This window comes from Panthera pardus, unplaced genomic scaffold (genome assembly GCF_024362965.1).
Source record: "Panthera pardus isolate Hobbes unplaced genomic scaffold, ASM2436296v1 HiC_scaffold_7, whole genome shotgun sequence".
NCBI classification, from domain to species: Eukaryota; Metazoa; Chordata; class Mammalia; order Carnivora; family Felidae; genus Panthera; species Panthera pardus.
In genome coordinates, this window is record NW_026527002.1 from 74360262 (window position 1) to 74431565 (window position 71304).

At 50.2% G+C, this 71304-nt stretch overlaps 3 long non-coding RNA genes and 1 other non-coding gene across 4 annotated transcripts; 2 read left to right on the forward strand and 2 right to left on the reverse strand.

Moving 5' to 3' along the window:
- Positions 1–8806: 8806 nt before the first annotated feature.
- LOC128775325 (uncharacterized) lies at positions 8807–16939 on the forward strand. The gene is made up of 3 exons (XR_008419983.1): positions 8807–9340; positions 15703–15823; positions 16583–16939. It is a non-coding gene; the product is annotated as an uncharacterized LOC128775325 (long non-coding RNA).
- Positions 15545–15631, reverse strand: LOC128775369 (small nucleolar RNA SNORD35). Its single transcript, XR_008420099.1, has one exon. It is a non-coding gene; the product is annotated as a small nucleolar RNA SNORD35 (small nucleolar RNA).
- A 14177-nt stretch (positions 16940–31116) lies between the features above and the next one.
- On the forward strand, positions 31117–33066 carry LOC109273093 (uncharacterized). Its single transcript, XR_002082750.2, has 2 exons — positions 31117–31679; positions 32226–33066. It is a non-coding gene; the product is annotated as an uncharacterized LOC109273093 (long non-coding RNA).
- Positions 33067–51426: 18360 nt separating this feature from the next.
- LOC109273091 (uncharacterized) lies at positions 51427–55613 on the reverse strand. Its single transcript, XR_002082748.2, has 2 exons — positions 53825–55613; positions 51427–52998 (listed from the first exon to the last, which is right to left on the reverse strand). It is a non-coding gene; the product is annotated as an uncharacterized LOC109273091 (long non-coding RNA).
- Between the last annotated feature and the right edge of the window lie 15691 nt (positions 55614–71304).

Below are 71304 nucleotides of genomic sequence, written 5' to 3' on the forward strand. Positions count from 1 at the left end.
CGGATTTGAAATGCTCTTTGCTGTTGTGTGGATAGAAGCCCGGAGGACAAAACTGCCAGGTGCCAGCTTTGGGATCCCAGCGACCTGAAGGGTGGGGCGGGCCTTCACATCGCCTGGAGGGGGCATTCGAGGGGCACCCGCAAGGGGGCGCTCCTTGGAGGAAGTGTCTTCTAAGGGGGAGAAAATCAGTGAGCTGAAGGGAGAAAGAGACGCTGTCGTGTCTAAGGCCGAAGGGAAAAGAATTTGCAAGACGAGCAGAGGCAAGGAAAACACAGCATCTGCAAAGGACAGAAAGAAATCTGTGGGTGGAGCGTGCGTGTGTGTGTGTGTGCGTGTGTGTGTGTGTGTCAGGGTGGGTGGTCACTGGAGAAGCAGGGCCAGTCAGTGGGAGAGGCAGTTTCGAAACAGAACTAACTTGACTGTTTACCGACTGAGAGCTGACAGCCTAAATTCACTGTTTCCTGTGGATTTTCTTCTCATGCGCATGACACGCTTATCTAGAAGCCAGTTGCCCTTTATTTAAATTCACTCTCTAAAGGTTATTGGCTATTTGGCTTTTGGAAAGTCCCTTAGTCATCTTAAACTCCTAGTTTCTTATTTCAGAATTGGATTTGATGATTTCCAAAATGGCTTTGGACTCTAATCTTCCATGTAGGACAGAGGCCGAGAGCTCTGGTTTCTGTCTTACTGAGAACACACGGGGGGACTGATGTTTCCAGCAATACTTGGGATCTCGTGCACTGTTGACCAAAGCAGGGCCAGGGAATAAGTCAGTCTAGTCCAAACTGACATGCTTCACATGGCTGGGTCTCTGACACTGGATGTGCCGCGGTGCCTCATCTGTCTTGGCAAGAGCACGGGGGTGCAACTGCCAGTCTCGCGGTTACAGAGAGGACTCCTTCACTCCACGGGGTCATTTAACAGGGTCCTGGGGGCCCGGCTGCCGGTCCGATTTCCACCCAGGACTGGGGTTTCGGAACGGACGGCAGAAAGCACAGAAGAGTGAGTCACCGTCTCTACCGTGGGGGCAAATGGGTGACTCCCCAATCACTGGAAGGAGGGAACAGGACCAGGAGGAGGGAACCTTCTCGGCAGGAGGTCGAGTGAGCCTCTCTGGTCACTGGCTCCTCCTCCTCCCTTCTGGGAGAGTGCTCGGATTTTCCTGGAAACCTCCCCTTTCCCTCTCTGGCTCTGAAGGCTTATGCCACACGTTAGCCCCAGTGCCGAGCCAGTCACCCCGGTCAGGAGGGACTGGTTTGAAGATGGCCAAAGGCATTTCCTGGAACTGGAGGAAGAAAGTGTCTCTTTTCTCTGCTGGGATTGCTCAGGGGTGGGTGCTGGAGAAGAAGCGGTCAGAGAGGAAAGACCAGCCAAGAAGGGAGAGAAATTGAGTCCCGAGGACTCCTTCGAGACCCTGGATCCTGCCATCCCCGAATCTTGTACGCCCAGTAGGTCCTGATTCCCTTCCTGAATGGAGACATTTTAAGGGGGCAAAGGGAGGGTCTGTCCCTTGCAACAGAAAGGACTCTGACTAATTCAAGGGGGCACCAGATCACCCAAGCGATTGGAGTAAGGATAATTAAGATCACATTGGTAATACCTCTTCTCTGAACACCCGATGGCACCTCACAAATATTGGCTGTTTCTCTCCTACCAATTTACAAGAGAGATGTAATTATCACCATTGCATGGTAATTATCACCATTTGCATTCTGCAAATACTGCATTTCGAGGGTCTTGGCCAAGGTCAAATTGCTTGTACGTATTAGAGCGGGGATTCAAACCCACTTCTGCTCACACCACATTCTGTGGGCTTGTTACTCTACCTCATGGTCTCTCCTGCAGGGAGAGTCTGAATTAACATGGGGGAAAGAGACCGAGAACGCGAATCACTGCCAAGATTCTCCCTCAAAGACACAAACATCTAGCAAAGGGAACATCGTTACAGGAAAGAACAAGGTCAAGAGGCAAGGATAAGAACACCCGTGCTACCTGCAATCAGCACTCTCCTAAATAGCAGGAAAGAAAGCTAGCTAACGTTTACATTGCACTTGACATGTTGTTAGGTCTACTGCATGTTTCGGTGCATGGGATAGAAACAAAGTGGAAATCGTGTGTTCCGAGAGCACAGAGTGCGTGCGTCGCAAGGATAGAGGCTCACAGAGCCTGGCGTCCCAGTATTTAGCTGAATTTCAGAGAAGCTTTGGAAGTGGGTCTGAAGAGGAACTCAGGCCTCTAGCTCTCCTTTTTACTTCTCTCTGCTTGTCCATTTTAACGTCCTCTCCCTCTGGAGGCAAGTTTCCCCTAATCTGCCATCGGTGGGGCGGGTCCCGGGCTGTCCCGGGACTTGCTGGCTGGCATCTTTCACAGAGCCTGACTTTCTGTCTCTGCTTCCACTTACTGCCACCTGCAGATTTATGGGAAGAGAGTAACCGAATGGCTTGGTGGTGAAAAGCTGTCCCCACTGGCACACTCAATCCCGGATCTCCACTGGAGGGAACTAGAAAGCAAACAAGTTAGGAGCCCCTCTGGGAGGGCTCCGTGATGTACTGCCCAGATGTCCCCCATCAGCCCCCTCCTGACATCGTCCCACGGGCAGCCATGCCACCTTTATGGGGAAGGGGTCCCTTTCCCAGCTGGGAGGTCTCTGGATGTTCCTCTCCGCTCCTCGTGGGCTGCTGAGGCCTCTTTTGGCTTGAATCAGGGCTGAACTTCTTCCTCTCCCCCATCATACGTCCTTTGCTTCTATTCTGCAAACAGATCACTCCTGCACTCAGATTTCCGTCTGCATCTGCTTCCCGGAGAACCCAGCTCCTGAGAGTTGGTTCTAGGAATTGCCTGAGAAAGAAGCTACTGAGATAAGATCCTGGAACTGGAAACATCGCTGCCTGTCTGGGGCTAAAGTCCCCATCCCTGGGGGGCTGGTGGGGCCAGAGGCCCCCAGTGCTGGGCAACAGAACATTTGTTAATCTTTCACTGCTGGTGAGCTGGGACAGCCAGCAGTGGGAGGGGACACATGAGCCCGTGTGACGTGTGAGACGTTTTACAAATATGGGGCAGAGAGTAAATATCAGGACAGTGGAATGGAGTGGTCTTGCTTAGCGCAATTGATACTCCGGGAGATGGAAATAAAACCTGAGAGTGATTAATTGGCAAGTGATAGCTGAATGTGCAAGCCAGGGACCTCCTGCTTAACATGCAAAGAGACTCTCAAGTCCTACAACGAGAAGGCAGGGAAAGCTGAGGCCTTAATTATCAGAACACTCAAGCTCCAAAGAAAGCAAACTCCTCACGTGGGCAGGTTTGCTACGCCAAGGTCTCTGGGCCCTGGCCGGGAAACATTTGGGTTGATACGTCCCCAAACCTGGACTCTCCAGATTCCTCTGAAGCTCCGGGCCCCTCATCCTCGATTAAGGCGCTAACATTTCCCCTCTGCTTGAAGAGGATGTGGAGGCCTTGACCCTGCAAGGAAACATCAGCTGCCCCCAGGATTTGCGTCCAGTGCTCCCCATCTCTTAGCTACTGCAGGGTCACCCGCAGCCTTTGCTGGAACTTCAGAGTAATACAAATTCTCCCTTTGCCAAATCTATTCCAAAAGAATCATTCTTATTCTTCTTCTCCTCCTTCTCCTCCTTCTCCTCCTTCTCCTCCTTCTCCTCCTTCTCCTCCTTCTTCTTCTTCTTCTTCTTCTTCTTCTTCTTCTTCTTCTTCTTTTCTTCTTCTTCTTTCTTCTTCTTCTTCTTCTTCTTCTTCTTCTTTTGCATCCTGTTGTGTTTTCCTGGTTAACGCATAATTTTAGAAGTGATTTGTTGGCAACGTGTCTAGGTTTGCAGGCAGAGAAAAAAAAACGAGCTGATAGCTAGGAACTGTAACATGTAGTCGGAAACCTTTAGACGCTGTGTATAAAAGGGAGAACCAAGTGTCCGTGAGTCATCCATTCGCTCTTTGATTTATTCATTTCACAAACTTTTATTAAGCCTTTATAGCATGCCAGGCCCTAGGCTAGGTTATGAGGGATACAGCGAGGAACAAAGCTTAGATTCTGATTCTGAAATTTATGGTTGAGCAGAACAGATGACATGAAAACCATTTAGTCCAATAAATCATTTACAGGCAGATAAAGAATAGTTAAAGCTTCCATTTACAACCTAGGAGAATAACTGGGCACCATTTTCTGAAGACACAGGCCCGCAGGGCTGCTGTGCACCCCCCCCACCTCCCCCCCCCCCCCCCGCCAGGGTCAGAAAAATTCTGGCATTATCTGAACTGGAATTGGCCATAAAACTGGTAACCCTTTCTTTCCCCGGTACGACTGATCCTGGTGTGAGTCCACATATGGTGAGTAGTACTATGTCTCATTTCAACAATGATTGCCAATGGCTTTGGTGCCCATAACAGGCACAGGTGGCTTTCTGGGGCCAAGCAGGTTATGTTGGCAAACTTTCCTCTTTAATTTCTTTAAAATTAAAAAAAATTAAATGTTTTATTCATTTTTGAGACAGAGAGAGCATGAGCAGGGGAAGGGCAGAGAGAGAGAGAGAGAGGAGACACAGAATCCGAAGCAGGCTCCAGGCTCCGAGCTGTCAGCACAGAGCCCGACGCGGGGCTCGAACTCACGGACCGCGAGATCATGACCTGAGCCGGAGTCGGAACGCTCGACCGACTGAGCCACCCAGGCGCCCCTCCTCTTTTACTTCTTTGTTTGGTGATGCTTTCCCTTGTCAAGTGGATGAGACACAGGACCCCTCCACCAAAAACTGTGGAGAGGACTATTGTGTTGGATGCGAGTAAAACATGAAGAGGTGACGCATGAAGAAGGGATCCCCTTTTCTTTTTCTCTGTTTTCCAGCATGGGTTTCCACAGCCCCCGGCACTCTAGAGCTGCCTTCCTTCGCAGTGGGGGCGTGTTTAGCAGAAGTCCGTGGGGGGGAAGGGCAAACCCAGGAGGCTTCCAGCTCACATGGTGGAAGAGAGAGGGGTTACAGATAGAGAAGGAGGGTGGGGAGGGAGACAGTTCATAATCAAACAGCAAATGAGGACTGTTGTTTTCCACTAAAAATAGAAAGAGTATGCAATTAAATGGCTTTCGGTGGGAGAACAGATTAATGTGCAAAGGAAACTGACGATCGGGTTTGTTATCAAAAGCTGTGATAGTAGGAAAGGGGGGGGAATGTGGGGAGTCAGAATCCAAGCTTCCCTCCCTGCTCTGTTGTACAACCTCGCCCAGGGCTTGGCACAGAGTAGGAGCTTAGGACATGTTCCTAAGTAAATTAATTAATGGCTGACGGGCCGCATACCTAGCTCATTGCCTCATACACCGCGTTCCAGCTGTTTCCAACTACATGTTAAACTCTTGTAATATTCTTCCAGCCACTGACATTTATCACCTTGGTTTTCCCTCCCTGCAAATTTAGATACTTTGCCAACAGACTGATTAGAAAAATATGTATTAAATAGGCAAACAAACATAGCAGGGTGCAAAAGGAGGCACAATTGTTTTAAAGGTAGACGTATCTGGGTCTCAAAATCGGTGGCAATGCCGAGGCTATGGAAATGATTTGATCTTCCAACCCTATGCCCTACTTCATGACATTGACGTTGGGACTAATTTACATTATGTATATGTACATTTTCACCTCATTCCAGAGAACTAGAGCGGTGTGAGGGGAGGGCTGAGTTTTAAGTGAGTATGGACACATAAAATCGTGTGTTTCCAATGTTGGCCATAGACAAGGACTGCCCTTGCCCACAAAAGTCTATCAAAATTCTAGGAAAACAGAAGGCTGCCCCCGTCAGACCGCATGTTGCTGGAAGGTAGAAGCTAGGTTTTCTTTTTTCTCTTTGTACTCCTAGTACCTAGCAGGTAAGAGATTCTCAATAAAAATTTGTTTTTTAACTCGCCGATTAAACGTGGCTCAGTTTCCGCATTTGTAAATTGGGCTAGATGTTCCTGAGCTCGCGAGTCTCGTGAGGATAAGAGTAACACGGGGCAGGTGTCACATAGGGCTTCTGGCACAAGGGAGGGTCCCCACATATTACAGCCACGTTTTATGGGCTGAACTAGGCCCACCCATGCCCCAAATTCATACGTTTGAAGCCCCTAGCCTGCACTACCTTAGTATGGGGCTGTATTTGGGAAGAGTCTTTAAAGAGATATAGTGAGGTAAGATAAGGTCTTCGGGATGGGCCCTAATCGAATATGACTGGTGTCCGTATAAAAAGAGGAAGTCGGGACATACAGCCACTAGACAGTGTGCGTGTGGAAAAACACGGAGAAATGGCCATCCACGAGTCAAGGAGAGTGGCCTCAGAAAAAACCAACATTGCCGGCATGCTGTTCCTGGACTTCCAGCCCCCAGAGCTGGTGAACGAGGAATCTCCATTAGTTAAGCCACCCAATCTGTGGGGGTTTTTGACAATTTTGTTTACATTTATTTATTTTTGGGAGACAGAGAGAGACAGGGGGGGAGGGGCAGAGAGAGAACGAGAATGAGACACAGAATCCAAAGTAGGTTCCAGGCTCTGAGCCGTCAGCACAGAGCCCGATGCCGGGCTCGAACTCACGAACCGTGAGATCATGACCTGAGCCGAAGTGGGATATGCAACCGACTGAGCCACCCAGGGGCCCCTGTGGTATTTTGTTAACGCAGGGCCTGGGATTACTATGGTTATGGTCATACGCGTGGGAAGAGCCTACTCCAGCTCCATAAAAGCAGGCTTATGTTTCTTAATATTAAAATTTTTTTATGTTTGTTTATTTTTGAGAGACACAGACAGAGTGTGAGCAGGGGGAGGGGCCGAGAGAGAGAGAGAGAGAGAGAGAGAGAGAGAGAGGGAGACACAGGATCCGAAGCAGGTTCCAGACTCTGAGCTGTCAGCACAGAGCCTGACGCGGGGGGCTCGAACTCACGAACTCCAGGATCATGACCTGAGCCGAAGTCGGTACGCTTTAACTGACTGAGCCACGCAGATGTCCGATATGCCTCTCAACACTGATGTATGTCAGGTTTTTAATGATCTTTTCTGTACATGACTTTTTCCTGGTGTAAATGCCGATTCAGAGTGGGATTAAGATGTCATCACAAGCAATCCGGATCCTAGCGCATAAACACACACATGCTGAGTCTGCTCTCCCCTACCCTGAAACCCCCCCCCCCCCCCCCCCCCCCCCCCCACCGCCAGATGGGCTGAGTCCTACTTCCTGCAGCCAAGACCCGCTGGGTGAGTCCCCACCCTCTGGCTCTGAGGGTGTTAGGACGCAGCCACGGCAAAGCAAGAGGACAGGACAGGGACTGAGGGCACGTGCCTCACTTGAAAAGTAAAAAGCCACCTGTCAACTAGGTGAGAGGAAACGTGTAGATTCAGAGACTGAGTCAGCTCAGAGAACACTACATCCCCAGACTCTTCAATTTGCAGAGCGCTTTGAGAATGTTTGAAACTCACTTTCCTTAGTGTCTATGGCCCCCCCAGATCCTTGCTTCGGGAATCTGGGGAGGGCTGTAGCCCCTTTGCTCCGGGGAAGGCCCTGCACACACACACCAGGAATCACCCTCGACCTCGAGGATTGCTGCATCCCCTGAAGTTCAGCGGGTCACCGGCTGCTGCAGGGCCCCGGATGGGAGCACCTCCCAAACATACACAGTGTGTGTGTGTGTGTGTGTGTGTGTGTGTGTGTGTTAGGAGCTGGGGCCACTTGGGGTGGGTGGAGACGTGTTGCTATGTCACGGGCTGAAGTGACCGGTGTCAGATACTACAAGTTAGCTGGGACAGCAGGGAATGTGCCTGGTGGTTCTTTCTATCCCAGGGATGGGCCAGAGCAGCCCGTTTGCTCCTCCTTCCCGAGCCCTTGGCACATCTCCTCTGAAAACAATAGGGATTTTCGGTTGCTCAGGTTGTAGGACTTTGGGACCCTCCCCACTACAGAGCTGAATTTCTTTTGAATTTCTTTTGTGTTTCACCTACCGGAGTTGAGGAGCTCGATAGCCTCCTTCTCATCCCAGACTGGAGGACAGACCGCTTTCTGCCCTATCCCTCGCCGAAGGGTCTGGGGGTTGAGATGATAAGAAGTCGAAGATAAGATGCCAAAACCCTCAGGTCCCAGGGGCAGCCTTGTGGGAATATTAGTGGCGTCCAGCTCTGACTCAGCTGGAGCTCCTGGGGTGGGGGGGTACCCAGAGCTAGGCTCTTTGCAAGCTGGAGCCCATCCTGAAGGGGCCACCCTCCAGGCCTGGGGACTACAACTTGTTCAGCCAACCTCGTTCAAATTCTGAAGACCTCTCAGGTGGGAGAACGAAGCTGGACTTATTCACCGGGGACCAGAGGACCAGACAAGGACAAGCACGTGTGTTACAGCGTGTGGCCCACACAAGGGGCACCGTGTTGAGTCACCCGGCACGGGGCTTGAGGTCTGGCCAGCGCACCTGTCCCAGTGGGTGATTTAGATCCCAATTAGGATTTCAGGTGGAACCCTGGTCGTGTCAGCTGGGAAATCTCAGCCTGGGCTGGGGCCATAGACTCACATCCACGGCAGGCACAGCAGGCTGAAGGTAGGGAGGGCGTCAAGGTTCTGCCCGCCCTGCTCGGGACTGTTTGAGTCACAAGGCACGGCTGACCCTTCTCTGGAAGAGCCTCTGGGTCTACTGTTAAGCAAACTGAGGGTAGTTGGGGTCAACTTTTTTTTTTTTCTTTTCATGTAAGCGTTTTCCCACTTCCCAAAGTTCTGGGCTTTAGGGTTCAATGACTGGGGTTAGGTAATCAGAAAGGAGCCAGTCCGTGCATCACGCCCGTGTCTTCTGACACCCTCAGCTCTGTGACCCCAGTAAGTCTCTCTTAACATCCCCAGTATTACTGAAGCAGTGGAATGGCCCCCATAGTAAAGAGGGACAGTGAACTTGCCTTGCAGTCATTTTTATAAGATCCTTTATGAATAGGAACAATGTCCACGTTACGATTTTACATTCCACTTTAATAAGGATGGAGTTGCCGTGGGCGATTTTGAATGAGAAAGTCTTGTCTTCTGACTACACTGAGTCTTTCTGGCAACAGCCCTGCTCTGTTTCCTGGCTCTTCACAAGATTAAATTAACTTTCTCCACAGTTCATCTCCTAACCCTCCTTGGGCAGCAACCCAGATGGACAGATCAAAGATTTGCAGAAATTCTGGCTCTCAAAGGGTTTTAGAAGCTCCTCGGCAAAGTACAGAAATCCTGGAAACAGCAGGACGGACCCGTGGATGATCTAGTCTCTGCTTGAATGCGGCCAGGGATGGGTCTCCAGGGAAATTCTTCCCTGCGCCGAGCAGAGTGAAATGCGCCAGGCAAAGTGGTTTGGGAGACAAATATGTGAGTTCAGTCTGATTGCGATGGTTACGTTTATTTTATTCTTATTATTTTCAAGTTTATTTAAAGTTTTGTAGGTGAGGAAGGCCCAAAGGGAGGCCCAGACTGGGTAAAATCTCCAGGGTCCCTCCGGTCTCAGTGGCAGAGCAAACATCTTGGCAGTTTTGACTCTAACGCTGGCGTTTCCACTGGGATGGGAGGCACTGTAGCCGTTCTCATCCTTGGCCTTGGCCGGACGCTCCTGGAACCTGGGCAACGTCCGCTAGACTGGGTGCCACAGGACGAGCCAGGACTGGTCTTGGGCTTGAGGATCTGAGCCTCCCTGTGTCGTCAGAGAGCCCTAACGCACAGCACGAAGTCTCCTGGCTGTTGTTACCAGATGGTTGGCTAGTCCGAGAAGGCAGACGTCTGAAGGAAGGCTTGCTAGAAGGCCTTGCTTCTTCTGTCCTGAGTTTCCCTGCCTGTAAACTGAGGAGGTTGGGCAGTCTGGTTCAGCCCGGATGGCCTGTGAGTCTACAGTCTTAGGAACGGAAGACAGAGAAAACCCAGAGAAAGGCCAGTTCCTGCTTCCCTCAGTCCACCCCTGAGCCTCTATCATGCACGTTTTCTGGGCTGATAAGGGTCAGGGGCCAACATGGTGACATGTTTCCTCTCATGGGACCTCAAACTGGTGGGCTGACATTGCATTGAGTGGACGTTGAAAGAATTTTGAGGCTACCCTTAGGCCCAGGGCGAAAAGTTTTGTGGGTGCCAGATTTGGAGGTTGAAGCACACACACCACATGGTAACCAACTGTAGCCAGTAGAGGAACGCTCATCAGTTCTAGAGAACAGAAGGATTTGGATTCCCGTTGGCCCTGAATCAGTTCTTCCCTGTGTGAACTCTAGGTGCCCTTATATTCGCAAACCATACTTCGTGGATGGATAGATACAAGGAGTCCTTTCGATATGAAAAAAACAGTGCCCAGAGAGGTTGGGTAACTTGCCCAAGGCCACACAGCTGGGGCGTGACGCATCCAGCACTCAAATCCAGACGTGTCCAAGTCCAATTTGTGTTCCTTCTGTGCACTAGAGCGCTCTGACCCTGATGTTCCTCTCTGGCAGATGCCGAGTTCAAAACCGTACGCATTGTTTTAAACACAAAAATCGGTAAGTAACAATTAATTTGCAACTCCTTTTAGAAAGGTTTCCCAGCTAAGGATAATCCTCCTGATTTGAAAATGAAAATCGTACATACAGTTACAGGAACATCCATCGGGCCTTTCCATATTTGTTCCTGAATTTGAAAGGGAGCAGCTCTGGAGGGCTACGCTTGAGGTTTGAAAAGGTGACCTCAGGCCTTTCCTGAGATTAGTGCAAAGTAGACAGGGGTGAAGTGTTTTCGTTCAGGCGATTAGAGCTGACAGGGGCCACCACCTCTGGGCCACTTTAGCTATAAGCCTCTAGGCTTTTGATGGCCACGGTGCCTTCAGGCAGAGGAAGGGTTAAATTTGTCTCTAACTACAAAGCAGGAAAATCCCACAGTGGATTCGGCAAAACACTCATCCTCCTCCAGCCATCTATTTTTTTTTCACCAATGCTTATTCATTTGAGAAAAACATAGAGGTGGGGGGACAGCGAGAGAGGGGGGCAGAGCATCCGAAGCGAGCTTTGTGCTGACCGCACCGAGCCCGACGCGGGGCTCGAACTCCCGAACTGAGAGATCGTGACCTGAGCTGAAGTCGGGCGCTCCACCGACTGAGCCACCCAGGCGCTCCTCCACTGGTCTGTTCTGACATTGCCTGCGACTTATTATTTTTATCCCTTCCCAGTGTCTAATGTATGGCATGCCACCTGGCGAAATGAAAAGCAAGTCGAAATGAGAAAGCTACTAAATAGTGCCCAAGGGTATATAGTCCTTCATCTATTCCCTTCACGCACATAGCTCTTGAAGAGACATTTTGTGGGTCTTTGTTTTCAGATGTGGTCTGGGCACGGGCAGGTGATAGCCCTGAAAGGGGAAGGGCCCCGGGTGATGTTGTTAAGATCACTGGACTGAATTCTGTGGAGAAGGGGCGGGGGGGGGGGGGGGGGGGGGGGGGGGGGGGGGAATGGGCTGTGTCAGGTTCACATCGCACTCAGGCCATTCTAGCTGAGTGTGGAGTCTGGAGTCAAGAGCACAAGGCTGGAGGCAGGGAGGCCGTCAGAAAGCCAATGGAAAAATGTTGGACTTTCTGCTCAACCTTCCACAAGGGCAGGGATTGTGCCTACTCGTTCATCCCAGTGTCTCTAGGGTCGAATGATGTAATTTCAGTATTTCCCCACTCCCAATGGAAAGGTTAAATTTCTTTTTTTTCTAATTTTTTTTAACGTTTATTTATTTTTGAGACAGAGAGAGACAGAGCATGAATGGGGGAGGGTCAGAGAGAGAGGGAGACACAGAATCTGAAACAGGCTCCAGGCTCTGAGCGGTCAGCACAGAGCCCGACGCGGGGCTCGAACTCACGGACCGCGAGATCATGACCTGAGCTGAAGTCGGACGCTTAACCGACTGAGCCACCCAGGCGCCCCAAGAAAGGTTAAATTTCAAGCAGAGCCTTGGTAGAGAGAATTGAAAGAAGGGGAAAGATTTGATAAATACGGGATAAAAGTGGAGAGGCCTGGGTAATTGCTAGAGTCGGGGTGTGAGGGCAGGAAGGAGTCTGAGATGTCTCCGGCCTTCTGGCCTGAGAACTAAGGACGAGACAGCTCTTCACTGAGTGAGGTTGAGGGCAGATTCGGGGGCGATGACGTTGGGTCAGGATGGGGTTGAGATGTCTGTGAACAGGCAGATGGGGATGTCTTAGAGGAGACCCCCTGAGCAGCAGGTCCTTCCCTGGTCCTTGCCTTCATCCGGGGAACTCTTCCTTACCTTGGACCCCAGGACTGCCTCACTTTCCCAGGGAAACCTTTCCCGGACCCAGTTGGGTTGACTGGCCTGAGCTCCCTTCCTTCCGGCTGTGGCTCTCAGTTCGCAGCTGACCCTCACGATTATGGTTGATCGATTACTGGCTGTCACCCCTCTAGAAGGTCAGCTTCATAAGGGCCGGGACAGCGTCTCTTTCTGGTCACCAGTGAATTCCTAGTAACGAGTACCATGCCTGGAAAGTAGCAGAGACTCAACAAATAATTGGTGAATGAACGAATAAGTGAATAAATGAGTACACGCCTTTGTAAAGAAACGAGGGCAGAAACCAACAAGCGTCAGGACTCTCTCTCTTCAAACACGATACGATTTGAGTCACAACTGGCTTCCCAAATGGAATCGGAGAGGCAGGTTCGTAGAGCGGGAGTAACGGGAATTCCTGGGCTCGAACCCATGCGTCTGCCATATGGTAGGTTCTTGGTAACTACTTGTGGAAGTATTCCTGGCTTTCTCATCATCTTTCTGAATGTCTTTAGGTGAGGAATACGACCTTTTGGGGCCTCCATTTTCTTATTTGTCAAAAGGAGGACATCTATCTCCATTTCCCTGTGAAAAACTGAGAATCGAAGAGATAACTTGTATCAACGCCATGCAACTGGGCTAATCGTGTAATCAAAGGCTCCAAGAGTTTACAAAGGAAAATAAGGAAGCAATGAGTATAGCGTCAAGAAGCCCCAGGTCCCTACACACACATACACACACACACACACACACACACACGCACCCTTACCTCTAATTCCCCCTCTCATTTCTCATCAGCTTTCTACAGCTGGTCACACGCCTAGAAGGAGACTGGCTTTCTTGCTGTGAACAGTTCACAACTCTTTCCGGCCGTGAGTAAAGCAGAGAAGCGTCTGAACCTCTCAATCTGTGTGTGTGCAGCTTGCAATGCCCACCACTCAGTAGACACGCAGGGTGTGCTTGCTTCCTGACTCTTCTGCTGACCTTGGGCTTTCTCAACTCTCTGCACGGGGTTTAGCGCATAGCAGGTGCCTTGTGCGAGTCTGAGCTAAGGTTGAAGGAAGAGAAGAAGAGAGACGGGGGCTGGTGTCTGTGCTCATGTCTCTCTTTCTTTCCAGGCACGTCAGTGTCACCAGGTGTGGGTTTCGGGACAGAGAGAAGCTTACGGGAACTGTCAGAGGGGGCTTATTGTCTGAAGCAGCCTCAGCTCTCTTATTTATGATAACACCATGTGGAGCCCCCAAATGTTGGCTCAGGCGGGCTCCATGTGGCCTGCTGTGCTAGAAGGGTGATCCTGCAGCTGTCGCTAAATTACCAGGGGATCCTGGCCACCTCCCCGCCACTTGCCAGACTCTGCTAACGGATGCAAGAAATCAGTGATCTCCCAGCAAATGTAAGAAGCGTGACGAGAGCTCTAGAGTTCTAGATCTCTCTCTGCAGACCACAGCTCTCTCCTGAGACAAGTCAGCATGTACAAAACGGTCCCTTGTTACCCATGAAAAGGCTGTTGTGCTCAAATTGGCAAAGTTTAAGGAAAGAGGGGTGCCCTCTTGACTCCTAGCGACTGTAATCATGGTGCTCTTAATTAAAGGCTGCTGGCGGGAAGGCTCTCCTGGCATCTGAAAACTCCCTCTGGGGCAGCTGCCGAAACACCAGCTGTTGCTGGCTAGAGCTCTGGGAGGAGAGCTGCCTGGGGGGTTCCTGGGAAGCCTTGTTCTGGAAGATTCTTTGTACCTGCACGTGAGCCTCAGAGAGCTGTAAGGGGAGGCCAAGGGGGGTCTCAGCACCCACCTGCCTTCTGAGGCCCAGAACCCCCGGAGGGTAAGTTGCCCTCCTTCACCATCCTCTCTCCTGCACATCCCCGCAGGCAGTTCTGGGTGAGCGGGAAGTCGATGCGAGGGCTGCAAACACGGGTCCCCAAGCTCAGAGCTCAGCTTTGGTTCTAGATCTCGCTCGCTTGTTGTTACGGGGGGCGTTCAAGAAGTGGCCCCGAAATCCTACATGTGATTTCATTTGCTGCTGGTTGAAAAGGTGCCTTATTTCACGAGAGCTCCCAAAGAGGAAACAGAACAGGTCGGGCGTCCAAAGGGGCACCTGCCTTTCCGTGGGGAGGCCGCTGCGGAGGGGGCCAGGCCCCGTCGCCCCGACTCTGCTGTCTGCAAGGGGGGGGGGCGCCCACACTAGAGGGGGAGGCGGCTGTGAACGGTCCCTGCCAGCCATAACTGGCAGTCACCTAGAAATAGAAAAATGAAACAGGAGGTTATGTGTCTGTAGTTCCTTCTGTCTGGGCCTCAGCTGCTGGGTGAAACGAGGTCTCAGAGACCGTTCTGATGTATTCGTCGGAAAGTCTGCTGCCTGCTTTTTTTAAAAAATATTTTCGATGTTTATTTTGATAGAGAGAGAGCACGCAAGTGGGGGAGGGGCAGAGAGAGAGGGAGAGAGAGTCCCAAGCAGGCTCCGCATTTTCAGGGCAGAGCCCGACTCCGCTCGATCTCACGAACCATGAGATCATGACCTGACCCGAAATCAAGAGTAGGATCCTTAACCGACTGAGCCACCCGGGCACCTCGTCTGTTGCCTTTTTTTTTCTATATTTTATCTTTTTTTTTAATATGAAATTTATTATCAAATTGGTTTCCATACAACACCCAGGGCTCATCCCAACAGGTGCCCTCCTCGATGCCCATCCCCCACTTTCCCCTCCCCCCCCCCACCTCCATCAACCCTCAGTTTATTCTCAGTTTTTAAGAGTCTCTTATGGTTTGCCTCCCTCCCTCTCTAACTTCTTTTTTTGTTTTTTTTTTCCTTCCCCTCCCCCGTGGTCTGCTGTTAAGTTTCTCAGGATCCACATAAGAGTGAAAACATATGGTATCTGTCTTTCTCTGTAGGTTGCCTTTTTAACAGCAGGGCATGAGGCCCACTTTCAAGATTTCTAACCCCTCCTCAGAGGCCTCATTCAGTACTAAGATGTACAAAGGCTTTTAAGCATTGTGTACTTATTGATTTATTTTTACAATTGAGATCATTGACATACAACATTGTATTACTTTAAGGTATACAATGTACATACATATATATTAAGAAATGATTACCCCCATAAGCTTACTTAACACCCATCCCCACACGTGGTCACGATTTTCTTTTTTTTCCCCTGTGGGGGCAGGGGGAGAAGTGAAGTTATGACAGAGTGCGGCCAAGGTGGCTAAGGGGCGGAGGGTGACGAGCTGCCATCGCGGACCCCCTTGTCTCAGCAGGCACAAGCCGAAAGATACATCCGCCCCCGGAAGGGCTCCCTGCTCCCTCCTCCTGGCATCAGCTGGGCCATTGGTATCATCTGCTTTTCCCACAGTGGCACCCGCAGACCATCGTAAGGAAGAGACATCATCTGCACAAGTTTTTTTCCTCGTGATGAGAATTTTTAAGATCTACTCTCTCTCTCTCTTTCTCTCTCTCTCTTTTAGGTGTATTTGCTTATTTTGAGAGAGACAGCGAGCAGGGGAGGGGCTTCCATGCTGCCAGCATGCGAACCATGCAACTGTGACCTGAGCCGAAGTTGGATGCTTAACCGACTGAGCCACCCAGGTGCCCCTAAGATCTACTCTCTTAGCAACTTTCAAACATATAATACGTATTGTTAACTACAGTCGTCATGCTTCTTCACATTCCCAACACTTATTATATAACCAGAGGTTTGTATCTTTCGACCACCTCCACCCATTGCAAAGGCTTTTTAATTTCATTTACTGGATAATTGTATCCTAAGGCTCAAGTTATGTAAGACATATACATAAATATGCATGTACACACATATATATGCATATTACATGCATATGTACATGTAGAAGTAACCATACATGTATACACACATATATACATATTATATGCAGATACACATGTATAAGTGTGTGTACAGGTATATGCACATACATAATATACTCACATGCATGCGTATTTCTAAATATATACATATGCACGTGTTATTATATATAAATAGATACATATATACATACACCTATACCTACAGATACACATATGCATATGTACAACATACACCTACATACACACCCATGTACACATACAGATACACATACACACGCGTACACACATTCAGACACATACACGTGCACACGCACACACAGATGCACACATAGATACACTACACGTGCACACACATACATATGCAGATACATGCATATGCACGCACATGCACACATATACACACACACGTGCACACACGTGCATACACATACATGTGAACAGTATGTGATCGGGAGACGCAGGTGTCCTCCAGGTGCTCTGAGTGGGTCACCTGGGCTCCCAGGCTCTCTCACTGTCTTTCAGGCCATCACCTGGTGAACCCGAGGCCACCGTCCCTGCCACCACTGGCTCCCTGGGGTCTGCTCAGCCCCCGTCACCCCCTTCCTCCCCTGCTGCTGACCACCTCAGGGCCACAGACGTCGGAGGAAGAACAGTGTGTGCCCCCCGCCGGCCACTCCAGACTCCGGAGTTTCCCCACAGCAGAGCTGCGTGGGGTGTCGGGATTAGCAGGCAGTTCTTCCTTTTGCCCCAGGCACGAGGGGATCAGAGTAAGACGCTTAATGCACACCTCTCTTCCCACCCCGGGCCCTCGGCTGAGTCCCACGAGTCAGGGACCGGAACCCCTCCCTGCTAAGTGCCTTTGCCTCAGGCTGCTTCTTCCCCCCCTTCCCCCCCCCCCCGCCCCGAACACACAGCAAAGCCACTGGTCTCCACACAGGCCTGTGGGGGGCTGGATCCTAACTTAGCATCTGTTACTGGTTCTGTGACTGGGAGATCTCTCGGCCTCCGTTTCAATGGCTCATGGCGATCACACCTAGCAGAGATCCGGGGACGGCTGGAGACAAAGAAGGCAAGGTGCCAGGCGCAGTGTGGCAGCAGGACAAATGAAGGGGGGCACTGCTGTCCCCGTGTCACAGCTGAAGGAACAGAAGTGAGCGCACGCACGCTGCGTCACAGAGACTGAGCTGGTGGGACACTGGGAATCAACCTTGAGCTTGCCCGTCTGGCTCCGAAGCCTGCGGTCTTGTCTCTGCCTGGCCTCATGGTGCAGGGGCAGGGCTGGGAGGTCCACCCGGCTCCTCTGACCCCGGACCAGTGTCCTTTGTGGACAGCCGTTCCTCTCTGGGTTGCGACCGAAGTCAAGCTCAAAGCTTGCAGGGCCCAGGAAGCTGATGGTATTGGGGGCCAGAGAGACCCTAAGAGCGAATCGTTACTGAGATCGGCCCCAGGGAGGGGAGGGAGCCCTGGCTGGCTGCAAGGCCCACACCCCACCTTAAAATTAGGGCAACTGCTGCTCAGCCCTGCCCCGTGGGCTAGCTGGGGGCGAAGGCCCAGAGTCGCCAGATCGGCTGATGCCTTAAGGGAAGCTATGCATTGGGATTTTGGGTAAAATTTCCCAGGGGTCAGCAGCTAATTCAGGTAACGAATGTGCGAACGTGCATATTACACTGGCTGGAAAAACAACCACGTACGTTAGCAGACTCTTGCCCGCAAGCTCCCACTCTGTCTACTCTATAAACCCCTATACAATTTAATGAAGGCATCTGGGATAGATGATGTTTCCTTTGCGGACGAATCTAACAAATCTATCTCAGCGACCCCAGACTCCTTCTGACCAGCTTCAAGCTTCCAATCAGGGACACAGAGGCGAAGGCAGCCTGCAAGCTTTCGGAGAGAGACCGGGGAGGGGAATGGGGGCTGGGGGACGCTCTGCCAGCCTCTGAGGCCACACCTCACCCCTACACAGTGAGCTTTTAGGGAGAGCCACTTGGGAGTTCTGTGTCTTCATCTGAGAGCACCAAGCTGGTCGGATCAAAGGGAAGGCTGCGGGGTTGCATCTGCAAAGTGCCTCGGTAGCACCTGGCACAGAGGGGCCCCATAAATGGGAGCCACAGGACCTGCTGCCTAAGCCGTGGGGCCCAGGGCAGAGTGAAACAGTGGGGTCGCTTCTCGAAAATTACTAAGAACTTCAATACAGTGAGAGCAAAGCATTAAGCCACGGACGGTTCTCCTCCTCCTCCTCCTCCTCCTCCTCCTCCTCCCCCTTCTTCTTTAATGTTTATTTATTTATTTTGAGAAAGAACAGGGGAGGGGCAGAGAGAGAGAATCCCAAGCAGGATCCACACTGTCAGCGCACAGCCCGACGCGGGGCTGGAACCCACGAACCGTGAGATCATGAGCTGAGCCGAAGTCAGACGCTTAACCGACTGAGCCCCCCGGGAGGCCCGGCCAGGGCTCTCCGAAGTGCTGGGCCCTGTGCGGCTGTGCAGGGTGTGCACTCATGCCGCCCACCCAGGCACTCGGCATGATTAGCTTGCAGAACCAGGATTTATGGAGCACCTACTGTATGCCAGACACCATTCTCAGCGCTTGTCGTGTCCTATGTAATCCTCAAAGGGAATTAGCTATTATTCCCATTTAACAGGTAAGGGAAATGAGGCGCAGACAGGTTAGGTCGCTTGTTCAAGATCACACAGTTGGAGGGCGGCAGGGCTGGGTTTGACACAGGCAGTCGGGTCCCCAAGCCCTGCCCGTCAGGGTCCTCGTTGTTGTTCTCTCCCCGGCTCGAACAGGGAGCCGGGGCGGCCGGGGAGGGAGCACCCAGAGGCACAGCGGCCAGGACCAGGAATCCTACGCAGCCCCCGACCCCCAGACAGGCCCAGGCCCAGGCGGCCGGACGGTCCTCCCAGACAGGTCGCCAGTGCGGCGCTGCGGGGAGGTCTGGAACCCGAAGAGGAAGGGAAGAGGGTTCAGATGAGGACACTCGCGCTATTCATCAGACCAGGGGCCTCTCTGCAGGACTGAAAGCTCTGGAGCTTTCTTCTTTGATCCAGACTGTGGGTCAGAGCTGAGCAACCACAGGGCAATTACTCACCTTACAGCTTCGGGCTGACTCAGCACCCAGAGCCCATGCTGGTAGCAGACGCTTCCCTCCCTCCCTCCGGTGTTGGGTTTCCAGGGACTGGGGGGCACCCCGGGACATAGGAGGTGGCAAGTCCCCCTGAGACCCGACCTGTGCTTGTCTCTGCCTGGGGAGCGTGCTCTCCTCGGAGGCTCCTTCTCCTGGCGTCTCCTGGCGGGGAGCAGTGAGCAGAACCTGTGTGGTCTCATCGTGTTCAATTAATTTATTTTTTAAATGTTTATTTATTGATTGATTTAAAAAATTTTTTTTAATGTTTATTTATTTTTGAAAGAGACAGAGACAGAATACGAGTGGGTTGGGACAGAGAGAGAAGGGGACACAGAATCTGAAACAGGCTCCAGGCTCCGAGCTGTCAGCACAGAGCCCGACATGGGGCTCGAACTCACGAGCTGCGAGATCATGACCTAAGCCGAAGTCGATGCTTAACCCACTGAGCCACCCAGGCGCCCCAAATGTTTATTCATTTTTGAGAGAGAGAGAGAGCGAAAGCGAGAGAGGGCACACAAGCAGGGGAGGGGCAGAGAGAGAGGGAGACAGAGGGTCCAAAGTGGGCTTCGCACAGACAGCCGGAGGCGGGGCTCGAACCCATACACCGTGAGGTCGCGACCTGAGTCGAAGTCGGATGCTCCACCGACCGAGCCACCCAGGCCCCCCGGTCTCATCTTCTTCAAATAATCTCATGAGTTTAAGATTCTAAATGGCAAGAGAAAGGATGATGCCTCCATAACAGTCGTGAAAATGTTAAAAACAAAGATTAAAAAAAAAAGTATGCCTATCTTAATGATTCTCGTCGACTAATGATTTCATTCCTTGTCCAGGAAATAAAAATGATGATCAGTGGGGTTGGGATGATGGCAATAATAATAATAGGGAGTGTATATCGAGCCCTTACGATGTCCCGGGCACGGCGCTAAGTACCTTATTCAAATTATCTCCTTCGCACACACCTACTTGATACAGGTGGTGATTCTACTGTCCAAACCACCTCCAATCTTTCTTCAAGTCGCACTAAATTACAGCTTAGGTCATTTGCATGCACTTAGTCTCCTTAATTGAACGTTTATGGCTGGATAATATAACCAAGGTGTGAACGCGTGATAATTCCTCCAGTTCCTCTGCTCAAATTGGATCCGGCCTGCTGGAAAGGGGAGTCAAGTGGAAAGGAAGGTGGGAAAAGGAGGCGGGGCTCGCTTGCTGACCAGCAGGCAGGCCCCCCCCCCGACCCCCTGCCTGTCCCTACCACACCCCCACCTCCCCCCATCACCCAACTCTGGCCACGTTACCCTTTTGGTCCTTCTTTGCTCCTGAAAGTCTGTGTGCTCCCCAGGGCCTTTGCAAATGCTGTTCCGGTCTGTCTTCCTCTTGCGGAGGTAATACCCACTCATCCTTTAGACTCTCGGCTTGAACCCTCGAGGGCGCTGGGTCTTCACGCTGGGCAGCTTTTCCTTCACGATGCCCGTCAAAGCCACGGTTGGACATTCCTTTGGGAGCCGAACTTGGGTGTTAGACTACCCTGGTTGCTCCCAGGCAGGTGAAAGGTGCTAGGCTCACGCTCCCCACCCCCACTGACCCAGAGTTCTCTTCCGCCCCAAGCAAAAGCGTTGCGCCCTCAAGGTCTGTACTAGGAGTGGGCAGACATCCTCCGTGAAATATCGTGGTCTTCGTGGCCCATCCGGGCTCTGTGGCAGCTTCTCACCTTTGCCCTCGTAACCCCAAAGCAGCCATAAATAATGAGGGAAAGAAAGAGCAAGGCTGTGTTCCAATAAAACTTTATTTACGGACACTGGAGTATGAGTTTCATTTCATTTCACGGGTCACAAAACATTTTCTTCTTTGGGTTTTTATCCCCTGCCGTTTAAAAATGTAGAAACCACACTTAGAGGCTGGGCTGTCCAACAGCAGGTGGCCTCTCGGGTTTGGCTCCCGGGTTGTTGTCTACTGACCTCCGGTCTACACTCTTGTTCCCAGTCCGAGGCTGTCTTCGCCGCCACTTTGCAGAATGATGGCCGGGATCAAGCCCTCACTCCGTCCTTCCCCCTCGTGTGAGGCAGGGAGCCAGCTTCCATCAACAGGTGCGTGACGATGATGTCAGGTGCCATGCTGGGACCTCTGTCATGCCTCTTCCAGGCAGTGGGGGCTCCTCGGGCAGCTCCATGTAGCTTTGGGCAAGCCTCTGAGGGTCAGAGTGGGACCGATGCCATAGGGTGCCACTAATAGCTGGAGAAGTGGATACCGGATCCCTAAGCCGGAGGTGCCCCCAGGGCTCTGGCTGACTTCCCATTCATCTGCCAGTTCACACTTCGGACTGGATCTCAGCCACGTACTCATTCAGTCTTCCCGCCAGCAAAACCACAAGATGACGGGGAATCCATCCTTTCCTTTGCCCGCTTTGTTAGCATGAAATAGGATTTGCGCCCATCGAGGTCGGGGAGATAAGGTGTGGAGTGGGGCAAGGGAGGGGGACAGTGTTACCTCGCGCAGCGTGTGGGCGGAAATCGTAGAGCACAGCTGACCTTAGAAACCCAACCAACCTGTTCTTTCTTGTTTATAACCTTGTTCTCGTAAATGACTCCAGTAGGTACCCAACCCGGAAAGTTGGGTTTACCCTGGACGCCATCCCCTCTCTCCCGCGCGATTCATCACACAGATCTGTGTATTTCGCCCAGGACCACACTACCGCCCCTATTTCTACTCAGCGCTCTGCTGTCCCTCACTCAGGCCGCGTTTGACCCCCTAAAATCATCTCCCTCGGGTCCTCCACCTGCCGCCAGACAGTCCCTAGTGTTTAAGTTAGGATTTTGTTCCCATAAGGGAAAATCTGATCCTACCACTTACCCGACAGAAATTCCTTAATGGCTTTGGATGATGGAAAAGTTTTGGAGATGGCTGTGGGGATGGCTGCACAACAGTGTGAGTGTGTTTAATGTACTGACCTGTGCACTTACAGATGGTCACAAGGGCATATTTTATGTTCTGTATATTTTACTACAATACAAAAGTCTTTAATGGATCCCCGTGGTCACAGAATGCCTTTCTAAGGCTTGGAGGGACCCCAGAGAACCTGGTCTCCCCTGCGATGCAAATTTCCTTCCATAATCTCTGATCTAAATGTAACCCTCACCGAACTCTATTCGTAGTTGCACCTTCTTGTCTCTGTCTCTTCTGCCTGATGCATATTTAATTTTTCCCTCTCTCCTTCCTCCTGAGCAAACTCAACCTTCAAGAAACAGGTCAATAAGGAACTCTGTCAGCCTTCCATCAACGTTTTCCCATTGACTTCACTTTTTTCACGCAGGCAGAAATAAATGATTCTTTGTTTAATGATAACATTAAACACTAGACAGGGGAAAACACTATTCCTAAGCTGTGTGTCAGGCAGAAAGAACCACGGGGATGTGTGTGGCGGCCTGTCGACTGGGCCTTGTAATCGATGCCATGACTTTGCCTTTTTTTCTGCATGACCCTTCCCAGACTTCCCCCCCTCCCCGCCCCCCTCCTTGGCACTTGAACCTTATTGGGAATTTTGTAATTGCCATCCTATTTTTTTAATAGTTTTACCATGCTCGTTTGTTACCCCGAATAATATGCTATTGTTCAGTTGTACATGATTTTGAGCTTCGTATAAATGGAATTGATGAGGTTTGGGGGTGATGGTGGGTCCAGAGCCGATGACTAAGAAAGAATTCTTGAAGACGTCTTTGGTGCAAAAAGGTGATTTTATTTTATTTTACTCATTGTTTTAATGTTTATTTATTTTTGAGAGAGAGAGAGAACGGGAGAGTGGCAGCGAGAGAGGGAGACACAGAATTCGAAGCAGGCTCCAGGCTCTGAGCTGTCAGCACAGAGCTCGACGTGGGGCTCGAACTCACGAACCGTGAGATCATGACCTGAGCTGAAGTTGGATGCTTAACCGACTGAGCCACTCAAGTGCCCCCAAAAAGGTGATTTTATTAAAGCAAGGAGACAGGACCCATGGGCAGAAAGGGCTACACGGGGTTGAGAAGAATGGCTAGTTTTATACTATGGAGTTGGGGAGGTGAGGTCAACAGGGAGGCCTCCAGAGGGACTTTGATGTGCTAGAGAGGACTCCTAAGATACTCGAGGCCTTGCTCTTGTCAAGCTAAGGGTGTTTTCCCTCTAATAAGGTATTAACATTAGACAGGTAGGGAGTTCCCAGGGAAATGTTTTACTCTGCCAGCCTCAAGTATCTGTCAATGGGCTGCAGGTTGTAAGGACATTTAATTTCACCTGCCATTTCCTTCTTGCCTTTGTTCCCCATATCACTGCAGAGGGGAAGGTGATGTTGGGGCTCCAGGAAACTGAGTCTACAGGTTTCTGGAGATTAAGCTATTGATAAGATTGCCTCTTTCTTATAATTCACTAAGATATTCGTAAACGGATGGAGACCCATGTCCTGCAAGATGGTGACCTGTGTCACTTGGCCATTTGTTTTCCGTCTTTCCCTGTGTCCTTGGGCGGGCAGGAGGGCCTGTGGAATGTCACACACATCCCACCTGGGGGATGGGGGGTGGGGTGCCAGCTTGCCCTGCATCCTCAGCCCTCCCCACGCTGCCTCATCAGAATTATACGGCGTATTCTCCGCGACTTGCTTTTTTCCCCTCGACACGACCGTCACGAGATTCGTTCAGTCTTGCACCTTTCTGCAATTCCTTCATTTTCAGTGCTGTATACTTTTCCAGGGGGTGAATACAGCACACTTGGAAAAAAACCCATTTCTGCTGGGAATGGACTTTTCAGGTGTTTCCAATTTTTCCTGTTAAAATTTGTGCAGATGTGGACAACTCTCTACAGGTTTCTTGGGGCAATCGTCAGACTCTCCAGGGATCTACCCAGAAGTGCAATTGCTGGGGCAGACTCACACATTATCTCCAGCCCCATCCATGATGCCAGATTGCGACCCGCAGTGATTTTTATCAAATCCCACACTCACCCAGCGTCGGTCGGGAGGAGGGATTGCCCCATTTCCTCGCAGCATTTACTGTCGGATTCTATAATTTTTGCTAATCTGGTGGATGCGAAATGACATCTCATTATGGTTTTATTTTATGTCTCCCTGCTGACTAGACAGGATGTGTTTGTTTTTGTACGTTGATTGTTCCATTAATTTTGCCTTTTCTACTCAATGGAATCTGTTTTGCCCATGATTCTACTGAGCTGTTTGTTCTTATTGATTTGTAGCTTATTGCATATCCTGAAAAGTCATTCGTTGTCAATTTCCTACGTACAAATATTTCTTCCTAGTTTTGGCTTATCTCTACACCCTCTACGGCTCCTTTGGATAAATTGAAGCTCTTCAGTGTGACGTAGACAATTTTGTCTATTTTTGTTTTCTTTATCGTATGTGCTTTTGTGTCGTGTTTAATAAATCCCTTCCTAGTTGAAGGCTGTAAAGCCACTCTTCCGTGCCTCCCTTTAAAATTTCTACAGTTTCGTGGCGCCCGGGTGGCTCAGTCAGTTAAGCATCCGACTTCGGCTCAGGTCATGATCTCGCGGTTCGTGAGCTCAAGCCCCGCATCGGGCTCTGTGCTGACGGCTCGGAGCCTGGAGTCCGCTTCGGATTCTGTGTCTCCCTCTCTCTCTGCCCCTCCCCTGCTCATGCTCTCTGTGTCTCTGTCTCTCAATAATAAACGTTAAAAAAAGTTTTAAAAAAATAAATAAAATTTCTACAGTTTTACCTTGAACCTCATAGAGTCGGGGCTCCTGGAATTGATATCTGTAAATCATGTGACAAGGGGGTCCTAGTTAAAACATTTTCCTACATGGATGCCAGTCATCCCGGAATTGACTCTTTCCCCTTGATCAGTTATCAGGTTTTCATAGATGAAGATTCTGTCACTGGGCTCTCTGCTCAGTCCCAGGGTCCACCCTTTATCCACAGCACACGGTCCTCATTCTTAGAACTTGATATCAAATCGAGATATCTCGTAACCTAAGTTATATCACTGATTCTTCCCCTGGAATGTCTCAGCTATTTCTGTTGCTTTGCTTTTTCATTTATATTTTATAATCAGCTTGCTTGTCAAATTCCACCAAAAAAACCCCAAACCTACCTTGTCATGATTTGAATGATATGATTCCTAATCATGGTCTCATAATGTTTTATATAATGTACATACATCCACACACACTTGCTTATTCACAGAATACAACATATCTAATCCACGGTGCCCATACATAGCAAGTTTCTTGTGTGAATAAATGAATGAATGAATAATCAAAGTTCTCTCTTCAGCTGAGGTTCACTCTTCGATAAAACCCCAAACGTATAGCATGACAAATTGTTCATCTTTCGGAAGGATCCTTCATTGCATACAAGACGAAGGGATGGAGTAGCTGTCATTATCTGAGCACCTACTATGTGCCTGGAATGATGCCAGAAAGAAAGAAAGGGACAAAGAGCCATTTTGGAATCTTGTAAAAACTCAAGCTCCCTTAGTACTTTTAAAACAAGATGCAATTTTCAAAAAAATAGTATCCATACCCATCGTCTCAGGGCCGTGTGGCTTGTGGAAGTCTCTTCCTCAGGCTTCCGTGTGTGTGGGCTTCGTGAGTTACTCCCAGGGCTGACTGGCCGGAGACTCTGTGTTTGTGACCCAGCCATGCCCAAGTTGGAAGCCTCATTCAACAAGGCTCACAAAAGATACGCAAATTAAAGAGCCACTCCCTTCCAGGAAGCTGGTGCCTTTCTTTGGGGAATCTCAGGAGAAAACACACATGCAAGCAATTTAAAGAAAAGGGGGAGGGGGGCAGGATCTATCTCTTGATTTTTAACTGCACTCGTGGGGTAGTTTGACACCCAGACTTACCCTTGGCCAACAACGGGTGTTGGGCTGAATGGCACCGCGAACAAAAAGCCTCGGGCTTCACTTCCCGAGCTTGAAGATCCCCTGTTTGTCGGGCAGTAGATGCACACCTGCCCTCTGGAGTAGACGGGGTCGTCCTCTGCCCCGGGGATGGAAGTGACGAGGCTCACCTCCGACGAGGGCCTATGGAGGCAGCGGGCTGATCTCCCGCGGAACACTTCCACTAACACGTCCTGGAAATTCCAGATCATTTGTCCATTCGCTCAGCAAACGAGGGACAGACAGCGAGGGCTGGGGGTGGGCAGCGAGGCAACGAGACCTCGGGGTCTGCAGGAGATCTGACCCCCCTTCACACCACCCCCCCACCCCCCAGGAGAGTCCCTGGTACTGCTCAGGTCCTTTCTTCACAGAGGCTTGGGGGCATCTCTGCAGGGCTCCCGTGGCTTGTCTTCCGGGGGAAATTTAGAAAGGGAAATTCCCCAGCACTGCAGCCGGTTCTCAGGCCGTAAAAGACCATCATCGTCCCCCTCCCCCAATGCTCCTTCCAGACCCCCTTCACCCTCAGTCAGCACCGCAGTCACAGTCACTTCCCTGCTGGGTGACCCAGACCCTCAGCCCTGCCCGGTCCATCATGTTCTGTCACATCAAGGCTGCTGCGGTTGTGTTTACAATTAAAATAAGGCAAGGGGTATCAGGGATCGAGGACCCCAACGGGCCAGGCATATGCTCCCTGGCCGGTTGTGTCTCAGAGACGCCGCATCCCTACCCCTTGACCGGTCCGCCATCCTGGCCGGGATGGTTCCTGCTCTTGCCCAGCTGGACCCTCGGCAGCGAGAACCGTAGCTTGTAACTCCACGGTCTCCCCTGGGGGGTTGCCCTGGCTGAGGAGGGCCGCCAGGCCCAAGGTCGCACCTCCTGCCGGGAAGAGGGCGCACCATGACCGATCAGGGGTGAGGCACCAAGACTCGGTTTCCACATCTCATCTCAGGGCAGCTCCGTAGGGCTGCCTCAGCTTCAGAGCTTCCCTGGGGGGTTGGCTGGGCCTCTGTCAGGACGTAGTCACAGCTCGGCTGCTCCCTGGGCCCAGTCCTGCTTCCTTACCCGTCCTTCTCGCAGATGCACGTTTGGGATTGCAATACACATTGTGATCGTGATTGCGATGCACATTCTCATATCAGAGAAGGGTCGGCGGTAGCAATATCTTCGTGGAATAAGTCACTAATTCATTTGTTCACTCATTTCGTCATCTACTAACTTATGCCGCCGTTGCTTTTTAACAGGTTTTTTAAGGGTATTTATTTTGAGACAGAGCCTGGCCGGGGAGGGGCAGAGAGAGAGGGAGAGAGAGAGAATCACAAGAAGGCTCCGCCCTGTCAGCTCAGAGCCCGACGCGGAGCTCGATCCCGTGAACCGTGAGATCACGGCCTGAGCCGAAATCAAGAGTCAGACGCTCAACGGAATGAGCCACCCGGGCGCCCCTACGGTTACTTTTTAAGCTCCACCTGTGTGCCAGGGTCTAAACACCGGAGGAATTAAATTGTAAGACACGGCCTTCTGACGGAGACAGACATGTAAACAAGAGAAGTAAAACTGGGATTTGAAAAAGCTCTAGCAAAGTCGTGCATAGAAACTATAAGAGCCTAGAAGGGGAAATGATCACCTGCCTGAAGGAGGATCGTCTCAGGTGGGGCATTGTAGGTGGGGCATGCAGGATGAGTAGGAGTTCGCCAAATGAACAGGGCTTTTAGCTCAGGCTAAGGAAATGCAGGATATGAGCACAGCAAGACAAGCGGCCTGGAGAGGTCCACTTTCGTTCTTTAGCACGATTTTTCCATAATGCTTCTAAGACTGTGGCTCTGGGGATGCTGGTAAAGAGAAAACAAAGGCTCCCAGGGGGTCTGGGAGGATTGTGTCAGGGAAAGAGGCTCGGGGATGACAGACACGGGAGAAGGCACTCAAGCAAAAGGCTGTCTAAAAAGTCATTACGGGCTTTTAAGTAAATTCTCAATTATAATTATTCTAATGGCTTTAATAAGTCTGCAATTTGGAGCTATGATGCTCTAATGTGTCAGCTGCCATATGCCTCGATGCAAAACTCTTTCTTTTTCCCTTTGAAAGCCAATATTAAGAGGGCACCTGCCATGGTGAATTCTGCCAATGTCTCACCCCACGGAGGTTGGGACCTCTTATCATATGTAATCCCGAGTCAGTCCCCGAGGTGCAGATCGCAGCCCCCAGCCCCCAGAGCTGTCTCCCCTGGACTCTACAACTCCTGGCCTTCGGTGACTAGAGCAGAGATGTGCCGGTGGGGATCAGCTATCGTGTTAGATCTGGATGCAAACCCCACCTCTGCCTCGTGGTAGCTAGGGAGCTTCCGGCCAGCCGGTTCCCCTCTCTGTGCCTTGGTCTTCTCACCTGTCAGATGGGCGTGATCACAACGCTCACCTCGCAGTGCCGGCACGAACGACCCCATGCAAAGTCCCTATTTGCCCTTGAAGGGGGCTTTTTCCATTCGAGCCAAACTGCATTTTTGCAGATGAGAAAGAAAGTATCAACCCGTTGTACAGTGCCATTTAGCAACAAACTGCTAACACAGCCAGGGGCCAAAGGCCAGTGGAAAGGGCTCTTTTTGAAGTCTGGAAGTGGCCTGCTTTCTATTACTTGTGTGGCCGAGAGCAAGGTACCCTCCGGCCTGAGGGCTCTGTCACCTGTTTCTCTACTCCCTCGCAGCTCTTCGTCCAGATCCTTCGTGGCAGACGTTGTCAATCTATTCAAGGCTCTGCTCGGAGAGGATTCCCTGAGTCCCTTCCTTCAAAGAGCTCCTGCACCGCTGTCCGGCCCCTGGAACCCCGCCTTGCTGGTTTTCATTGTGGCCTTTGCCATCGGACATATCGACGTGTTTACTCATTAATCGTCTGTCTCCAATCAGCACGCAAAGTCTTTGGGAACAGAGACAGCAGTTTTGTTCCCTGCTGCACCTCCGCGTCCTATAACAGCACCTGGTGCAGACCAGGAACATGAGACCTAACTGTTGTGTAGACACAGAGCGGATTTCTCCAAACTTCTGAGTCTTCCTGGGAACGGAAGCACCTTCCCCCGAGGGTTATGCAGAGACAGTTTATATTAAATGCCCAGTGCGGGGCCTGGCAGGGCTTGCAGGAGAGGATCAGCCGACGGCTCTGATGATGGTATTCAGGCCCATCCAGCCCTTGTGGCTGGGGCAGGCCTCTGCGTCCGACCCCACTGCTAAAAGCCTTTGTCAAAGGAGGATGATTTGGGCCCTTGTTTCCCCGATCTGGCTGCACATCACAGTCACCTGGGGCGCTGTACGAAAACACAGCTGTCCGGATCCCGCCGCGGTCATTCTGACCCAGGTCTGCGAATTGGAGTCAGGAATCCGTGTATTTTAAATACCAGAGCGGCCATGACATTTCCCGTTCAGACAGGAGGCGACTCCAGAGAGAGACGTCCTGGTGGCCATGTTTCAGGACAGGTCATTTCATTACAACAGGGAATAAACCCTTACTGAGCCAGGGAAGGGCCAGGTATGAAAAGCACATTTATAAGTGAAGGAAAAGGAGTGAAGGGCTCTCCAGCAGAGAGAACTTGCTGGAAGGGAGATAGTAACGTGGTGAGATCGAGAGCCGACCCCAGCACCGTGCCCCCCACCCCGCACGCCCGGAGGGCACGTTTCTGCAGGCCAAGCCGCTAGACTCGATGTGATCACTACGCTTCTTTCGATCTCGATGCCGTTAGGGAGCAGGTAGGCAGTGAGTGTGTGTGATGGGGAGGCTGTTTGCATTTCTGAGTGTTTAATCTTTTAATTATGACTCTTGGAGTTTTTACAGTGTAAAGCTAATAAGCAAACACACGGCCTCTTTCTCGTACTTCATTTCGTGCACAGGGTGTTTAGACAACTGTGAATCCCTGCAGTGCAAAATACTGGGGCCAAGAGGTAAACCCACTGGGTAAACGAACTGAAATCGCTCCGTGTTTACAATAAAATAAGTGTATACGAAAGTAACGGGGTGGTATTTTCTTAGTAATTATCTAGGTGCGTGCTGTCCAATGCTGTCACCATTAGTCACATGTGGCTCTTTAAATGTAATTAAAACTGAATTAAAAATCCCGGTCCTCCGTTGCACTCACCCCGTTTCAAGTACTCAGCAGCCACATGGGTCTGGGGCTGTGCCGTCTGGACAGCTTAGCTGGAGTTCATTCTCTTCACAGCAGATACTTCTACGCCACGGTGAGTGCTGATGTAAATTTCCAAGAAGTATGTGTTTTAACTCTTTAAAAAAGAAAATTCCCACTGTCAGGGTAGGATGGGAATCTGCAACCCATGATCCGTGCCCAAGGCGTGCTAAAACCCAACACAGGGCAAAAGCACAAAACATGCGTGTCATTGAGAACCTTGAGTCTCTGCAAGTTTCCATAGTGTCCTTATTATCCCGGATATTTAAGAAGAGGCTGTCAGTTACCGCTAGGAGAACACTACCTGTACGTTGTGCGGATAATAAAAGAAAAGGTGACTTTGGACAGATGTCTGGAAGTTTTCTCCCCAAGGGTGACTTTGCTGGTGCAGGGAGGGCACAGCAAGGAGGGACCCTGGATCTCTGCCGCCTCCCTCCCTCAAGAGGATGGCTGTACCGCTCCCAGCCCTCAGAGAGCCGAGGAAAGCATCCAGCGTTGGGTTAGAATCTGCACTGCTATTCTGCAGGAAGCATAACCGTATTGAATTTGAGAGTGCTGGTCACCTGAACCCACGCTCTCTCTCTCTACTCCCCCTAGGAACGACCAGCTGGGGTTGGACAAAGGGGACCGTGCGCCCTCACAGTTAAGCCTCGGGATCTGGCAGCGAGGTCTGCCTGTGTGACATCGGTTCAGTGACGTCACCTCGCAGAGCTGCGGTTTTCTCGTAGGGAAGGAGGGGTGGCCATGGGCCTATCTGGTGGAGCTGTCTTAAGAGGGAAATGGGACGGTGCTCGCAAAGCCCTGAATCCGGCCCCCGCCTCGTGGCGCACACATAATCAACGGTTTATTGTAACGTTTGGACATGGGTTGATAGGTCAGGCCGCCCCAGGCGCCAGTGTCCGCTTTGCTACTCATTAACTGCCGGCTTCCCTCAATCTATTTGCGTTGTGTGTGTGTGTGTGTGTGTGTGTGTTGATTTCCTCATCTGTAAACCATGAATGGCGCTCCCTGTGTGCAAGTCTGTCATGAGAAGCAGATGAAACAAAGTCAAGGAGCAGTGACGTGCTGGACCCACAGTAAGAGCTCCTTTAAGTGCCCTTTTTGCTTTTCTTCAGCTAAGATACATCTTTGGGAGCAACACGTTTCCAGTTACAAGCTTTTTCAGTTTCCCTGTTAAGGTCAAGACGGGGCTAGACCACGGTGAACCTCAGAGGACTGCCCTTTCCACCGTGCGCTGTGTTCTGTCCAAGCATTCCTTCTACTTCCCGGAGGATGTGGGAGAGGCCATTCTCTATCAAGGGGTCTCTGCTGGCTAAAAATACCCGAGCACTGAGGACAGGTCAGTGGGTAAGAACAGAAAACCTCGACTGGGCTTGTTGTTGGATCTTCAACTTCTTACCCCGAGGGCGCCCAGCTCGCCATGAGGCTGGGTCCGTGCAAGAGCCGGGCCCGTGTGCAGGTAGGAGAGACACAGAGATTCGAGAATCTGCTGCTCGGGCAGCAGGTGATGGAGCTCTGGTCTTTTCCACCGTTCACCCCCAGAGTGCCAACCCTACACATTTCCCTGGGCTTTTGGTTACCCATGTGATTTCACTATGCCCCAGGGCAGCAGGTGGATGGGGGTGGTTTCTAACCTCCCACTACACAGACATGGAAGCCCATCCTCACTCAGTGGTCAAGCTGGGATGGGGGCCCTGGACGTCAGGATCCTGGTTTTGTTTGCCTTTGTTTGTTTGTTTCCATTGTAACTTCTTCATGCGGTCTCAAACTTTGGGATTCCCTGCAGCTTTCCCCCACCTTCCTCCCATCCGCCCCTAGCCGACCTCTGCCCAAAGGACACCTGCCCTGCCCTTAGCCCCCCGCCCCCGTCTCCTCCAATACCTCACTTTCACAGTGTAGCTGAAAGAAATGTAATTTGACCAAAATAATTCTCTCCAAAGGTTTAACGACTAATATTTCCCAGTCAAGGAGGTTTTGAAAGAAACGATTGATTTATTCTAATCAGATCCCGCTGTGGTGAGTTCAGACACACAGTATCACAGGTCCTGCATCAAGAGGCAGAGCGCGAGGCACTGCTTTGCCGCGTGTTGGCTGGTGACGTCAGGGTGGCTTCTCAGACCTGAGCTGCCGTCTCTTCATGTATGAAATGAGAGCCCTGTGCCTTCAGAGAGCTCTTGCAGCCCCAGGCTGCTGAGACCCTTGGAAATGAAGACAAGCGTGGGAAACTCTGAAGAGTGAGCTCTCTTGGCCCGTCCTCCTCCCCCGGTTTTGCAGAAGATGCTCCTGGCTTTGGAGTCAGTACCAAGACTGAGCGTGATCTGCCTCTTTGACACCCCATTGCACCTTCCTTCCTTGGGGGAGCTCTGGGCAAGCAGACCCCAAGAGTCGCCCCCGCTCCCTTGGGAAATCCCTAACTATTCTCTTTCCTTTTCCTCCAAGGGATCTCCCACTCTCTTACGGACCAAACCTAAAGGTTTTCTCCTGCTAAGAGTCCTGAACATTTGTCTCCATGCCCGCTCCTGGAAATAGCCTGCCCGTGTCCCCTCAAAGCCAGGAGGCACAGTGAGTCTGTGCGTCCGCGTGTCTTCGATGTTTGACACAGACGCGAAACCTTGAGGCAGTGGAGTCAGGCTGCGATGGAGAAGAGCAAACTCTCTGTAAAGGCGAGGACCGAGCACAAATTAAGACTGCAGATCTGCCACCGGCATGCATGTGTGTGCGTCGGCCAGGGGCTGATGACTACGATTCATTGCTCTTCAAACATGTATTTAGACCTCCCATGACGCACGTCATCTGTGCAAATTGCTTTCTGGTTAATAGAGCACTGTTTGGGTTCAAACACTGAATTAGTCAAGGTTCTGCTGGTGACGAACATCTAAAACCGGTAGTGCTTAACTCATTGGGGGAAAAAAGGGTGTGTGTGTGTGTGTGTGTGTGTGTGTGGTGAGGATCACTGGAAAGATGCTAGGGCAGTTCAGAGAAACAACAAAAAATATAAACATCTTAGACACGGAGGGCAAGAGTCTGGGGAATTTGATAGAATCAGTCAGGGTCAAGTTGGGTAGAACCATTGTAGATCTTTTAAACAGAGGGTATAATAAGAAATATACATTTGGTCTCTGTCCCTGGTTCCTGACACAGAGCTTCAAAATTCCTCTGTGCTGGCACACCTCAACTCCACAGGAATAGAAGCTCCTCTCTAGACCCTTCTCGACCTCGCCTGTAGACCTCTTCATCTGGCTGTTCTTTGTATCATTATATTCTCTTTAAGAACTTGGTCCGTAACCATTTCCCCGAGTTCCCTGAGCCATTACAGCAAATTACTGAAGCTGAGTAGGGAGTGGTAGAAACCACGGATGTCTGGCCAGGTTGGACAGACGTCGTGGGCAAGCTGGGGACCCGCTGCTTGCGATTGGCATCTGAAGTGGGGGGCAGTGTTGTGGGGGATCCGCACTAACTCCAGGAAGGTAGAGTCGGAAGCCAGTTCACTTGCAGCTCACCCAGCTGGTGTCCAGAGAGAAGCGAATTGCCTGCTTGTGCAAGCGTCCACACAGTTCAGTCTGCAGAGAGGCGTGGTGCCCAGAGTTGAAGGTAATTGGGGAAAACATCAGCCTGTTTTGCCTGACGTGACGAAAACGTAGCCCAGAGGACAAGACACGAAGGAGCCTGTGCCGTCACATAGTCACAAAGCGTATGGCCTCTGCCCTTGCTAACAAAGATAGCATCAGTGCACACATTGCTGAGATGTTTCACAGACCCGGATCAGGGAAGGGAAAGACCCCTGACCGCAATCTTGATGCAACCAGACGGAATGGCACCAGAAAGACAAGTCTGTCTTGAGGTTTACCCAATTCCTGACCCATCGGAAAAGCAGGCAACCCCAGACCCTTTACCTTTGAGTTTTGCCCTTAAAAACTCTCACTTGCAAGCCATCGGGGACTTGGGGACCTTGAGTATTAGCTCCCTGTTCTCCTGGGTGGTGCCACGCCAGCAAACAGCCTGTCTTTGTTCACGGCAAAAGCTTGGCATCAGCTTTTTATTGGCTTCCTGTGTAGCAGGTGGACGAACTCGCGGTCCGTTTGGTTATACTTGGTTTGGAAAAACCCACCCTTTGGGAGTCCGAGTATTGAGAAGTAGAAGATGGGAGAAAGTGGTTTACTAATTTACTATTTAATACAGGGAAGTGCTTCTATCGGGGATGCGACAGGTGAGAGTCCAGAGGATGATGGAACCCCCCCCTGCCCAAGACTGGCAATGGCAAAAAGCCCACCTCCCCCAGGGCCAGATGGAAAACAGGAAGAGGTGGTGACAGCCAGCATCAGAAGTGGGGACCCTGCAGCAGAAGCGAGAGCCATGGTGGGGGCTGTTCCATCAGATGCCGGGATAACAGGGTGAGAGGCCCTGAAGATACCCACACAAGAGATGAGGCCACTGCTAAAGACACAGTGGAAATAGCAAGGTGTAAGAAATGCCCGAGCCTCCCTTTCAATGCATTCCCCTGCATGCAGAGCAGACGGAAGGTCTGGAAGGAGACAGACACACGCCCAGCTTGGAAAGCTCAGCCGTCCTGGCTCCTTAGAGGGGCTCTAGTCAGCCCCTCCTACAGCCTGACTTGAATCCATGAATCCCTTCAAGGTTCAAGTTCCCTAGCCAAGGATGCGAAGGCCCCAGCTTGGTTCAGGTGGCCCCTCTGGATGCTCAGCTGTGGCCGAGGCCCCAAGGCACAAGGGGTTTTGTTTTGATTTTTTAAATTGTTTTAAAGTTTATTTATTTTAAGAGAGAGAGAGAGAGAGAAAGAGCCGGGGAGAGGCAGAGAGGAAAGTTGAGAGAGAACTCCAGGCTGTCCGCACAGAGCCCTACGCGGGGCTCGATCCCACAAACCATGAGTGAAATCATGACCTGAGCTGAAATCAAGAGTTGGACGCTTAACTGACCAAGCCACCCCGGTGCCCCGAGGCACAAGGATCTCAGGGGAGCTGTTAGGATCCCGCTCCAGACAGGGTCACTGTAGACGCAACCCTCATTTGACGGCCTGGGCGGTGGTCTTTATTTTCAGCTTTACTTTGCAAACCAAGATACCAAAGCTCTGTAAGATGGAAAACTTCCAAATTCCACTATTGTGTGACGGTCAACAGCTACGTGGAGTCACGTGGATCTGGGTTCAAATCATGGCTTTATACTTCACTGGCTGAGTGACCTCAGGCTTGCAGTGTGACCTCAGTGTTCTCGTTTGTGTAAAGGGAGTGGCAATATAGACCTCATTGCGTTTTGGGAAGATGTAATGAGATAGACACATACACATGTGCACACACACACACACACACACACACCTCTAAGAAATCTGGTGCTCAGAACACCAGCTCCCAGCTGCTTTTGTCTGCATGCCGTGACCCAGTTAGTTCATACAAGGCTTTAGCCACGTCAGTGAGAGCTTCCCCATTTCATCGAATAAGCGTGTTCTAATGCATAAGGTTGCCCAGAGCGATCAGCATTACATGGGAAGATGGGGTTCGGACCCTCCAACCTATGCATTGCCAACGCGGAGTGGAGGTGGGGGCGAAACTGTTTTGGGGAAAAAATATCTTACTCTCTGGTGGATAAGGCACAGATATACATGTGGAATATAAACAAATATGAAGTAAATCTTCGGTGTTAAAATCTCATGGTGGGGAGGCGGGGATTGGGGGAAACTATCTAAAAGCCTCCCTAGGCAGGCCATAAATGATGTGTCCTCAGGTCCCCCTGGACTTTCTAGAGAGCTCGAGGGGGAAGGTGACTCAGCCTCTGATCTGAGGGTAGCGTGGGCCATGGCAGACTTGGTGTGGGCTTCCACATTCGATCGAAGGAATTGGAAGTCCCAGCTGCCTGATTTCTTCTGCACACACATCCTTGGGATTTGGGGTGGTGATTTCTTATCCATCAAGCGTGGGAGTTAAGGGAGGTGAGGCCTGTCAGCCACCGTAACTGGCACGTTTTTGTCTCCCCGTGCCCACTGCTCGCATCAGCCCTATTTTACTCACCGCCAAGTCTTGGAACATTTTCCTCATTCTTGATTTTCACTTCAGGCCCCTCTCCCGTCTCTTGAGCCCCTCCTCTCCTCTCCCATCACGTGCCTGATGACTTTTTCCCGGGTCCTATCTTCCTCCAGCAAAGAAGACCCACCCAGCCAACGAGTGCTGGGCCTGGCTCGTCTGCCTTCAGTGTTCTCTGAGGGCAAATCAGATGGCTTATCTGCCCCTGAGTCCTGTTTACTCATCCTCAGCCGTGACAGCAAGGCCATCAACGATTATCTCTGTGCCTCATCAACGATTATCTCTGTGCCCCGGCCCCCGGCAACAACTGTGTCACTCAAGGGTGGTCCTGGCTCAAGATTTCCAAAGCAAGACGCAGCTCCTCCTTCCCGCACCACCCCAGAGCACGGCGTGTGTGCTCAGTCAGGCCCAGACTGGGGTAACTGTATTCCCTCAATCTCCGCCTTGCGGCTAGCCTTCCCGTACAATTATGAATGGGACTTGGAGAAAGGCAAGGGGGAGGTGACCACTGTCACCCTCAGCACACACTCGACACTTGCCTCCTTCACAGACACCTGCCTCTGCTTTGTCTCACTTCACCTGTGGATTCGCCCACAGCCCCGCCTCTGAACCCCTTTGGATTTGGTGTTGGTGCGCATTCACTCGGTCAGTCCCTCGGCAAACGTTTATTAATCACCTACTGTGTTTGTCTCCTGGGGCCTGCCCTGACAGAGGCGCACAAAATGAGTAACGTGAAGCAGCAGCAATTATAGTCTCCCAGTTACGGAGGCTAGATGTCCAAAATCAAGGGGTGGCCGCACCATGCTCCCTCGGAAGGCTCGAGACAAGGATTCTTCCTTGCTTCCCCTTAGCTTCTGGTGGTTCTTGGTAATCCCTACAATCTTTGATTTGCAGGTGCCTCACACCAATATACCCCATGTCTTTGTGTGGCCGTCACCCGACGTGTCTTTCTGTCTCTTCACACGGCCTTCTCCTTCCTCGATGCCTATGTCCAAATGGCCCACGGTTTGGAAAAGCATGAGTCATTGGAGTGAGGTCCACCCTACTCCAGTGTGACCTCGTTCCAATGTGATCCTATCTACCAAGGCCCTATTTCCAAACAAGGCCCATTCAATTTTACAGAGGAGGGGTTAGGCTATCAAGACATCTTTATGGGAACACGATTCAAGCCACGACACTTCGTATTTGCCAAGTCTTCTGTTAGGCACCAGCACGGGCCTGATGAGTCCACACCCTCAAGGTACATTCATGCCACGAGGTTCATCAAACTGACTCCTTGTTTCTGTCCAGTTAGAATCCCCAGGCTGAGCTGCCTGGATCTCAGACTCTCTCTCTTGCCTCTAGGGTTCAATTTCCCAGGATTCTTTTTGTTTTATTTATTTATTTTTAGATTTCCACAATATCTGCGCCTAATCCCTAGGAAATAGGAAGGTTAGTGCAGCGGGGGTGTCCGTGTAAACCTCTGCCAGGGCGAGGCTGAGATGCCGGCTCAGGGTTTAAGAAGAAGAAACGGGAAAAGGAACTGAAAAAGGGAACAAGGAAAATCACCCGTCTCGGGTTCTCTTAGGGAAAAAAAAAAAATTTCAGTCATTTTCAGGGGAATCCTTACTTTCAACTGCACAACACCACCCAATTTTCCCTCCGGAAACTGGCAGAGTCAACAGATTCCCAGAGAACTGGATTACAGGAAGGGCTGCCTGGCAAACCTTTGCTGCGAAGGGCTCGGCGGTGAGTCCGTCCAGCTCTGTGGGCCGTCGGGTCCTCGTCACCCCCACAGCTACTCCACTCCGCCACTGTGGTGGGAGAACAGACGCGGACTGTATGTGAAGGAATGGAGACGTGGCTGAGTTCCAGTGAAGACTTATTTATGGAAACAGGCGATGGGCTGGGTTGGAGAACCAGAAAGTGCCTCGAGTGGAGCCAGGAGCAGGTGGCTGAACCGCATCTGCACAGCTGGCGGCAGCTGGCGCACGTCTCGCCGTGGGAATCTCCACTTCTCCAACTGCCCATCCCCCACATCCTGTAAGAAAGCCCGCTTTCCTACTTACCCGCGCTGGGTCTCCCCTTGCCCTCCTTGACGGGTCCTGGGGCCACAGAGCACAACCCCAAACTCTGTCGCACCCAGGAACCCTTTGACTATTTATATCCTTACCACCAAGTGAACCACTCTTAAGTTCTTACGATTATTCCTCGGCCAGCACGGTTTTAATTGTCTTCCCTTTTCAGGTTCCCCTTAGCTTGTGGGGTGTTGGCACAGAGTGTGTTTGAGCTGTTACCTCACAAAGTCACGTGCAGGGCGAGGTGCCTGGCCTCTGAGCCCCATGGGATCCTCACCTGGGGACAGGTGAAGGATGCCACCCTCGGGGGCTTTCTGCCACAGGAAACGGAAGCGATTTGTCACAAAGGTGCCTGGCACTCTGATGGCCCCGGGTAAACGATTAGCGTCTTATCCTGGGACACCAGAGGGAATGGTCAGAACATGCTGGACCCCTGAGATGGTGCAGAGAGCAGGGGAGTCCAACCTGACATGTAGAAATGGCCCTCATAGTTATACAGACCCAGAGGATTTAAAGCCAGGCAAGTGGGGGGGGTCCCTGCTGAGTCCACCAGCAGATACTTATCAGGGCACGTTTGGCGTGCATCAAGCCATGTAGACGCACAACGAGCCAGCAGAGGCCAGAACAGAAAATCCTGGCATCAGGGACCTTATCAACAAGGGGGTTGGTCTCCTGACCATCCTTGCTTCAAAGGAATAGAGCAGGGGTGCCTGGGTGGTTCAGTCGGTTAAGCGTCCGACTTCGGCTCGGGTCATGATCTCGCAGTCCGTGGGTTCGAGCCCCGCGTCAGGCTCTGTGCTCACAGCTCGGAGCCTGGAGCCTGCTTCAGATTCTGTGTCTCCCCCTCTCTCTGCCCCTCCCCGGCTCACGGTCTGTCTCTCTCTGTCTCTCAATAATAAATAAACGTTAAAAAAATTTTAAAAAAAAGGAATAGAGCAAAATCTCAACCTTGTGCTTCTCTCTGGGATGCCCTAAGCTTTCTTGTGTCTCCTCAACTGTGCTAATTCTGTTCTTAATGAATTCCATGTGCAAAGTGTGCTTGATTAGAAGGGTCGGGGCTGGGTTGGGGTTGGAGACAGCCTTGGGTATCTTGTTCTCCATGTCTCTGTGTCTCTGTCTCTCTTTTTCTTCCCATCCCCCTCTTCCACACAGATCCGAAAGGTATGAAACCATTTATTTTGTTTAAAAGGAAGTCAAAACTCTTCATTCCGCTCCCCTCTCTGTTAAAATGGAGGCTTTGCACACTACCTGTCCAGATTCTATAGGAAGCCCAGGGACTGAACTCAGCCTCACGTGATATTTGTGATATTGGGACCACTGGAGAATAAATCCTTATTACCAGTAGGGATGGGGAAGCGGGCATGAGAGGCTCTATGAAGGAGGCGGTGAGGGCCCTGAGATCCCCAAGCAGAGGGAATAGTTTGTACAAAGACTTGAAATGAGCATCAGATTTGAAGGTCTCTGACCTGAGGATCTTGCACGATTCAACAGTGTTCTCACGGGGTGCCTTTCATGGAAAACGAAAACTACACTGGCTCCTGACTGGTCTCCTGATTAGCGCTCTGTGGACATGCAGGCTGTGGGGTCTGATGTTTAATCTAGATTATCCTCACAATTCATGATGTTTATTGAGAACCCACAACATGCCAGGCACTGTGGTAGGAAATGGAGCTATCCTCATATCAGCTTGGCTTCTCTGGAAGCAGATGCTAAGGCTGAGTTTGGGATCCAAGGTATTTATTTGGGGCCAACACTTATGAAAGGAAGGGGAGGAAGAATTTGAATTAAGAGGCAAGCAGAATGGAGCCTCCATTCACCTCGGCACTATTAACATCCAGGGTCAGACAATTCTTTGTGGTGGGGGACAGTCCTGTGCATTCAGCCGCATCGCTGGCCATCACCAGTTGCACCTCCTTAGGTTATGACAACAAAAACTGTTTCCAGAAATTGCCAAACGTCCGGGCAGGAGCACTGTGAACAATCACCCTTGGTTCAGAGCCACCAGGTGCCGGGCTCTGGGGCAAGGAGCGTCCATTAGACTGGCTCCAGCGTGGGCTGAAGCGCCCAGGCCTTCATAGTCTATCCCTCTCCACCACTGGGAAGGACTGACTCGGGAACAGAGGTCTACCAGCCACGCTCCTCACAGCCAAGCGGCACATCTGTCCTTCCGTAAAGGGCACACACGTGGCTCCTGTCCTGCCTACAGTCTAAGCTTGCACCCCTCAGCTCCACGCAGCTCCTCCGGGGTCCCAGCTCACCCTGTGTCTCAAGGAGCCATCTGGAAGAAGGAGGTTAGCAGGACCAGCCACAGCCCCTGCCATGGCAGTTGACTACAGTCGATGCTCATCTCCCTCCCCCACTGTCTGTTCTAAGTTCCCCTCATCCTCAGCGACCACCCCACCCCAGGTGATCATGTGTGACCGGAGCTCTGCTCATTGGGGGGGATTTGTCTAGTTATCGTCCTTCAAGGCCACCCCTAGGTGGGACTGCCGTCCATGTTCGGCTTGTACCCACATAACAACTGACTCTTCCACGCCGAGCTTGGATGTCGTTCCATCCCCTTCAGCTGGTCACACAGCACCCCTCGTGCAGACAGAGGCATGGGGGAGCCTGGGGGGCCCCCTGGTGTGACGGCCGCAGCGCCGCGACGGTCTGCACCACCTACCTGTGCCCTCCGGGGCTGCTCCGTCTGTGCTGCCTTACCCCCATCTCCTGAGACATGGCTGCGTATCTCGTCCAGCCTTATGACTCAGTGGTTGCGACTGAACCCGGCTCGTGATGGGCGCCTCCAGCCCAACAGTCACGTCCTGGTCATCAGTCTGTCCCCACCAGGAACATGCAGCAGTTTTGAAAAGACATGTGATTCTCTACTGCAGGTGGCAGGGCCTTTGGCTAACAGCCAGCGTCCTGCCCAGGATCTGCCCCCCAGAGCATGCCATGCGCCATGTACGGCCCCTCTTCCCATCACTGACACCCCAGCGGCACAGGGTCTGTTGAGTCATACGCCTCATGAGGCACAGCTCCCCGCACCAAAGCCTGGACCCGCCGCAGACCCGCTCTGTGCCCTGTCCCCACTCGCATCGCCCGGTCTGTGGGATCGAAGTACCACCCGACATGCCACCGGGGCTCCTACAAGACCCTGCAGAGGCCCACCAGATACAAGATGCCCACCTCGTGGGCGGTACCCAGGCAGGTCTCTGGCCACACTTTGACCTGTTGACGCCATATGATTTTGGTATTTTTCCCATTCGTCTCTACAAGATCATACAAAAGGAGGTGCGCGAATCTGACTGGTGACCCTGGTGCCGAGGTGTTAAGAGCGCCCCAGGACCCATGAGAAGGCGCTGATGTCACAGGGGTGACTAAGCGCTCACAAGGTGGCCCAAAACAGCCCACAGAGGCCCCACACCTCCCACGTGGCTGCGTCTGCAGGCTCCCCTACCTGCCCTGATGATGCTCACTCCTTTTGTCAGAGGACAAGGGTTGCTATGGTGACAAAGAATGAACTCCGAGGGTCTGTGCAAACGGGGTAACGGGGAAGAAAAGATCTTAGCTCATGTACACGGTTTTCCAAATGATTCCTTTCAACGTACCTGAAAAGTCACTTCCGTCACCCACGAAGACCGCAGAGGAGGCAATGAAAGCGGAAGATGAACACAGGACTGTGGGGGACGCATCCGCCTCGTCTTCATTCGGTGATTCTGGTGAACCCTGGGGTCCCGGTCTAGGATTCTAGGTTGGGGGGCGGGGGCGGGGGGGAGAACTAATAGTAGCAAAGTCCCTTAAGGGTACACAGTCTTTGGAGAATTACCAAGTAGGTTAGCACCCGCTAAGCCCTTTATCCCCGCGGGGAAGCGTGTGTGCGAGGCTGGCCCGGAAGGTGCCACCGCCCATCTCCGCATCTGGCACAGCACGGAGCTGCGGGGAGTGGCCCCAGGCCATACGGTCAGTGGGAGGCAATCGCCGGGGCCATTCCCCGGGTCCTCAGACAAGGCGGTGCCCGTCTCAGCAGCAGGCCATCTTGCAAGCAGCTTCGAGCCGGAGCCGGGCCCAGAAGCCTGTCCACCTTGGCACCATTCTCCCTGCAGTGAGCAAGCGGTGAGGGTGGCTTCCTCGGTAGCATCCGGAGGCTATCAGCGGCAAATGAGGAGGAAGGAGCAAGCTCGCACCGGCCCCCTCTGGCTTCAGAGAGCCTGATCTGCTGTCGTCTCCAAGGAAAGCAGTGGGGGAGGCAATCTGTGTCACTAACTGCCAGGCCAGGGGGTGGGGCTCAGGAGGGAGTCTGCTGGGGGGGCGGGAAGCTCACCAGAGCACTGAGGTGGCCCCTGCCTGGACTGAGAGGTGGGGACCGTCCAGCAGAGCTGCCCCCCCACGGGGCCATTGAGCCCCGCCCCTAGATGCCAGCCTGGCAAGGGTGGAAGACAGAAGAGACGGCGGGTCCAGAAAATAGCACAGGCCCAGAGAGACGAGTGGCTGGGCCAAAGTCGCACACCTTGTTGGGACACACGCTAAGTGGAAGGAGGGACCGATCGCCAGGTTCCCAGGCCAGGTCTCCCGCCTTTGCCACTCAGCCGTCACCACGGTCCCTTCTCCCTTCCAGCGCCGTGCTCCCCTTTGCCAGCAGTGTGCCAACCGTGGGCACCATACCAGCTTCCCTTGGCCCCTCCCCCACCGTCCCCCTCGGCTGGCTCTGCGCCCCGCACCCCGACTCTGGAAGGTTCACAACGCCCGCCCTGCTCGCGGCCATGCAGGCTGGTTGCTGCACACACGCATTTCTCACTCCTCTCCTGCTTCCCTAACCTGTGGGCATCGAGTCCTGGCAGCTTGTGCTTGTGACATCCGAGTGGCTGTGGCTTTACTTCCCTTGTCCTCTGTCACCTCGGACCCTCGGCCTCCTCACCTGGCCGGCCTCCTTCCCACGTGTGCACCCCCGTGTCCACCAACAGACGCCGTTCGGTCATCCACGCGCCCATTCACGTAACCAGTCCTGGCCGAGGCCCTACTCTGCGCGGGGCGCTGTCCTAGGCTTCACAGATAAGGCCGTGAATAAAATGGAAAAACCCTGTCCTCGTGAAGCATCCCACGGGTGTGGGTCCAATCAGCAAGCAAACAGATACAGTGTGACCTAACGATCAACGTGTTATACACGTGCACACGTATTTGCACACATATGTGCACAGAAGACAGAAGGTAGGGAGGGAGGGCCTGGAATAAAAGGTTGACATTTTAAGCATTTTGGGCCAAGAAAAACCTTAGGAAAGGGGCATTTGAGCAGACATGTAAGGAGGCCAGGCAGGGACCCACGCAATGCCTGAGGAGTACATTCAAAGCAGAACAAAGAGACAGTGCAAAGACCCTGTGGCAGGAATTGCTTGGTGGGACCAGGGCACACAGGAGGCCAGTGGGGCTGGTGTGAGAGGGGCCCACGTGGAGACCGCGGAGAGCAGGTCGCGGTGGGGGGACCGAGACCCAGCTCCGGAGGCTGGTGCAGGGCATGGGAAGGAACGTGGTTCTTCCCCTGAGTGAGGGGGCAAGCGTCAGGGGGTTTGGGGGTGAGGTCTGGTGAGTCAGGCTCTGAAAGGACCCCTGTGGCTGTCGCCTGCAGCCCCGAGGGAGGAGGAGAGATACGGGACAGCAGCCATGCCGCCAGAGGACACGGGGGGCAGGGGGTGGGGTGGTGGGGCACGGTCAGGGTCAGGTGGGCTATGGGGGGGTGATGCTGGGAAGACTCTGGCACTTCGGGTGTGACTGGAGGAGAAGCGGCCAGGGCACCGGCCTAAAGCCTTTGGAGAATCAAGTTGGAGAGTATGCCAGAAGCAAGTTCTGGGGGGGTTGACAGCATCCCAATAGCTCATACTCACAAAGTGTGCGCTGCTTCAGAACAGGTTCATCGTATAGTCTTTTGTGGGACCTTGGCCTTACGACAGTCCTGTGAAGGACGTGTGAGGGCGCACACGTTTCTAAACATAGGACACCTTTCAGGAACGGGGCGTTTGCATCTCAGAGAGGGCACTTGCCTCGGCCTTGCCACTTTACCTTCCACCTTCCTGATTGCGGCATCGCGGAAGTTTATTTTTCTCTCCTGTAACAGCGCCCAGCTCAACGTTCCCGGGCAATCTCTGGTCCTCGAGGGCGGGTGTCCACCCCTGTGTTAAAAACGGTTGCCCCGCTTTTACCTGGAGGGAGAAAGAGAAGTGCGGGGCACGTCCCTTTCCTTGGGGGGACACAACCTCGGGAGGGCACAGAGCACCTCTGGGCCAGCAATGATCTCACGTCCTCTCCTGGCTGTGATGTTCGAAGCTGCTGTTCTTAACTACACCTGGAGCAGGCTACATCTTTTATTTTTTTTTTTAAGGTTTATTTTTATTTTGAGAGAGAGATAGAAACCAACAGGGGAGGGGCAGAGAGAGAGGGAGAGACAGAATGCCAGGCGGGCTCCTTGCTGTTAGCGCAGAGCCCAACGCGGGGCTCGGACCCCGGAGCTGTGAGATCGTGACCTGAGCTGACATCATAGTCAGAAACTTGACTGAGTGAGCCACCTGGGTGCCCCGAATTCTAAAAGAAGATGGGAATGGACGTAGGGGGTCAGTTAGCAGCCTAGAGCACCCTCTCCCCAACTCGCATTGAATTTAGAACATGACTTCGGCAAGACGACAGATCCCCACGGATCTGTTGACGATCTGTTGACGTCTTGAAGGTAATATTTTCGTGGACGTCTTGAAGGTAATACTTTGCTGATTTTTTTCCCCTGCAAAGGGTTGGTAAAAAGGAAAGTCACGTTGTATGACGTCCTAGAGAATTTTTTGAAAGTCTTCCTTACCCAACATCTTCCTCTCCAAAATTTCAGCCTCAGTACAGTTTATAAAGATCCTTTTGGGCTGTATTGATTTTCCCAGTTCCATCCAATCTAGTCACCAATTAGCAAGCTAAAGGCCAGTGTAAGACAATTGCTGCTAAGGAATTCCAGCACAGCAGGTGGAGAAGAGGGGGGGAAGGATGAGCATTTGTAATGTACTGTTCCGGCGTGCGTGTGTGTGTGTGTGTGTGTGTGTGTTGTAACATCTTGCTGGCCTTCTTACCTCTTGATAAAAGTTCCTCAAATCACCCAGTGCCCACGCGGTACAGGCTAAGGCTTCCTCATCCCGGCCCCAACCTGCAGACTTTCTTCTATGAGTTTTTTTTTTGTCAACTCGAAAAGGAGGAGCATCATCCAAGAGGCTTCTGCCATTCAATCTCCCCTTGCTGCTTCCTCTCGGATCCACCCCTCCCCTGGCCCTCTCAGGAAAAATATACACATCAGCCCCTTCTGTTTTGTAGTCAGCTATAAACATGGAGGAAGAAACAGCTTCAAGGAGGCGGCAAAGCTGAGGCTTTGAAGGCTAAGAGTCCGCCAGACAGGTGGATGGATGACATTCCCGCATCTCAGAGCGGTGGCGGGGGGGGGGGGGGGGACCTCCGAGGTCTTCTCCCCCAAATGATGCTTTAAATTTGATGCACAGATATTTGGGCCCATTGAGCACGTTCTCCTTCTCCGTCCCTCCCGTAATAATCCCCACCAGAAGGGTTCAAAACCACTCACTTTCTGTGCATTCTTGCACCTTGGATCTCTGCACAGGGAAAGCCGTGCCGCTGGCCGGTTGTGCACTGAGCGTGGCAGAGAGCAGGACACAGACCAGCCGGAGCACAGGCAGAGAGGCCACACTGAGAAATACTGCTCCCACCTGAGCCCCCACGCTGCAGACGGGAGCCCAAAGTGCCAGGAACAGGAAGGCGTGAGTTTGATGGAGTGGGGTTGGAGTCACGGTTGGCGCAAGGGGGCGTTGGCCAGGGGTGGGGTCCCCGACCCCCACATCGGTGTGAGGAGGTGGTGGCATGGTGGCCGAGGGGACAGAGGGTCTGAGCCGGCTTTCTGCCTCTGTCACCTCACTCCACGTGTCCCTCCCCTGTTCCTCTGTCAGCCTGTGCCCTCCTCCTCTCTCTGCTCTTCCCATTGGCTTCTGGCATCTGTTTTTGTCTCCTCAAACAGCTGGCCCCTTCTCCCCATCAGGGCTGGTCAAGGAAGGACTGGCTGCGTAATTCATGGGACTGGTGTAAAACGAAGACGCAGGGCCCCAGTTCAAGCAGTAATAAGTATTCCAAGATGGCTTCACCACGACATCGAGTGGAGAGCAGGACGCGTTTGAGGGCGGGGTGCCACCTGCTAGCTGGCAGGCCGACAAAGCTCCCCGGGTCTCGCCATAGTCATCTCTGTCCACCAGCACCAAGCATGCTGCCTGGCCCATGCCTGGGGCGTCACAGATATTTGTTAAACCGAACGGAGCCTACGATTCCTCAATCGGGTCACATGTCTCTTATACGGTTAGCGCCTGGATTCCATTTCACAACAGGAGTGGAGGGCAGTGTCCGCCACCTGGCCCAAACCTGCTGTTCAGTCAATGGCAGCCGCCATCGGATAGGATAAAAATAATAGTAGTGACCTCTTAGTGGTGCTCACGATGTGCCAGACATTTGTTGAAGTGCTCTCCATAGATACTAGCCTCACCTCTGTGTTCCGTGGCGGGTCTGCCATCACGTCCACTGCACAAAACCGGACTCGTGTACACAGCCTGTAATTTATGGCACCGAGATTTAAATGCAGGCAGCCTGGGCCCAGGGTCTGTGCTCTCAATGAGTTAGCGACTGACTTCCTGACAACATAGTGTGAGCCAGGACCTCCAAAGTGGGTTTGGTACCTGCAGAGGTCCAAGCTGCCTTTCTTTCTTTACTAATGATACTACTTAATTATTTTTAAATGTATTTAAATTAATTTCTCAAATGGTGGTAAAAGACACACGGCATAAATTTTACCATCTTAACCTATTTCTTTATTTAAAAAAATTTTTTTAATGTTTTATTTATTTTTGAGACAGAGAGAGACAGAGCATGAGCAGGGGAGGGGCAGAGAGAGAGGGAGGCACAGAATCTGAAGCAGGCTCCAGGCTCCGAGCTGTCAGCACAGAGCCAGACGCGGGGCTTGAACTCACAGACCACGAGAACGTGACCTGAGCCAAAGTCGGATGCTCAACCGACTGAGCCACCCAGGCGCCCCCCCCTCTGAACCCATTTCAATAGCATTAAGTGTATTCACGTTGTACCACCTATCTCCAGGAAGCTTTGCGTTGTGCAAAACTGCAACTCCGGACCCATTAAATACAGCCTCATTTCTCCCTTCCCGCATCCTCATGCAAACACCAGTCCACTTTGTCCTTCTATGAATGTGACTCCTCTAAGCACTTCATCGAAGTGGAAGCAAACAGCATTTGTCTTTCTGTGACTGGCTGATTTCATTTAGCAAAATGTCCTCAGGGATCACCCACGGTGTGGCAGGCATCAGAATCTCCTTCCTTTTCAAGGCCGAATGATATTCTGGCGGATAAAAATGCCACGTTCTGTTTATCCGTTCATCTGCTGCGTACTTGGGTAATGTCTGCCTCTCAGCTCTTGTACATAATGCTGCTGTGGCATCCACGTGTCAGTTCAATCCCCTGCCTCAATTTCCCAGAAGTGGAAATGCTGGATCATACGGTGAGTCTGATAGATCTTTGCGTGTCGAGCCATCCCTGCATTCCAGGGATAAATCCCACTCGGTCCTGGTGCAAAATCCTTTTAATCGGCTGCTGCTATTAATACTACTGGCAATTTATGAATATTATTTCTCCTACTAGTAGTAACATTATTACTCTTTTTTTAAAAAAAATTATTTATTTTTGAGAGAGCACAAATGGGGGAGGAATGGAGGGAAGGGGACAGAGGATCCGAAGCCGACTCCACTCTGCTGACAGCAGCAGAGCCCGACGCGGGGCTCAAACTCACAAACCGAGAGGTCATGACCTAAGCCGAAGTCAGATGCTCAGCCAACTGAGCCACTCAGGTGCCCCAACATCATTATTCTTAATACCTTATGGTACATATATGGTACCTCATAGCAGCTGATAACTGTACTGTTGGAAAGCAGACTTGATCCTCCCGGTTATAAAGAAGAGAAAGCAGTATTAGCCATTTGATAGGTAAGAAAACTGTGAGACAAGAGGGGAAAAGTCACTTTCCCAGGGTCAAGAGCTGCCATATGCAGATGGATTACTGACCAAGCCCCTTCCTTATGGCCCTGACAGAGCTGAGCAGGAGCTGTTGAGTATATGGCCTGTGAGGACAGACCTCAGCAGGTGAAATTAAAGCTCTGTGATTGTCAGAACCGCCTAGAACCACCTAGGGAGGCAAGAGACCACTAGACAGCGTGGCCTCCACTATAGGGGTCTCCCTGCAAAGCTGAGGAAATCTCTGCCGGAGGAAATGCTGTAAGGGAGACAGTTCAAACATCAGATGGGTGTAAGTCCATGGGGGAAGGGGAGGGGAAAAATAGTTACAAACAGAGAGGGAGGGAGGCAAACCACAAGAGACTCTTAAATACAGAGAACTGAGGGTTGATGGGGGGTGGGAGGAGAGGGGAAAGTGGGTGATGGGCATGGAGGAGGGCACCTGTTGGGATGAGCACTGGGTGTTGTATGGAAGTCAATTTGAGAATAAATTATATTCAAAAAATAAATGAACCAAAGAATGAACCAAAAAAAAAACCCATCAGACGGGTATCAGAAATGAATGTACATTATTTAAAAGCTGCTTTAGGGGTGCCTGGGTGGCTCAGTTGGTTAAGCGGCCCGCTTCGGCTCAGGTCACGATCTCACGGTCCGTGAGTTCGAGCCCCGCGTCGGGCTCTGGGCTGATGGCTCAGAGCCTGGAGCCTGCTTCGGATTCTGTGTCTCCCTCTCTCTGCCCCTCCCCCGTTCATGCTCTGTCTCTCCCTGTCTCAAAAATAAATAAAACGTTAAAAAAAAATTTAAAAAAAAAGCCGCTTTAGCTTCTACGACTTGATTATTTGTGAGTCTTTTCAGCACGAAGCACTAAAGATAAACAAAATTTTGGAATTACCACAGTGTTCGGAAGCTCCACCTGTATTCTGAAGGAGTGTTATTTACGAGAAATACGTAGAATCTAAAGACGATGCTTCCACTCTGGATATTTTTAAGGACAGCAGCTTTGTCTTACACGTTTATCTCTTACAAGCACAGGATGTGGTCTATGAATAAATATTTGTTGGATGAAAGGAAGATGGAACAAATGCATGAATGCATGACATTAAATGGATTTTCCTACCTCCAAAGTAATTTTTAAATGTTTATTTATTCTTGTAGAGAGACAGAGAGAAGGAGAGAGAGAGAGACAGACAGAGCACGAGCTGGGGAGGGACAGAGAGAGAGGGAGACACAGAATCCGAAGCAGGCTCCAGGCTCCGAGCTGTCAGCACAGAGCCGGACGCGGGGCTCGAACTCACAAACTGCGAGATCATGGCCTGAGCTGAAGTCGGAAATGACTGAGCCCCGCAGGAGCCCCTAAAGTAATTTCAAAGGGGCGTTTGTAGCTGGTTAGGGAAGGAAGGGACCATAGAGATCCCTGAATCCAGCTCTTCCTGTTGATAGAAGGGACTCAGTGGCCGGCACGGTGCAGAAGCTTGCCCCAAGTCACCTGGCGATGTCGCGTTCCTTCCCTTCCTGACGATAGCTTATTATCAGCTAACGCCAGTGTCGCTCCCACGTTCTAAGATTTCCCGTAAACAACGACAGTAAAGCAAAGTTTCTATATGATCGCTGAATGTATTTACAGAGGGCTTGCTCTAGGCATCACTACTTCGGTTTCGTGGCAGAGGTAAAATTCACAAATAGCATCATCTGTTTTGGAAAGATCTTTTAGGGCTTAATCTGCCACAGAGCTCCCCTTCCAGCTAATCGAAGTCTCTCAGGCTGTCTTGTGTCAGTTTCTGAAATGAAATGGGCCCTTTTCTCTGGGCTCTCACAAGACTATGCCTCCCTCTGCTATGGCAGGCCTCCTCACACTGTGTTTAAGACACAAGGCAGCTTGGGGCACCTGGGTGGCTCAGTCGGTTGAGTGTCCGGCTTCGGCTCAGGTCATGATGTCACGGTTCGTGGGTTCGAGCCCCGCGTCGGGCTCTGTGCTGACGGCTCGGAGCCTGGAGCCTGCTTCGGATTCTGGGTCTCCCTCCCTCTCTGCTCCTGCCCCGCTCATGCTCTCTGTCTCTCTCTCCTTCAAAAATAAATAAAAACATTAAAAAAAAAATTTAAAAAAAAGACACAAGGCACCTTGTGTCGCCTCCCTCACGGAAGCACAGGCTGCTTCGGGCGGAGGATCGGGCAGGTGCCAGTGCCGACCACAGGCCGGGCACATGCAGCCTGCTCAGGAGATACGCTGGATTCACACCCCAGAGCCCCCGGAGCCCCCTGCCTTCTCGTCAGAGTCAAGGACGCTGAGGACAAGGCAGAGTAAGTGAGTGATTCCTAGTTGTTTTGCTGTTTCCCGGGAGGGCTGGAACTCAGAGATCTCACACACTTCAGACAGAAGAGGAGTCTGCCGTTCAGAGTCTCTCTGTGTGTCCACGTCAGGTGCCCTGAGAGTCTCCGGGTGTCCAGATCAGGTGCCCTCACAGTAACTTTACGGTGACGATGAATCAGCCAAAACCACTCCCAACGCTCATGGCGCCCAAGGGAAGTTGAGGGGAAACCTGCTCAGAATGTGCTCCACACCCTCTGGTCCCCCTGAAACTCCTGCCCATCCAACAGGAAAACGGGAGCACTTGTCCACGGCGAGCACCCCCCTCCAACTCTGGGCAAAACTGCGAACCCCTGCATCGGCTTCCTCTTCCCTTTTTCTGCATTCAGTTGACCTAGGCCTTGCCTTAGCAGATGAAAGAACAGGACAGGGGAGAAAGAATATTTTATCTAACTGCTCCCACACCTTTCCCCAGACAGAGTCCAGGGAGGGAATCCCGTAGGGAATCCCAGGAGGGAATAGGGGTTCCGGCTGGCACCTCAGATCTAAACCAGTAAGCCACACCGGGCCACCGGGGAACAGAAGCCGAGATTCCTCCCTTTTCTGCCTTCCTCTGGATGTGCCCCCCGGGATGCTATCTGGGAAACCAATGGATTAGAAAGGGAGGGAATCTGCGTGCTGACTTTAGAAATTCTTAGGGGAATGTGACTCCTTTTTACCGTATAAGAAGACATAACAGTGCATATGAATAGGCAATTTTATTGCTGGATTTGAGCATTACATTTTATTAGCGTAGTGGGTGGGTTTTCTCGCGCTCATTACGACTGTTAGCAGCAAGGACCGGAGAGCTTCGCCCGGTGCACGAAGAGCAATGTTCTGGGGGAGCCTCGTACCGCGTCTCTGAATGTGTATCCAGACACCGTGATCCTTGAGGGCAGGGGCCACTTCAGTTTGTTTGTTTGTTTGTTTGCTTGTTTGTTTAGCACGTGCTAGTGGGCGAGGGGCAGAGAGAGAGGGAGAGAGAGAATTCCAAGCAGACTCCACACTCAGTGCGGAGCCCTGACACGGGGCTCCAGCCACGACTCCGGGATGGTGACCTGAGCCGAAATCAAGAGTCGAACGCTCAGCCAATGGAGCCACCCAGGCGCCCCAACTTCTCGCTTTCCTCTCCCCCCAGCATGCTGCTGGGCGTGCATTCTGTACTGATCTGCATCTTCTGCTTTTAATTCTGGTGGCAGTGTTCTCCCCTCTGCCCTGCGCTGCCCTTAGACACGAACAGGCTTTCTGCAGGCCGAGTTCCATCCTGGCCCCATTGATTTCCGTGCGATCAGCCCAGGAAATGAATTGGCAGGCGGGTGGGGAGATGTTACGAAATGAATGGTCCTTGAGAACTCCATCGGCAGCTGGAGCCAGAGCCCAGAGGGAAATGTATCACCAGAGACAACAGCGCTAGGACTTAGGGACGGGTCCCCCCAGATGCTGGCTCCTGTCCTCAGGGCTCACGTTAAGCTCTCCCAGTCCCTGCAGGAGAAGTACGTGCAGTCATAGAAGATGTGGAGAGCGAGCATGAGTTATGGGGGAGAACAAGCCAGGGAGCCAGGCTACTCTCGCTTACATCTGACCCCTGAGCTTCGAGTAAGTTGCAAAAGGTCTCCGAGCCTCAGTTTCTCCATCCATAAAATGGGTATGACGACACTCTGTTTTGTGATGGGTATGTAAGTTAGTTTGATAGGAAAAGATAGGATAAAACAGTCCGAGAGGGAAAGATTAGCACCTGCGGTCCCCAGTGGGGAAAAACACATATTTTGAAACAATGCTGGGAGTGTCTGACCACAGCAAACCCCCTCCGGCCTAAGGTTCCTCGTGAGTGTAATAGATACCACCTACTCCCCCTCAGGATCCCCGCAGGCATTGGGCAATCAAAGACCCGACAACAAAATAAGTAGAAGACCATGAAATGTATGACCCACAAGGAATGATATGGTCATAGGTCACCCCTTGTGATGGAATCAAGCCAATCAGGAATGGACAATCCAGGACTAGAGTTATCAAGCCAGTAAGGGTAAAACCTGAGAAGCAGCAAGGGGGAAAGGGAGGGGGGTGGGGACCAGAACCTTATAAAACAAGGATCCTTGCCTATAGTCACGGGCATTCTCTTTCAAATATCCCCTCTCTGCAAGGAGAGCTTTCATGGTATTCTTACTCTCTGATCTTACACTCGAATAAATTTCTGCCTGCTGCTCATTTGTCTCCATCTTTTCGTTCTTCGAAGCAGCGAGACCACGAATCCCGGGGATTGAGGTAAAGAATCCTGCAACATCAGCAGAGAATGAGTCACTGAACATAAATCCCCTTTCCCAGTGACCGACCGTCATCTATGCTTTTAATAAATGAATAAACGAATGAGAATAAATTTCCTACCACAGCGCATGTCATATAGTCTGCTGTTAAAAATCAAGTCAGTTCCCTCACCCACCAAGATATCATCCCTCCCACCTGTTGGCTTTCATGATTTGTATATGCTGGTTCAGACTGGTGAAATGATCGTGTCAAAATTACAGAGAGACAAGCCAGAACTCCTACTTCCTGTCCCCCATTCCTCTGCTCCACATGGCTCCAGCTAGCTCACCCCCACACCGCTTCCAGAGTAATACAGATCAGTTGTCCAACCTCCCCCAAAGAGATCTTCCACACCCACTGGGGTGACACTGAGCAAGGTCCTCTAACCTTACTTCTGGCTACCATCACCTCCCCTCTTACCATTGGCAATGGTTAATTTTATGTGTCAACTTGGCTAGGCCACGAGACCCAGATATTTGGTCAAATATTATTCTAGATGTTTCTTTACAGGTGGTTTTAGATGAAATTAAAATTTAAATCAGTATACTTTAGTAAAGCCGTTTATCCTCTACAACGAGGGTGGGCCTCATCTAATCTGTTGAAGACTTGAATTTAAAAAAAAAAATATGAACCCCTCCTCCAGGAAGGAGGAATTCTACTGGCAGACAGCATCAGCCAGGTGGTCAAGCTTAAACACCAAGAGTCATAAATCAAGTCGATTGTTTGCACCCTTGACATATGATGAAAATGGCACTTACCTCTTCTTCCCCTGAAACTCATAACCCCAGTCTACTCACGAGAAAAACCGGTTCCAATAGTAGGGCATCCTGAAAACTGCTAAGGACATCAAAAAACGAGGACAGTCTGAGGAACGGCCGAGAGGAGCGTCAGGAGACGTGACTGACTATAACGTGGTACCCTGGATAGAAGCCTGGAACAGAGAAGGGACATTAGAACCTAAGACAATCTGAATAAAATGTGGACTTGGTTGACAATAGGGCATCGATATCAATGCACTGACTACAAGCGAGGTGCCATACTGGTTTCAGATGTGAACGCAGCACCCCCTTTATCTGAGGTTCAGTTCCCCGCAGCCCACTGAGGTCCAGAAGCAGACGATCCTCCTTGTGACCCATTGTCGGAAGGTCAACAGGAGGCTAGGTCACGGCTCCTGCATCATCCCTCTCGTTCCATCTCATCACGTAGGTGTTACATCATCGCACATCCTCACAAGAATAAAGGTGAGTACAGATATTCGGAGAGAGAGAGACCATGTTCACATAACTTTGATTATAGTATGTTGTTATAATTATTCTATTTTATTATTAGTTATTGTTGATCTCTTACTGTGCCTAATCTATAAACTTTACCAGTGGTGTATATGTGTGGACAGGAAAAAAACATAGTATACAGAGGGTTTGGTCCTATCTGGGGTTTCAGGCATCCCCTCAGGGTCTGGGATTGCACCTCTCGCAGGTAAGGGGGTACCACTGTGATAAGGGAAGTTATGTGTGGAGTATATGGGTGTGCTTCATACTGTCTTCTACATTTTTCTGTAAATCTAAACCCATAAAGCCTCTTTTTAAAGAATGGGAAAGTTACTAAACATCAACAAATATCAATATCTTGACCTTCTTGAATCCTGATACACACACACACACACACACACACACACAAAGAGAGAAAACCGGGACTCAAACCACTGATCACCTGAGACACTGTGGACGCACTCATGTTTCTTTAATTGATTTTCCCTTTTCCCATAGAACGACATTCACAGAACGTAGTTGAAGTGGGAAATTCTCTCTAGCCTCAGTCTTTCAGGACTGGGAGAGTTACCGCTCAGGAATTCATCTCCCTCCACCCTAAGGCCAGATCGTAATAGTAACATTCTGAAGAAGGAAGTCAACTATCGGGATTCTGATGAGGACCCTCACTGCCCAGGTATTCTGTCACTCAAGAGCCACCTACGCTACCCAACCACACGCGGTTCATGTCTGCTCTCTAGCTCCACCTACTGGACCTTGTCTAAACCACCATGATCTATGCACATGCCCTACAACACTCAATGCTAGGCACTAAAGGCAAAGAAAAAGAATCCATTGTATCAGAGAATACTGGGATTGCAGAAAAGTTTTATGACGAATCTCTTCTCTTATTGAAAGGAAATCCAAGTGTTACATGCGTTGAGTATTACCAGGTGTGGAGTCAAATTGACCAGGGTTTGAACCCTGGTCCTGCCATTTTTTAGTAATGACGCCCAGGCAAATCACTGACTCTCTTTGGTATGGACTCTCCTCATGGGAAATGGGATAATGAAACTGCCCTCCACGGCTGTTAGTTTAGTTAATTTTGGTTTGTTCCATTTTAAGTTTTGAATATGAGGGCACAGAAATTTTGGTGGATATTTCTTGGTTGATACTCAGACTTATAATTATCATTTTTTAGATCCAACTACACACACACGTGCATAAAACATGCACACACACGCTTACATGTATACATCCTTCCATTGAGAATGAAAGGACCTGAGGAAGAACCATTTCAAGTCTGGGTCAGGTGCAGAGGCAGAAAAAAAAAAGGCAAGAGAAAAGCAGCTGGAACCAACAAGGTTAGCAAAAGTGAACATCGTCTCCATCCCTGTACCATATTCCATGAAACCCATTCACGTGTTCATCCACTCATCCATTCAAAAAATTGTTACCTCATGCTTAGTATGTACCAGATGCTGGAGAAGCATCTGGAAGGTGTCAATCCTTGCCCTCGTTTCTCACCATTGTCAGCTTTTGACTCTGACCTTGTGCTTTCACCAAAAAGAAATTCCTAAAAGAGCGGCTTTGGTTTCTCTAGTAATATCCAAGGAGATGGGTACCCAAACCTGCCCACACAGAAATCTGGTCAACTGAGAAAGTCAATATCAATGACAAAAATGGAGTCATTGGTCTACCACTGTTGCAAGTCCATAGTCATTAAAATTACCCACTTAGTTCCTCTCACTCCAAATCCACGTTGGCAGCAACATTGGGACCAGCCATACGGACAGAAATTTGTGTAGATTTTTTCCCTCCTGGGAGCAGTTGCTGTGCCCAACGGATGCACACATTCTGGTCTTCCTCATAGAATCATAGAATCTGCCACTGTCACATGGTAGGCGGACAATTTGATTTATACATTGTAGGAGCTCAACTGATATCTGTTGACTAAAAGACAAATGGATAAATACCAGCCTCTAGGGGACTGGTTAAATATAATTAACAAGGGATAGGTCACCTATCCGTGCACTAGTCAAATGGCGTTTCTGACATAGAGATCCCACCTTGGATTTTGTTCACAATACCAAGACTTCACCCTTCTGTTTGTAACTGAAGCACACAGCCTCATTTCCGTATGCCCTGATACAACGTGCACAATTTATCATCCACCTTCAAAAAGTCATAGTGTAATTGTTACCTGCACGCTTACGTTCCTAGCTAGCCTGCAGACACGTTTTGAGAGTAGAATCCTTGCGACATTTTCTCAAGGCAAGTCACCAAAGCTCTTACCCTCCACTCTGGCTTTTTCCTCTAATTCCATTTATTCAGCACTTACCCAACAGGCACCTGCTGTATGCCAGGTCCTGTGCTAGGCAACATGAGATGAAGATTGATGCTGTCCTTAACATCCTCTCCTCTGATTCTCTCTTTAACTCACTGCAACTCATTTGGTGTCTTTGACTTTCAAGCATATAAATGTACCTAACAGAGGAGAACATTGGGTTCTTGAGTGGCAGGCTCAAAAAATGCACCCCTTTGTTATTGTTTTGGACTGCTCTGTTGCATCTGATTCCATTACCTTCCTTTCTTCTAGTAATCCCTCCCTTTTCTCTACCTTCCATGACACCATTATTGTCCAGCCTTCTTCCCTTTCTTTCTGGAACTTCGAACCAACATATCCAATCGTATCTCTGTTTGAATATCCCCTCAAGCAGCATAAAGTCAATGTGGCCAAAGGTTTTAAAGGTGAAGGTGGTCTCACTACTCCAAACCCAAGTGGCCAATGCAAGGACCTAGATGTAAAATGGAGCCCCAAACTGGAGGACATGGTGAGCAGAAGAGGGCCAAGCAGCTGAGTGGGCAATGGACGGCAGTCGATATGCAGCTGCTAATGGAATAATCTTTAAACTGGTCTGTGTGAACGTACGAAGTCCATTGAAATGAGTAGTCTGGCTGCCTTCAAAGCGCATGACCTTTTAACTGCTGGAGATCTCAGAGCGGAGAAGATAATATCATTGGGAATGATATCTATGGAACCCCAACGGAGTCATCCTTGGAATGAACCATGCAAACCCTGTGGCAAAGGGAGCTTAGAATTCTCCACGAAGAGAGAAAAGCACATTAGTGACCGCATCCACAGTCCTCTGCTCTTCCAGAAAAAGTTTAATTCGAGTCCAGAGGTCTGCACAGCCACACGCTTCAGACCTGCACGTGGTAGGGTCAAGGCAAGAAATTGTGGCAAGAATTGTCCTGCACGTGGAATGTTTTTCCTTTAGGGGAGGGAGGGAGAGGGAGAGAGGGAGAGAGAGAGAGAGAGAGAGAGAGAGAGAGAGTCATACAACTGTGAAAGGTTAATTAGTATTTAAACACACAATTGTGTTTTCTATTTGGTCTGACTGGGAAAATAAATTATGTTTTTCAAAGCACAGGCTTGCAAGCTATAATTGAAAATGGGCACGGGGAGTGCAGCTCAGCCAGTGTGGCAGAAAACAAGAGAAATCAAACGGAGGCGAGCAGGGGTGCCTCCCTCCCCCTGCCTGGGGCTGAATCAGAAAGAGAGGACAGGGGATGCAGCTCGAGGACCAGAGGGAGTTGCCTTCATACCCTGCCCCTATCCCTGCTTCTTCACCTTAGTAACCTTGGGCGGCTTAATTTGCTTTGCTGAACTCCTGGGTTGTCATTTGTAAAATGAAGCTAATCGTACTTTTTCTCAGTGTGTTTTTGAGGATAATGAGATAACGTTTGGGAGAAGGGCCAGTAGAGTGTCTGGCACAAAACAGGTGTTCAAGAAATGCCTGTCCTCAATAAATGTTTATTCAGTCCACTTTAATCTCTCTCTTCTCTGAACATCTATGATATTTCTAGAAAAGCCAAGAAAACAGCCCTTAATGAGATAGCGTCCTCCACTGTGTTCTAATTGTATCATGTTTAGATTGTCAGTTCAATCCACTCTCATTTCATTTACTTCAATTAAGGAACATTTGTTAAGAGTGTTCTGAGCGCAATACCAGGGAATACAAAGATACAAATAAGATCCAGTACGTGCCCTCCAGAAGCTTCAAGCTCATTGAGAGAAATAAGAAACATCAGCGAGGGGCCTCCGATCAGGATTTGGACACCTACTGTTGAGGAGCAGAGAGCTCCTACAAGGGTGGTCACGTCCGTTATCATACGTGATTTTTCTAGTAACCTCGCGGACTTTACAGATGAGGAAGTTGAGGCTCAGAGAAAGTAACTGACTTGTCCAAAGTTGCTCAGCACGGACAGACGAGAGAATGGGGCTTGAATCCACATCTGCTCCCCCAAGCCAGCTCCGTGCTCTGGTCTCCCCGGGGCCCCCCGCCCCACATCTGCCGGGCCCAGGCCGCTGCCTACCTTCCAGTCTTCAGCTGTGTCTGAGTGTTAAAGCTAAGCTATTTCCCACCCTCATGTTAAGCCCAGGGGGAAAGACCTGTGTCAGATGTCAGGCTGATTGCTAAGGACTATGAGTAGAATCTGATTTCTCATCAAGAAGACTTTCTTTCTGGATGAGCAGCAAGGCCTTATTTATGGTTTATAGGCATCACCTATTCTTAGAAAGAAAACCTGAAGTGGCTCTCAGCACTGCCACAAATAATCACGGTTATTGTGGGAACACATTTCAATTTAAGTGAATAAATCCAGGGGCACCTGGGTGGCTCAGTCGGTTGGGCATCCGACTTCAGCTCAGGTCATGATCTCGCGGTCCGTGAGTTTGAGCCCCGCGTCGGGCTCTGTGCTGACAGCTCAGAGCCTGGAGCCTGCTTCCGATTCTGTGTCTCCCTCTCTCTCTCTGCCCCTCCCCTGCTCATGCGCTGTCTCTCTCTCTCTGTGTCTGTCAAAAATAAATAAACATCAAAAAACTTGTAAATGAATCAATCCATATGGAAAGAGACTTTTCTGTCTTGTCCTTCTCTGTCACCAGTGCCTAGAAAGGAGGGCTTTCCGTGGATCAGGTCCATAATTGGTATTTTATATATTTACTATGTGATATGACTATTTCGATTCTTTGCGCTGTTAATCTTTATTTCCACTATTCCTGTTCAACTCATCATTTTTTCCAAGTTCTAAATATATTCTTTATCTCAACCATTCTCATGAGGCACAGATTATCTCAAACACTTATCACTTACCCTTGTATCTTCCTTCTTGTCATTTTCAATTCTACCATTTTTAAAACAAGATAGAAGTTACTATTAATTTCTTACAATTAACTGTCAAATAGATTCGGCAACCTATTTTACCAGCGTGCTCCCCTTTGGTTTCCCCATCCCTACCCGTCCTCCTGCAGATTTTGCTTTCCCATGAGGGCCAATGGTTAGTAAATTTTTGCTGTGTCAGCAAGTCCTTACTTTCCTCCCATGAAATGATTGTTCTGTTGAGCACAGACCTCCGGGTTGCCGTACGAAGCGCTCAAAAGCTGATAGCTATTAGTTACTAATATTTGCACTAGATTGTCAATAGTTGTTCCTCAGCACCTTTGAGATGATGCCCACTCTTTCCTGGCACCTGTTGGCAGGAGGACATATCTGTTGTAAGCCTAATTGCCATTGCTTTGTCGGTAACCTGTCTTTTCTCCGATGACTTTTAACACAACCTAGTTTTAACTTTGATGCTTTGAAGTGTCTGTCTTGAAAGTCTAGTCAGTAGGAGGATGGGGGTTGCTTGAAATCACCCTTTGGGCATTTGCTTTGTCCCTTTCCCATCTATGGGGTCCTGAGGGGCATGTCCCCAGCACTCCTGTCCGGGGGCCTGCAGTCATCAAAGTCTGGTCTCAGTTCCCCACATCTCCTGCCTGTCCCCCTTACCGTGCACCCCCTCCCTCAGCTGTACTGAGGGATCCACCACCCCCACCTGTGCGGGCACCATTCCTCACTTTTTCACAGTCTGATCTCTAAGCTGGGAGGCCTTATGGTGATGGCCGATGTTATGTGTCACCTTGGGCTACAGGGTACCCGGACATTTGGTCAAACATAATTCTGGGTGTGTCTGTGAGGGCATTGGGGATGAGATTAACATTTGAGTTGGCAGATTGAGTAAACAGATTACCCTCCCTAAGGTGGGTGGGCCTCACCCAATCAGTCGAAGACCTGAATAGAACAAAAAAGACTGAGCTTCTCATGAGTAAGAGGGAATCCCTGCTTTACTGCATTTTGCTGGGACATGGATCCTTTCCTGCCTTTGGACTTGAATCTGAAACATGGGCTCTTCCTGAGTCTCAAGCCTACTGGCTTTCAGACTAGAACGTACACCATTGGCCCATCCGGGTCTTCAGCATGCTACCTGCAGATCTTGGGACTTTTTATCTTCCATAATCAAATGAGCCAGTTCCTTACAATAAATCTTTTTCTCTCTCTCTCCCTCCCCCCTCTTTTCCATCTTAGTGGTGCTGCTTCTCTAGAGAATCCTGACTAATACACTTATCCCTTTTGCTTCTCTGTTGGGAAGACTGTACGAGGGCCTCCCTGCCCTCACCTCCTAGTACTCGTGCCCGCGTATTGTTCTTTCTCCTTGTGTGTGGGCAGGGCTTGTCCGTCGCACTAACAGATATGGCAAAGGCATCGGTATGTCCTTCCCGTGATAACATAACATTATATAATCATATACGCCGCTTTAATGTATTGATTCACCTAGGATCTATGATCAGAAATGATTCCTTTGAGACTCTTAAATATGGAGAACAAGAGAGGGCTCCTGGAGGGGTTGTGGCAGGGGGGATGGGCTAAATGGGGAAGGGGCATTCAGGAATCTACTCCCGAAATCATTGTTGCACGCTATGCTAACTAACTTGGATGTAAATTAAAAAAATAAAGAAAAAAGAAAAAAAGAAATGATCCTATGACAAATGACATAGTAACTACTCAATAAAGTTATTTTCTGAGAATAAATGTATTGTATGTCTCTGTCTTATCAACCCGAGACAATGTATTGTTCAAGGCATATCCCTCTTTGCCTGTATGGGTGTGTGTGATTAAGGACTATAAAATCTAGCCCAAAGCTCCATCTACACCACTTTGCTATCAACAGACGCTGCCTTCCCTTGTGATTCTGGAAGAAGTATCTGAGGCTCTGCGCCTACATAAAGATTGCACAGTCCAAGCCTGCAGGGTATGGGCCTCTTTCAGGGGGAGCACTCTACCCTTCCTGGTTGACAGAAAGTCTGTAGCCCCAGCAACCGTCCTATGGGGACTTCCTTTGATGAAGGAGTGAAACTCGAGTTGTAGCTAAACAAAGAGGAGCAGTGAGTGTGCCTTCGTGCTAGTTAACCCTCTGTATCCTGTGGGAGAAAAGGGAGACCGGGAACCCTCTTGCCCGGGGCTCGTTCTGCCGTGTGATGTGTGAATTATCACCGATCACAGCTGTGCACGGACGTGTTAGAAAGACTAAGGATTTGGGATGCAGATTGATCGGGATTTAAATCCCAGTTTACCTCTGACAAACTGAACTCTTGGGCTATGCATGTAACAATTCCCCTCTGCTTTGGCTTCTTTGCCTGTTCACTGGGGATGACCGCAGCTCCCTTTCTGGGTCGGTGGGAGGGTTAGAAGACAGTGTCAAGCTCCATCATGACTGGTTACTGCTGTTATGACCACTCCCCTGTCATTGCAAGGCTGCTGCAAGCCTTAATGACTGTTGACCCTCAATCTTTGTTCCCCTACTTCCACTTTCTCCTCCCTCCTACTTGGTGCTATCAGATTCGTCTTCTTACGGTTCAATTTCAATAGTGTGGTTCCTCTGCTCAAAAATATTCCCCGGCCCCCTATTGCCTACTCGGTTGTATTCAGAATCTCTGGCATAACGCACAAGCCCATCTGGCTCGGAGATCCGTCCTCCACGAGGCTCTTCCTAGCCCTCCGGGGAAGGAGGTGTTGGATGCTGTGGTACATGATGCAGACGTCAGGGGTCTTGCTGGCTGAGTGCCCAGCTGGGTACCTATGGGGGAATTTCTCTTTGCTCTGGGAGCAAATACATGCAACCACTGGCCGAGGTGGGGGGACCCAAACCCTGCCTTTTCGCCTAAATATGTGATGTCCCCAAAGGCCTCTCCCAGCCTCAGCGCTTCTCATGAAGCCAACTGAGATCCCTGTTTTAACTAAGTCTCAGGCCAACCTCACTCTCTGCCCAATTCTATGGACTGAAGGATGCAAAGACAGGGAAGACTACCTTTTGCGACAGGAAGGCCAAGTAGCCTTGCGTCCACAGAATCCCCCTGCTCCAAGCTTTCCAAAGCCCTAGGGAGCACCTTAAGGTGCAGGAGGTTGACTCTGTGTCTGGGAGGCTCTAAACTAGCACTGGCCAAGGCAATACTGTGGCAGCAAGGAGTTAGAGCCGCACCTCACTGGCTCCCCGCCCCCTCCCCCATTCCCGGAGGGCTACTCTGTCGTATCCATCCATACCTGGCCCTAGTATCCATCTAGGACCCCTAGGTCCACCCCTAGCCCCACTAGGGCGCAGGACCCCTACTCTGTCGGTATCCATCCATAGCTGGCCCTAGTCCTACTCACCTGGTCCACTTGCGCTCTTGCCCTGGGGACTGTGCCCACCTTGTGCCAGCCCTGATGCCCGTCCTGCAAGTCTTCTGTCTTCCTCACCCAACCTCTGAACAGACCTTTGCTCTGGACTTTGTTTGGCCAGCCTGGCTCCTCTCCCTGTCTGCCTACCGGCCCCAGAACGCAGGCTGTGAAGGCCTGTGAGGCTCACAAAGCTGCCTTATTGTATAACAGCTTCCCAGTCTGAATCTCTAGCTTCAGACCCGTAAGTCCAGCTGACGACCGGATGTCTCCACCTGGGGACCCTCAGCGGGACACCTGCGATTCACTGTGTTCCGGTGCCTTGTTTTCTCCAAGTTTTTTCCTTCAGCTGTGTTTTGCATGTCACTTGGGGTGATTTTATTCAGTGAATTAAATGCCTGAAAGATGTCATAAAAGTTTGCTGCCTATTTTTTAATCTAGTACACACCGAGAATCCATTCCGCACCAGACTCTGCGGAGGAAAAGGGCAGGCTCGTCCCATGGGGAAGTCAGAGTCTGATGACGAGATCACAAGGTAAGCAGTCTCATTGCCCAAGACTGAATCCCGTGTATTTTCCTAATTTCCTCTTGCTCCTTCTCTGTCTGCACCCCACGTGTGACTCTCAGGTCCTATAGTGCAGACCAGCTTTTGAAGCTCATATGCATTCCCTGTCTCCAGACCCTTCCCCACCACCCTGACAGGATCCCATGAGGGCAGGGCAAATTCTAAGCCGCTCAGCCATGCTTGGAAGGTCCTTTCCCCCTTGTCTTCCCTTCCTGCCTCTTTTGCATATAAAACTCAACATTATTGAACTATGTCGCTTCACAAAACATGCTAGACTCATTTATACTTGTGCCCTTTCTGGAATATCATTCTCTCCGCGTGAGTAGTCTCCCTGATGTGACCACTGGGCAAAGTCCTCTCTTTCCTTTCAGCTTGAGGTTAAGCATCTGTGAAGTTTTCTGGAACCTTCTAATTGGCTGCACTGCTCCTTTAGTCTTTGCTTAATTTTTCACACCTCCCTACTGTCCAGGTATTGCCAGACCCTCATGCACACTCGTGTCTCTAAACAGACTCCAAGCCCCCTGCAGGAGCACCCTAGGCACCCCACTGATAGACTGACCATACAAACAAATACATAAATAAAAAACTCTGATCTAAAACTCACAGCAACACATTACCTACAATAAAGCCCAGAAAGCCAGCCTGCCGTTAGTCAGACTGGTAGGAAGTCAAACCGCTATCTTTAGTAACAATCCAGGAAGCTAAACAGTAACCCCTTTGACAATTGGCCCCAGACAGTGAGCACTTGATTAATAACGGCTTCCCTAATTTTAGTCCTTGATTCCAATTGGAACCAACCAGAGAAAGCCAAATATGCGTCCGTAACCCATCACGAAGGATGGCCGCCTCTAGCAGCCCACCTGCGGCTTCCCCTGCCAACGGCCTCCAATCAGGGCTCCCCTTAAGCCCTCCCTTCTTTCTACTCCAAAGCTTTGCCACCCATCGGCCTGACTTGGTGTCTCTGCAGAATGCAACCTTTGTTTGTTCTTACTTGACTGATCTTTGTTTATTCCCATGCAGCACACTGAAGGTGTTCCATGGAATGACCACCAAAATTGTCCCTGGCGCATCAGAAGAGGGAAAATGACAGGGAACGCCCACCTCTCTTTCTGAGGCAAAAGCTGTGTGAAGCCAGTACACCAGTTTTGTGCATGTTCTGCGAGGTACCCACAGCTTTGTCTCCTGTGCCTTCTGTGGTCAGAATCCAGCCTCCACCTGCTGCTTCATTGCTATAGGACCCTAAGAAATTCAGGATTATTTTACCCTTCATTTGTTTTTCAGACTTAGGCCAAAGTCCGCTGCCCACAATGTAGCTTTTGTTCTTTCAAATAACTTGGGAGTAGTTCAGTTTTCACAGTTAAATGAATATGAGCCTTTGAAATACATATAACATAAATAGGATGAACGTTTCGCCCATCAGATTTGGCAGCTTCACAAAACTGACCTGAACCTTCTCGTGACTCTTGGATTCCAGTTTCCAGCTTGAGGCAGGGAATGGCAGACTCACCGATGTATTTAATACTCATGAGAACCGCTGGAAGGCTGGGAAGGTAGCCTAAAGAGAAAGGTTCCTGTGAAGAAAGAGGAGGTGGGAAGGGGAATCTTTCTGCCCTCTGGAACTTAACATGCCAAGAGAGATTGAATTTGAGTTTGGAGCTATTCTGCATTTCCTCATGGGATTCTTGCATCTGGGTTGTGGACCCAATAAAATGGAGACTTCTTGACCAGGTACCAAAGCTTTCCGAACTGTGGCCCCTATGGGACTCTCCGTCTCAGCTCCAGCTTCTTGCTGGAAGCCTTTGGCAAGTCAGCGATTCTCTCTGCATCTATGTTCTCCTTTTACAGTGGAAACACAGGGTTGTTTTGAGAATCAAAAGAAATAACTGGCATGAGCATTTGCAGATTGTCAAGTCTTAAAAACATTGCTATAGTTATTATTATTGTTATAAGAACTCAATGATACATGTTAAAATGAGTTTCTTGGTTGAATAGTTAAATATTGTAAAAATTACTTAAGAGACATGTAGAGCCTCTTTGAGTAGGTTATAAAATCAGACAACTGGGAAGACCTGCCATGGTGATTAAAGTTCCACCGTGAACCGTGGCTTTACGGCACATATCAGCACCTTGGTGCTGAGAACAGTGCCCGTATCAGTTCTGTGGATATATAGAGTCTAAAGAAGGGTTGAGGGTCCTCCAGTTTGATCCTGGTGATTCAGAGATGGCAAAATAGAGCTCCCAAGGAAGCTGGTTTGCCCAAGGCTATTCAGCTATGGAAAACTGAAGTGGAACCTACAATAATAACACGGGGCCATTGAGTTATACATCCAGAACTAATGCATCATTGTCTGTCAACTATACTCAAATTTATTTATTTAATAAGTTTTTATGTTATTTATTTTGAGATAGAAAGAGTGGGCACAAGCAGGGGAGGGGCAGATTGAGAGGGAGAGAGCATCCCAAGCAGGCTCCGTGCCGACACGGGGCTTGAACCCACAAACCATGAGATCATGATCTGAGCCAAAACCAAGAGTCAGACGCCTAACCGACTGAGCCACCCAGGCTCAGCCCCTCAACTGGATTCCAATTTTTTTTTTTAAAAAAGTAAGTGATACTCTTAAAAAACATCCTGATCATAAAAGGCAAAGGCCAAAAACTGTTAGCAATTGAAAAATACTAAGGAGACACAACAAACTAAATGCAGTATGGGATTCTGGATTGAATCCTAGAGCAGAAAAAGGGACCCTCATGGAAACACTGATGAAATCTGAATAAGGTGTGTCATTTAGTTACCAGAAGGCCCCAGTGTCAATCTTCTACTTTTCATCATTGTACTATGGCAATGGAAGACGTCATCACTGGGGAAGCTGGGTCAAGGTTATGCAGGATTTCTGCTTTCTCATGACTTTTTTCTAAGTCCCAAACTATTTCCAAATAAAAAAAAAGTCTCGATCTGTTTTCTTTTGAAATAGTAATAGAACAGACCTGTACGGCTTCCAGTAAAGATCCAGGCCATGCACTCTCCCACTCAGGCTTCAGAAACACTCAGCGATGGACAGGACCTACCTCGCCATAGTGTCCCAAGTACTTATTTTTCAAACCAGGCTCTAAAGATAGGTTGCGGAGGTTCTTAAAAACAAAGCAAAACAAACCTATTATAGCTATTTTCTCTCATCAAACAATGGTGATTTCAACGCTGTAGGACCCCTTTCATTGTTTTTATCGGTTTTATATGTTGGGGTGCTGTTAAAGATTTTCTCTGAAGCCAAGGGTTCAGCTGCTGAAAATGCTTGAAAACCACACACCTGGAGGAAAAATCAAACGCTGAAGGACCAAGGGGCAAACTTCCCACAGGCGAGTCAGCGTGAATGTGTGGAACCACGGGCGTATTAGGACAGGGGCAGAGGAAAGGAAGGTTCATTCATTACATATTCTCCAAAATCCAATGTGTAGATGTGACACCCATGGAAAGTGGACTTTCTGGTGATCGGAGTTCATCGGCAAGTCTTTGTCACTCTCCGTGACTAAAAATCTCTCCGGGGGCAGGGACGGCTGTCCTTGCTTACCTGAATCGTCTCCACTGTGCCTGGGACTCCGGTGCGGACAGATTGCTTCCCCCTCGGGGGGTGGCTGTGAGCACAGGTTCCCAGGGAACGTGTCTCCACGTTCCCAGGGATGATGTGGCTGAGGTCCTCACGTGAGGAAACATGTCAAGGAGGATTTTATTTCATGTATTTCACTTTACTTTGCTATTTTGAAGGGCTCCATATCTTAGAAAGAGAAAAGACAGAGTTGTGGGTAATTCCAGTGAGTTGGACTGCAAAATATTTCCTATGAGAAGGGCTCCAGATAGTGCTTTGTAGACTGCCCCATCCCTTGACCTAGAGTAAAAATACCTTTGATATCATGCTCCAGTGTGCACATATGTGTATACACAAATGCATAAAAAGATATACAAAATTGGACAAAATATATTACACAGTACTTACCCTTAGTGCTTGCCATGTACTCATTTCTATTCTATTCTATTCTATTCTATTCTATTCTATTCTATTCTATTCTATTCCATTCCATTCCATTCCATTCCAATCTATTCCATTTTAGCCATTCTACACTCTTTTGTTTCCAAAAAAAAATTGGAAAGTAACTATAATTTGACCCACGAATATATTTCATATTTTTAAAATTGATGTAGGGACAGCATCAGGAAGGTATGGGCTAGAGGACTTATCTTTTTTTTTTTTTTTTTTTTTTTTTAAATTTTTTTTCAACGTTTTTTATTTATTTTTGGGACAGAGAGAGACAGAGCATGAACGGGGGAGGGGCAGAGAGAGAGGGAGACACAGAATCGGAAACAGGCTCCAGGCTCCGAGCCATCAGCCCAGAGCCTGATGCGGGGCTCGAACTCACGGACCGCGAGATCGTGACCTGGCTGAAGTCGGACGCTCAACCGACTGCGCCACCCAGGCGCCCCAGAGGACTTATCTTAAAGCAGGCTTTGCATTGCATGTGACAGTAGATTATGAAAATGTCAACCCACCATATCAGTGAAGGGGACAGGTGGCAATTTTACTGCCCCCCCCCCACATCGGCTCCAAGTCTCCCCTTGGGGTAGCCAATGAGGCTGGTGGAGTTTCAGCTCTTATTGATTGACAAACATCAGCTCCCTGGCGTGTTCCGAGAACAGTGTGACTAGACAGGGTGAGACGTCACATCCTGTGTTAGGCAGAACTGGGCACCGAGGAGAACAGGTAGCTTGGAGAAGTTGAGCAGGCTTTGTAGGTGGCCTCCCGAGGACTGGTCAAGGACAGAGCGTGGGTACCCAGGGAGACGAACTTGAGGGTGCATGAGGCTGCACCGTATTGCAGTCCATCACAGCCCTCAGGGGCTGAGCGCCCAGGGAGCAAGTCAGCAAGCTGGAGGAGAGCGAAAGCAGGGAGCCTCACTGCCAGGAAAGCTTTGTTGATTTTAAATGCACATTCCCTGCCTTTTATGACAGTCGTCTACCTGCAGATTGATAATATTAGCTGAGTGTTTGTAGAAGTTGTTAGACCTAAGTGCTTTACATATAAGGACTTATTTAATCCTCATAATAACCCTAGGAGGCTTGATTTATTATAACCATCCCCGTTTTGCAAGCAAGGAAACCAAGGACAGGAGAGGTTAAGTAAATCGTCCAAGATCCCGCTCCAGATTTGGTCTCGTCCATCTGGCTCGAGAGCCTGCCGCTGATCTCTGATCTGCCTTGTCCCCTGTGGGGCAGCCATGCTCTCGGCATGCGGGCTGACGTGGGTCAAGGAAAGACCCACGGAGAAGAAGATAGACTCACCATTTCCAATGATCGTTCTCTCAGAGCATCAAGTGTGAAGCGGGGATTGATAACCTACCGAGCTGCAGAGATACAGGGCAGGCATGATCCCAGAAGGCCGTCTAAATCCCTCCAGGAACCTTGCGATTTATCCTATAGGTTGGAGATTTCTGGAACACTGGTTCTGAAGGACAGGATCAAATAAGTTTTGAGGAAGTTAGAGTTAGAAGAATCAAGCAAGCTCCTCCTACGTGGGCTTAGTTAATACTTGGGGAGGAGAAGCATAGCCGGGACCAGCCCCCGTAGTCGTCTGACCACCGAGTATGTTTTGCCCTGAGCATCCCCACTAGGTTTGGGCAGTACTCAGTGAGAAAAATAGCATGCTGTTGAGAGGTTTAAAGCAGGGGTGGGGATAGGGTCAGCATTTTAGGAAGACTATTCTGGACTCAGAGTGGAAAATGGATAGAGGGACATGGGAGGCTAATGAGAATATACGGACGGCTCTAGGAAGCCTGGTTAGGGGGCAAAAAGATGAGCCCAGGGCACTTGTAGACACCATGAGGTCAGGTATGTTAAAGCCACATTTAGGGGGAACAACTGGTGGGACTTTCAGACTGACTGGATATGGAGTGTCAAGGAGAGGAGTGGACACAGGTGACTCCCATATTTTTTTTTTTACTTAGGTGCCACCTGAGTTAGACGGCAGTGGGAGAGGAGATAGGGTGAAGGAATGAAGAGCCTCAGACACACAAGGAGTGTCAGGTGTCGATGGAAGATTGAGTCTGAGAAGCCCAGCAGGGCAGTGGATCTATAAGGGGCTCTAAGTGAAGGACCCAGGTCAGGCAGGAGAATCACACGTGGCCTGAATTGGCATACTAGTCGCAATCAGACTCACAAAACAAGACTCGTCCTCCAGAAGAGGGTATGGGCAAGAAGAGGGCTAAGAAATGGATCCTGTGAATCACCCGTCTTTGGCGGATGATCAGAGAAACATGAGTCCAGGAGAAAGAATGCTCAGAGATGCGGATCCAGCTAGGAGAGGAACGGGGATTAGAATATATGAACTGGGAAGCCGTGAGCTCTTTAGGGTTCACTCCACTGTCCACCCACCTCCAGACTGGGTTCCCGAAACTCTCAGAGTGGGAGAATCTGTGGTTAAGAAAACATGTAAAATTGAGCTGGAGGGGCAAGGTCATGGGTCAAATTCTGACATCATCAGAGATCCTATTTTAGCATTTACTAATGAAACAGCACGTTATGTCCAACAATTTGCATCTTGCGTTGGTGACCAAATAGTTAACCTATCGACTGCTTTTTTGTGTTTCATGAACAATACCTGGAACTTTCAAACATTGAATGACATCAGTGATATCATCCATTACTTAAAATAACCCTACGGGGAAAACACTATGTTCATTTTCCAGATGAAACGCACAGGCACATGCATGTGCAGGCACACACACACATGCATGCACACACATGAATGCATGCATGTGAACACACAGGCACACATGCACGTACACACATGCACTCATGAATGCACACACATACATAGGCACACACACACGCACACACTCCAGGCTTGGAGTAGTTAAGTGCTGCTCCAGTCGTCAGCGGCAGAGCCAGAATTCTCACATGGATTTGTCTACACCCAGAACCTGGGCCGGTGGCCACGACACTGTGCGATATCAAATCCACTGGGTTGTAAATATCTAGTGAGAATCTCCTCTGTCACTAGACACTCTTCAGGTTGTATCTCTCAAAGAGTCTCGGCAAGATGCTTACGCATTCTGCTCACTCAGAGCACACACACACCCAGAACTAAGCTTTAGCGGAGCACCTGGGTGGCTCAATCTGTGATCATCTGACTCTTGATCTCGGCTCACATCGTGATACCAGGGTCGTGGGATTGAGCCCCGTGTCAGGCTCTGCACTGAGCTTGATCCCGCTTAAGATTCTCCCTCTCCCTTTGTCCCCCTCCTCCACGTGCTCTCTCTCTCTCTCTCAAAAAACAAACAAAAAAAACCCTAAGCTTTAGTGTCTAACTGCTTAACACCATTTGAGCTCCACCATTTAAGGATTCTGTCTTTCCTCCTAAGATACCTTGAGGAATACCTTGACATTTGCATACACTCAATCAGAAATGCTTAGGTAAGTAGAAACAATCTGTATAGGCTACAATTACGTGGCAGTATTGGAGGATGGGGAAGGACTGTAATATATTCTAATTTTCGAATATAATCATTTACATGCACTGTGAGGAGGAAACAAATAGAGTTGTAGCACCCGAAGGTGAGGCTAATCATAGTTTGCAGCCGTCGTTTTCCTAGAAACAGAGCACGTGGATTACGGCCTCTTTTCCTTACGTGGACAGTGTCTGAAAGCAGAAAAGACAAACCTCTTCCTCGTGCTTGTCTTGCCGGCATTCTCTCTCTCATCTCTGTTCAGGTTGATAAGAAACTATGGAGCAGGCAGGCCCCTTGACTTCGTTCTTTGAGAAAGAGAGAAAACACTGTACCCCCTTACGACGTCTGTCAGCTTGAAAGAGCTCTGAATCACGGCCAAACGGCATTTTATATTTAGCAATTCATTTCCCGTTCAGATCAAGGTGACAGATCATGTG